The sequence below is a fragment of the Lissotriton helveticus genome, chromosome 1_1 (genome assembly GCF_964261635.1).
Source record: "Lissotriton helveticus chromosome 1_1, aLisHel1.1, whole genome shotgun sequence".
NCBI lineage: Eukaryota > Metazoa > Chordata > Amphibia > Caudata > Salamandridae > Lissotriton > Lissotriton helveticus.
The window spans coordinates 1,810,267,214-1,810,339,302 of NC_136057.1; positions in this window are offsets into that span (position 1 = coordinate 1,810,267,214).

Genomic DNA, 72,089 nt, shown 5'->3' on the forward strand with positions numbered 1-72,089 from the left:
CAACTTTGCAGGAAGCGAAAAGGACTGTGTCTAAAAAAAGAAGAGAAGATCTTTTAAAAAAACAAAAGAAATCCACTGAAAAATGAGAGGTTTTCGTGATGAAATACTTCTAAAATCAAAGCTATTATTCGGAAAAGATGGGAGTTAATTGAGAATGAACCTGACTTTCAGAAAGTTTTTACTCAACCTCCACTGTTTGCACATACTCGAGCGAAAAATTTGAGAGAGTTACTGAAAACTACTAACAAAAAACAACAAAAGCGTCATTTCAAAGGTATGAGAAAATGCCACAACTGTGGCCAGTGCGGCAATGTAATTACTGGTAAAGAATTTCAACATCCAAAAACTGGTAATCCCATACCTTTGAGACACACATCAGACTGCACCACTGAAAATGTCATCTATGCAATAAAGTGCCCATGTGGACTTGTTCACGTAGGCAGGACTAGCAGAAAGATCAAAACAAGAATAGTAGACCACAAGAGTCGCATTAGAAATAAAAACATGAACTCGTCATTGGCAGCACATTGGGTAAACTTTGCGCACACCATCCCGCAACTACGTTTTACCATCCTAGAACATATCACAACACACATTGGCATGGACATTAACATCACATTAGCACGTAAAGAAACTGAATGGATCAAAAAACTGGGGACCGTAATCCCGGGGGGTCTGAATGACCATTACGAGATGTTGTACTTTTTATAACTCAGGATTTATCACCTTTTAGATTGTGAGGGGTTCCTTGAATTCTTTACGAGTTTTCCTTTTGAGGTAATCACACCTTTAGGGATTTGTATCATGATTTTTTTGCATTCAATTTTTATTTTTATGTTATTCTTGCGCATGGCACCATTCGTTTTGCTTCTTATGTTTCACTTTTTTTAATTTTGTTTTAAGACATTGGGGAGTTTCGAACCCTTTTAATAGAGAGTTTCGCCGTTCACCAGTGGCGCCATCTTTAGACAGGTTAGTCTGTTTCTCTGTCCTCTTCATATGGCCATTACAAGGAAAGGCGGCGCACCTACTATATGAGGGCGCCTAGTTACGAGCCTTGTTGGAAACTTTACATCGAGACACGTTTGTTAGGCGAGACAGGGATTACCAACACTGTAGGTATGTGAAACGGAGTAGATCAGTTTTCTGCCACTTTGGAGCACTTCCTGTTTACCGAAATAGTGACAGTTTGTTTCTGCACTTTTATTTTAGAGTGATTTTGGAACAATTTTGACGGCAAGATTATTCAGGATACAGACGGCCTTCCCCCTAGGGGTAAGCTACAAACTTTGGTTATAGTACTCTTGTGAGACTCTACGTAACTTGCATGGTGGTTATATTAGTGCTCATTATTTTCCCAACTAGACACCGTACTGAATACTTTGGCATTCATCTATATTTGAGCATTTCACATTTCCATAGGACACTCGGGGTATGTTATTTTTATTTTTATTGACCATTGGTGATGATACTAGCGATTACTACTGGACTTCTGTGTGATTCTATCGCTGTTTCGTTCACAGGCAGTCTGCTGTACGTTGATGGAATGTCATTACACGGTTTAGGTCACTTCAGCTTCGGCCGTGACTAGGTATTTATATTTAAGTATCGTCTTGGGTTGATTTACCACACATTTTGACACTCCTGGATGATTTTTTGAATATTGCTCACACTTTTGTGGTGGAGATGCATCCAGTTAGGTTCTGTGAAGAGGGGGTCTATCCTATGAGTAAACACATGTACCACTTGACCACGTGGACGCTCTTGTTTTCGTTATCATGTTTGTTTTCTGCTATCACTGACCTTATTTTCACATCAAAATTCTGGAGAATGCAAACCCTGAGGAAACAGGTGATGGTTTATAATTTCATAAATTGCGCATTCATCTAATTGTGATTATTGGTACATTTTTGTTGTAGATCCCCTATCTGTACCTTCCCAAAGGACTTGAACTCTAACATTTGCGAATATTTATATTCTACTTGAAGTTCAACAAACCCCTGAAGAAGAGTTCATGTTGAACTCGAAATGCATTGGGTTGCTTTAAGTTTGGCTTGTTTTGAGTTTTTGATAAACATTAAATTGCAGTACATTTTTGACCAATATATGTACTTGTTATATATGCATCTAATTTAATTTGTTTCTTCGTATTTGAACACGTTTTTTTGAATTATTGAAGATTTTGAATTGAGATTGTAAGCTCACGAATAACATATGAATAAATGTTTCTGCAACTTGCATTAAGTTTTGGTAAACACTTTTAGAGGCTTCACGCCCTATAGCTGTGCAGTACTTAGCTCTTGGTTTACAAGGACTCAATCTACACAGATCTCAATGAATGCCATCATCAGGATTGGTAGCCGCTGGGGGCAACACGATGCATGGGCCGTTACTGAACCAAGCAAGGTTTCAACATCCATTAGCAGTGCTGATGGAAGTGTTAGACTGACATCCAACACGCATTCTTCTCCACATAGCAGGCATCGTAGAACAGGTTAGATGCAATCTTGCCAGATTGGCCGGGGTGATAGGAACCACGTGGTATTCAGGTCTCTTAACCGAGCCAGGCCCAGGATCTGTATCATGCACTCACGACACTTCATTGCCAGGAGAGTGTTCTCTATAGTAATCTGGGTGTCACTGTTGACCGGACTTGCCATATCAGAGCAGAAGGAGCAAGAATATTATTCCTGCTACGAGTCCCAAAATGAGAGGCAGGCCGCCGAACACAGAGTGCACGAAGTTTGGAAAAATGCTGAGGACTGCTTCAAACAGTGCTAACAATCCCGAAAAAACTGTCTTAAATACATGTACAATACCACTGGTATCAGACATGTTTAAGATACACCCTAACATTTCTACGAAATGTACAGGGCAGTTTGTCGATAATATGGCATGTATCTCTAAGACTCAGCACCTGACAAATGCACGTCTTACTAGGTATGAACTGATACTGCTAGCACAACACATTGCCATCAGGAGGTTCACCACTTTGAACCCAGCATGCCTTTTGCCAACAGAGCACAAGTTGGATGACCTAGAATCAGACGATGCATTTCACGATTGTGTATTAGCCATTGACAGACACACGAAGGTGCGCCCAGACTTGAAAGACACACCACTTCCCGATGCAGAAGGGGACTTGCAGATGGGTCATGTCTCCGGGATGACAATGGAACTTTGCAGACCTCCTATGCAGTGGGCACAGTTAATAAACTACTGGAAGGGGGAAGACTGGCAAATGCCAAGAGCGCACAAGCAGCTGAACTCGTGGCACTAATGAGGGCATGCATATTGGCTAAAGGAAAACAAGCAAATATATATACAGACAGCCAGTATGCCTACAGAGTGGTCCATGACTTTGGCCAGCTGTGGTCAATGAGGGGATTCCTCACATCAGCAGGCCAACAAATACAACACGCCCAATTGATCAGTGACCTCCTCCAAGCCCTGCTACTACCATCAAAGGTGGCTATCATCAAATGTGCAGCACACACTTCAGCAAAAGACTATGTGTCGAAGGGAAATGCATTAAATGATGGGGAAGCAAAGAGAATAGCACTAACAGGCTGGAGCCTACCAAAGATTCCCTACACTTTGACCCAATACACATTCAGAGCAAAGTATAGAAAGAAGAAAAGGAAGAGTGGGTAAAAGGAGGGTGTGTGCAAACAAAGGAGGGATTATGGACAGGGCCAAATGGAAAAATATGCCTACCTTCGTCGCTGCTCCCTTCCATAGTATGCCTTTTTCATGGCCCCTCACATGTGGGCAGAGATTGGATGATCAGGTTATTTTCTCAATGCTGGTACAGCTGCAAGTTTCGCCAAATAGCAGAAAGACTTTGCAGGCAGTACACCGTTTGCGCACAATACAATACTGGGAAAGGTATACAGACTGCACCTGGCCACTTCCCACCGCCCCATGGACCCTTTGAGAGCCTCCAGCTGGACTTCATTGACATGCCCCCCACCCACAAGTACAAACATGTGTTGGTAATTGTGTGCATGTTCAGCAAGTGGACCGAAGCATACCCAACAAAGAACTGTGATGCACATACGGTTGCTAAATGCCTCCTACAGGAACGTATCCCACGCTTTGGGATACCAGCCCTTCTGAGCTCCGACAATCAACTAAACTTTCATGGGTAGATGCACTACCACTAGCCCTGCTGACAATGAGGAGCACACCAGACAGGGTAACAAAGCTCAGCCCCCACAAAATAGTATTTGGCCGCCCCATGAACATTGTAGGCCGTATGTCCACGGCCCCACTATCAGTAACAGATGACCTGCTTTTATGTTATTGTAGGAAATTAACAGAGCCTTTACGTTATCTTCACCACCAGCTTCTGCAGGCTCTTCCAGAAGCAACAACTCCACCGCCACATGACCTGCAGCCTGGTGACTGGATCTGGGTAAAGGCCCACACCCGACAGCACTGCATCCAGCCAAGGTGGAAGCGACCCCACCAGGTTATTCTCAGCACAGCAACAGCAGTCAGGTGCCAAGGGCTGACATTTTGGATACACAGCTCACACACCAAGAAAACAGAAGGACCAGACAGCAGAGAACCAGCTCCACCAGCACCACTAGCGACATCTGAAGCACCACGCAGGTACAACCTTCGATCCACCATGCAAGACAAGACCAACGGGAAGTAAGAGGTAGATATCTGCTTGGGGCAGGCTAGGCCTCCAACAGAAGACAGAAGACACCAGAGGCAGATACCTGCTCGGGTTAGGCTAGGCGTCCAACAAAAGACAGAAGATACCAAAGGCAGTCACCTACTGTGCACAACAAGTCCAGGTCCAGGCCTCTGCGTATCAACCCCTCAAAGACGCCTGCACCAGCTGCTTTCCAAGGGTGTGCCAACTGTCATGTGCTAGTAACCTCTGACGGTACACCATCAAGGCACCAACGTTTTCTTCTAGATGGTTGACTGGTGTCTGCACCAATAGACCCCTAGGAGGTGCAGAGCCCGCTAGTTACATATCAAAGACAAGACTTTGAAAGTCAGAGAACTTAATTGAATGCTTACTTAAGGATATGCCAAAAGCTAAGTAGACCACATTTACGACAAATGCCAGCAAACAGATCTGCAAGGCTTAGGTCTATACAGGGGAGAGTAGAAGAGTCGCAACTAATAATTCATATAAGGCTGTTGTGTCCTGGAATAGACCTAAATAGTGAGCTGGAAATTACTGTGCCAAATCCTCCACTATTGAGTGGGTTGAGTGACCTGATCATGCAAGACATTTCATTTCCCACTTTTGGACTTCACACAACAGCACAAGATATTGCAGACGTACGCCTTGACATTTTGGATTGCGTAATGTATGCAATAGAAGACATAGGATCTGGTCTTATCAGGGACATTAACTGAACAAGTGAAAGTAAGGAACAATGCCAAGAATTAAATAAACGGAGAGAAAATGGCCAGCAGTGATAGGAGCAATGTTGACACCAGTCCCAGAGATAATAGTGGCTGCACTGTTAATAATATTTGCAAAAGACATTGAAATACTGTTCATTAATGGCCAGCAGGGGGATGAGGGAGACCAAAATGTAACTAATGTTGAAAGAATAATAGATTTTGAAAATGAAGACACTTTGGGGAAGGTTGACATTAAAGCAGGAGTGGAAAGGGAACAGTGGGATGAATATAATGGAAACCAATATGTTGACATGTTAAAAATGTATGTGTGCATAATGAACATATCTGGATGTCATGTTTGCACACACTTGCCAACAGACGCAGAGAACATCATGAGCTACAATGAGCTGCTGGTTCCCAAATATGTAGAATGCATATTAATGCGTGATTTGCTCCTCAATCAGCATAAAAAGTCACTGGCAGTTGCACCACCAGAGAGTAGCAGAATTGCAGCTAAACAGGGTGGGGAAGTACCTGGGAGAAGGAGAAGGCCATGTATGAATATGCAACCAGCAAGAAGGGATAAGGAAATATTAGAAACATTTGATAAGACTTCTAGAAATGAAGGATGCAAAGGAAGGGCAGGGTGGAACAACTTGGGGACAAAGAAGAGAAGAGAATTAAAGATACCAAGATTTAAAGTAGCACAAATTCCTTCTGCCCCGTCCTGTATTCAGAATAACCAGGTGGTACCACCAAAAAGAATACCTAAGTTGCCACAGGAGGGAAAAAGCTGTTCAATACAACAGTTACTGCAGAAAGACGCATGGAAAGATTGCTGTCATTTACCACAGCTGCGCTTGTTCATTGGTTGTTGATGCACTTCGGTTGGAAAACCAAGACTATCACGGATTAGGAACAATAACAAGAGATACTCCCTTGTACTAGTAGGATACAAAGGACTATTCTTCATATGCGGCCAGTGGGCATACTTCTACCTGCCACCAGGATGGTATGAGGAAAAAAGGGGGTGGGAAACCCAATATACCCTTGCGGGCTTGGGCAGATTAAATAACCCGGCATCAAGTGACTCGGATAGATCAGCATGTCTCCACTGGTTAAATCCGAGCGTCTCCACGTTGGTGTGCGTTTACTTTGCACAAATTGGCCAAAATAACAAAGGTCAATAGCTCTGTTGAATAAGACTGTTTGAGCGGATAAGAATTTCTCAAAATATCCACCGACTTGTGAAATACTGATTATTCAGATGATCAAGATGATTGCTACGATTCTTTTTACATCCTGAAGTTACAAAGGATCATTTTAAAAAAGGAGTCACAGCTACAAATGGTTTTTGTCCTGAAGATGGTCTGCAAGAGTTGTACCAAAAAAGACCGAAACGTCGACGACTAAGTCATTTACTTGCTTTTCATTATACAAGTGTTGGTGTAGTGTAGTTCCTATATTCCCAATAGGCTCTGCGCATTGGAATAATATATCCTATAGATGTGACGTGGGACTTATGTCGACTAGGTCTCTATCGAAATATATTAGACTTAATTGTGAGTGCCAGCTAGCTCAGAGGTCACTAGAAACTTTCTTGAGTTCACAAGAAGGGATTTAGTTTCTGACAACCGCATAAACATGACAACTTTGTTTCCCCAAGATTAAACTGATCTTCAGAGTCGTGGAAATATTAGATAGATATTTCACTCAGTCAATTGTGCATGCTTCGTTTCATCAGAGTTGCAGAGAAATAGATAGAAGGGCGTTTTCAATAAAAGGATTTATTGAACAGTCTTCTTTCTCAAGCATAAGAAATTAACTGCTACAATCGTAAAACTGGTTGCAAAATATAATGCATACAGTAAAAAGAGTAGAATAAAATAATACTGTAAGAGCATTGTATGGTTACTAAACCATAGATAAATACATACATAAACAATAGAGGCTAAAAGTACTCAACTGGTGCTTCTAGAATACGCCTTCCCCGATGTATCTAACCTAATCTTAGTACTAGGGAAGAAGTAAGTGAGGTGTAGCGTAAAGGTAGTATTCTTTGCCAAGGGTCTGTCCAAGATTTCTCTTTTGGTCTAATCAGCTCCGTACCTTGATTTGGAATGAAGAAGGTCAGGCTTAGGACTCGATTTCCCAACAACCCGCAAGGGTAGCTTAGAAACATTGGAGCTGGATTTCTCGGCAGGAGAAAAGACAGCGTCTCTCTCAGTGCGTCTGCTGGAGGGTCGGCTTCCTTCGGCACTTGCAGTAGCAGGGCGCGTCGGGCAAGGAGATAGTCTAACTGCTCTAAACCACAGTGTGTTTGCTATGGCAAGTGTGGGCATATTTATACCTTGAAGGTACCGAGTTTGACGTAAAGGTGGACATATTAACGTCATCAAAGAGTCTCAGTTCTTTGAAGACTCCATGAGTTCATGGACAAGTCAGTATTCGAGCAAGGGGAAATCCCTAGCTGCTAAAGCCGAGTTTTCCAAGCAATCGTTGTAGATTTTCGGAACTAGTGGAAGTAGCCCTGCCGTATTTGGACTGCATGAGCTATGTCTAAATATGGTTGTGATTCTTATGCCTATATAAGGATATGGTGATTTATACCTATATAAGGGCATGAATCGGGAAAATTGGAATAGGGTGCTAAAATGTTATACAACATTGGTCTCCAATAAACTTTGCTATCTTATGTGCTGACAGAGAGTCGTACGTGTGGAATCATTTATTATTTCTATTTCAGCTTCTACGAGCCAGGCCCAGGATCTGTATCATGCGCTCACGACACTTCATTGCCAGGAGAGTGTTCTCTATAGTAATCTGGGTGTTGCTGTTGACAGGACTTGTCATATCGGAGCAGAAGGAATAAAAATAGTATTCCTGCTAAGAGTCCCAAAATGAGGGGCAGGCCGCCGAACACAGAGTGCACGAAGTTTGGAAAAATGCCGAGGACTGCTTCAAATGGTGCTAACAATCCCGAAAAAAAAATCTTAAATACATGTACAATTCCACTTGTATCAGACATGTTTAAGATACGACCTAACATTTCTATGAAATGTACAGGGCAGTTTGTCGATAATAGGGCATGTATCTCTACAGAGGACCTTGCAACTTGTAGTTCATACGTCTCTCTAGACGAGGTCAGTGGCACAGTTTTTTTTTAAAGAATGGCTTTCATTCTGCTTAAAGTATCAATTTGAATGGAAGAGATGTTCAGTGAAGGCCATAACGGTGACTCCCCGTCTGTCTTAGCTTTACGAAACAATATGTGCATACAACAAGTGACCCTGGCTGACACAGTTACGAGATAGGCTGTTCCTGGCATGATTCCACAACAGCTGTGATCATTCAACATTATATAGCCCTGTTTGAAAGCTGTCAAAAATTGGATCTATCACTGCTGCCGGAGAACCTTACAGGTGGCAGGATAAGTTGGTTGAAGAACCTTCACAGGCTCCATGTAAATTAATACCCTGACATAAAAGTGTACCACTTAGTGCGTTTTTACATTGTGTACCACTAAGAAATACTTATTTTCCCCCACTCCAACATCTGTGTGTGTATGGTAATTCCCAGGTTGACTTTATGTATTCCTTACCCAACCTTTCATACACGGCAACTGATATATGTTTCAAACAGTATTGAAAATTGAAAATTGTGGCTGGCAGAGTGATTATCCCGTGTAATAGCCATTCTGTTGCAGGTTTTTCCGAAACAGTTAATGGTAATCTTTCCAGTTTCTCAATGCTCAGCACCGTATAGTCTGCTCCTCTCTGTGCCAAAGCGATTTGTTTATCTGTAAGGTTAAATACAGAAAACAATGACGTGGTGTTGATTAGATGCCATGGCACATATCCAGAACAAAGATTTTGCAACGTCCAGCCCAATAGCATTATAGAACGTAATTGCCACTGTTCATGCTGTAGCATGAGCAAGTCCTGTTCCATTATGTCTATGGCAGAGGATACTATGCTGTCCAAAGAATACATTCTGGATGACTGGGTCGTTAACCCATTGTCAACTACAGAGAGTGCTTTCTCTAAATTAATACGATCAATTTCTCGGATTCTTTCTGCCGTCTCTCCCTGTGTCCCTTTCCAAGCTTCATTATAAATGGCATATATACCTTTGTACATGAAAAGTTTATGACGTCGTTTTGCAGGAAATTGTAAGAAATCCCTTAAATCAACGCGATCTTTAAGTAAAGGTATGTGTTGTTTAACCTCTGTAAGTGTAGATTTGTGTAGCCACTCAAGGCACAGATTTCCTACACTGTATGTTGTTACTTTCCCTGGATGTTGTCTCTGGACATATCTTGGATCTGGCCTAGTTACTGTAAACCTTTGTGTCTTGTTCAGGAATCTATCTTGACAGTTATTCGTGTCTGTGGGCCAGATTAACCATTTTTGTTCTATTCAGGATCAGTTCTGTTTTTTAGAAAAATTAATTTTACGTTGTCCCCTCCCTCTGAAGTGTTTTTACTATCAGGCATAGGTGTGGGTATGGACGTTTTTTTCAAATCTTTTATCTTGGCCAGGCCAAGGCAGGATGTTTGTTGAACAGTGTCGTTGGCGTTGGACAATGTTCCCATTGATTTAAAGTATAAATATTCCTAGTGTTTGCAGATTTGTGCAAGTAATGATGACCATAGTGATTATAACAATACATTTGTGCGTAATCTGATAAACTTTCTAAGTATTCATGTTTTGTGTATTTAGCAGACATCTCTAAGTCTGACATCATCTTATTAACAGTCTCAAATTCCAAACCATCAGAAAATGTGCTGGGTGAAACAAAGTCACTCAAGGAAACCTTAAATTGATGTGGAATCTTCAACAGCTCTGCAGGACCATAAATTCAATTCAATTCAAAAGTGCTTTATTCGAGTATTACTCATAAAAGCAAACAAACAAACACATAATAAAAATACAATTAAATTACAGGATCGAATATGTTATGTTATGTTATGTTATTTATTATTTAGTATAGCGCAACGGTTACTCAAAAGAGAATCCCGGCGCTTTAGGTAAGGTGAAGCTGGTTTCAGAATAACACAACACAGATAAAAACAGTTTAAAAGTCCACAAAAGAAACAGGGCTACTGGCAAACCTATTGAGAGAACAGCCAGGTTTTGAGGCCTTTCCTAAATTCAAGAAGACTGGTCGCCCCCCGCAAGGGGAGCGGTAAAGAATTCCACATCTGTGGGGCCAGAAGACTGAAGGAGCGGCCACCTAGGCGAGCCCTCTTCACACGCGGAACAGCCGCGAGAAGTAAAGATTCCGATCTCAACGCGCGAGTAGGGTGGTAGAAAGTGAGTCTCTTTCGAAGATGTTTGGCTCCCACCGCATGGAGAGCTTTATAGGCCAGAGTCAGCGCCTTAAAGGCAATCCGTTTGCGGATGGGTAGCCAGTGTAGTTTCACCAACAACCCAGAGGCGCTGGTACGTCTACTTAGGCCAAAAATGGCCCTGGCCGCCGCGTTCTGTGCCACTTGAAGCCTCTGCAGCAAATACTCTGGTAGGCCCAGGTACAGACTGTTGGCATAATCCAGCCTGGAGCCTATCAGGGCCTGCACCGTCAGCCTCCTGTGATCCTCGGACAGGAGAGGCAGAAACTTCCGCAACATTTTTAGCAAGCCAAAACAAGTGCCAGTTACCCCCAGAATCTGGGCTTTCATCGTCAGCCCCTTGTCCATCTTGACCCCCAGGTTTTTAGCCATGGGAGAGGAGCCGGACGGAGGGAACATGTCGATGGGCCACCAGGCCTGCCAACTAGGCTCCGAATCGCACCCGAAGAAGAGAACCTCCGATTTATCGGAATTGCACTTGAGGCTGTGCAGTTGGAACCATGCAAACACAGCCCCAAGGCAATTCTGGATACTCTCCCCGTCAAAGTCAGCCCCCCTCTCACATGAGAAGAGGAGCTGAGTGTCGTCGGCATACGACACGATCCGGGCACCAAAAGACTCCGCCACCGCCGCCAAAGGGGTCATATAGATATTAAAAAGGGTCGGGCTCAAAATAGAGCCCTGAGGGACCCCGACTCCCAAAGGCGGCATTACAGCGGTGTCCGATGATGTCCAGATCGTTTGCCGGCGGCCGGCCAGGAAGGAAGAAAACCATTTGAGCACCGTCCCCCGCAGGCCAATCTCAAAGAGTCTTGCGAGCAGGCCCTCATGGGGGACGGTGTCAAAGGCCGCCGACAGGTCCAACAACACCAGCATGACTTTGCCCCCGGAATCCAGCACCCCTTTGATGGTTTCCGAAACCTCAAGGAGCGCGGTCTCGGTGCTGCGGTTTGAGCGGAAGCCTGACTGGGAGTCGTGCAAGATCTCATGAGACTCCAAAAAGTTGGTGAGCACCGACTGAACGTGCTTTTCCAAGATTTTTACAAAAGCCGGCAGCAGCGAAATAGGCCTGTAATTAACAGGGGCTTTCGGATCAAGTCCCGGCTTTTTAAGCAACGGGATCACCATTGCCTGCTTCCAGGATAGCGGCACCTCTCCCGAGCTCAACGAAAGGTTGAGAAGAGGGTGAGCCAGCGGGTTAACCACCTCCGCCAATTTACCCAAAAGCTTAGCTGGGCAAGGGTCAAGCGGAGACCCAGATTTTAAATTGCCCATGAGCGCAAGGGAGGCGGAGGCTGGCAGAGATGGAAACTCAGCCAATATGGCGCCCTGCATGACTGGGGGGGGCATACCCTCTGGCCCCGGCAACGTAACCGGTCCACTCGAAGGAAAGGAGTCCTGGATGAGTTTGATCTTGCCTGTGAAAAAGCACGCCAGATCTGCTGCCCAGGATTCTACAGGGCCCACTTCCAAAGCGGTGGTCCGGGGTAAGATGAATTCGCGAACGATCGTAAAAATCTCCTTACTGGAGTTCGAAGCTGCTTCGATTCTCCCCGCGAAGTAGGCTTTCTTTTCGAGGCGGATGTCGCGGTGGTAAGCTTTAACCGCCGCCTTGTAGGCAGACCTGTCCTTGCTGTCGTAATGTGCCCGCCAGGCCCTTTCGGCTACCTTGCACTGCTGCCGCGTAGCCCACAGAGCCGAGGTAAACCAAGGGGCAGAAACCCGCTTAGATGTCGGGCGGGGGGGCAGAGCAGGGGCCAGGTCATTCAGCCTCTCCGTCAGCCACTTTTGCAGGGCCTCCAGGTCGCTTTCTAGCTCGCCCGACCGAGGGCAAGGGTGAGTCACAGCAGCCTGGGCTAGCATCTCAGGGGTCACCCTGCTAAATGCTCTACAGGCACGTCCACTCTGCTGTGGGACAGGGTTCAACGCCCTAACCTTGCCACTGATTACAAATTTGGCAAGCCAATGATCCGACCACAAGACCGGGAGAATCTCTTTCACTACCAGCGGAGAAGTCGAGAAAACCTGATCTAGGGTGTGCCCCTTCTCATGGGTCGGACCCTGTAGGTATGGGGTCAGTCCCAGCGGCGTCATAGCCTCCAAGAGCTTAATAGCGGCGGGGTCCGATGGATCATCCATCCGGATGTTAAAGTCCCCAGCCACTAAACAATGTTCTGCTCTCAGGGCTAGACCCGCCATCACCAAATCAAGGTCAGCAAAGAACGTCCCAAGCGGACCGGGGGGGCGGTAAACTAGCAGTCCCTTCACTGATTGGTGCGGCGCTAGCGCGATAGAAAAAGCCAGCGATTCAGAGCCGCGGATGTCCTCAGTGGGCAAGATGGTACAAGATGTGCCCTTCTTTACCATCAGTGCAACCCCGCCACCCCTGCCCTTTGCTCTGTCCTTCCTGAAGATGTCATAATCGGGCGGAATGGCCATGGCCACATCAGGATTAGACGCTTCGCCCCACCAAGTCTCCGTCAACATAAGGCAGAGTGGTCTCTCAGTCTCAAGGAGTTCAAAAATGTGTTGCGCATGGCAGCTAGCCGACCTAGTGTTTAACAGCATACAGGCGTACTCCGCACCAGCGATGTCAATAGGCGGAGTAGATGACAAAACCCGGGTAGGATGCCAGCCACAACCCGGACAACGCAACTTACCCTTATGGCGGGCCGGAAAGACAGTGCGGCAGCAGCTCTCCCTGACATGCAAGGAGCGCAGCTCCATGGAGGAGTACCGCATCGAGAAGGCGCCCCGAGAACTCCGTCTCGGTAGCCAGGGCCCCACCCGCCGCCAAAACGCCTCCGGAACGCGGACGGGCGCAGACGGGCAGGACTCTGGCTTGACTCCGGCGCGAGTCAGGCGCTACCGCTGCGCGTCACCGCTGCGCGGGTCAGGTGAGCTTTAAATAGGAGCTCACCTGAACTCCTGCAGAGCGCTAGAACGCTCAGGCAAGTGGCACGTGATGGAGAAGTCCCCCCCCAAGATGGCGACCGGCGCCACAAGCAGGCTACCAGAAGGTGAAGTAATCCGTCCAAAACGCGGTGGGGGCACAAATATAGTGCAAGTATAGGGCCAGAGCACAATGGAAGTTAAAAACAAGGTAAGACAAAATAATTCTAACCAAAATGCAAAAACGGGAAATTTTTAAAATAATGCTAGCGCAGCGCGCTGTGATACCAGCAGCCACAATGCAGCCAAAGGCACCTTACCAAAGGCAGAGCAGCGGAAATGCTCGCCTTAAATAGGAGCTCACCTGAACTCCTGCAGAGCGCTAGAACGCTCAGGCAAGTGGCACGTGATGGAGAAGTCCCCCCCCAAGATGGCGACCGGCGCCACAAGCAGGCTACCAGAAGGTGAAGTAATCCGTCCAAAACGCGGTGGGGGCACAAATATAGTGCAAGTATAGGGCCAGAGCACAATGGAAGTTAAAAACAAGGTAAGACAAAATAATTCTAACCAAAATGCAAAAACGGGAAATTTTTAAAATAATGCTAGCGCAGCGCGCTGTGATACCAGCAGCCACAATGCAGCCAAAGGCACCTTACCAAAGGCAGAGCAGCGGAAATGCTCGCCTTAAATAGGAGCTCACCTGAACTCCTGCAGAGCGCTAGAACGCTCAGGCAAGTGGCACGTGATGGAGAAGTCCCCCCCCAAGATGGCGACCGGCGCCACAAGCAGGCTACCAGAAGGTGAAGTAATCCGTCCAAAACGCGGTGGGGGCACAAATATAGTGCAAGTATAGGGCCAGAGCACAATGGAAGTTAAAAACAAGGTAAGACAAAATAATTCTAACCAAAATGCAAAAACGGGAAATTTTTAAAATAATGCTAGCGCAGCGCGCTGTGATACCAGCAGCCACAATGCAGCCAAAGGCACCTTACCAAAGCACTTAAGCACAGTACATATTAAAAAGACAGTTTAAAATTCATTTCATCCAGTATATATAGACCAAAAGTGCAAAGTTCTTATAATAAAAACAGATTAAAACAGATAAGACACCTTCGCATGGGGAACAGAGAGTAGATAATCTAGCAATCACTGTTCAACTAACCAGAGAGTAGTTACCCTACTAGCAATCTCTGCCTAATTACCCACGCCCACCCCAGAAACTTTGCGGTCGCTATTGTAATCCAGTTTAAGGAGGTAGTTTTTATAATGCGTAGAGCTACCATGCTACTTTTAGTACCCAGATTTCTAGACATAGGAGCCAACCAAACACGTCTGGGAACAGAATATGCATAACAAGAAAACAGAAAGTGACCCAACGTTTCCTTTCCTTCCCCGCAGACTGGGCATATAGCTGGGCATCCATCTCTCCATTTTGCAGTTAAATTACATAGAGGTAAAGAGCCAGCCCTCATTTGAAAAAACAGTTTCCTGTCCATGGGTTTCGTTATTAGATCCCAGTAGATTTCATACATGGGAAAAAGCTTTGCTTCAAGAAAAATAACCGTCATAGACCCATGGTTGTTACTAAGAAGGCTCCTGTTTTCTACCTGTTCCCAGAAAAGGTTTTTTATAAATGTCTTAGATGGGAAGGACGACCCAGTTGGGTCGGACCAGAGTTCAGTTAACCCTAGTTCACCTAATGCTGCTTTTAAAGATCTGAACCATCTAATTTTATGAAATCGGTCTGCTTTGATGACATCAGCAAACCCTGCTGCATATTGTGACAACTCAGGGGTGGTCCAGATTCTACGCCAATATAATATTGGACGAAGTTTGCACATTACCGATATTTCTTTCCTACCGAGATCATATCTAAGAGGCAAAAGGGGACTACTCTGTGGGGTGCCTGTTAATTTCCGAAGGAAATTATTTTCTGAGACCTGTAGGTCCTGAACGTTTTCTTGCCCCCACATCTCAGCCCCATACAAAGCTGACCCTATGGCCTTTGCCTCATATATGATCAAAGGAGGTTTGATTGGTTTAGTCAAAGATTTAAAATGCTCCTTAATGATGGTACCAGCCAGTTGTTTATGTCTTAAGACTGCAATGTTTATATGTTGGTTCCATCTGTTGTCGTTTGAAATATGAATCCCCAGGTAGGTAAAAGAATTTACTACTTCGAGGCAACGCCCACTCATGGTTATTTTAGATTTAAAATTTCTACAAGGATTAAAAGCCATGAGTTTTGTTTTATCTGCGTTTACCTCCAAGCCATGATCGCTACAAAATTTATCAAAAATTACCAATGCCTTTTGGAGACCGCTAGGGGATTTTGATAAAATTAGGGTGTCGTCTGCAAACATTAAAATGGGAACTTTTGCACCTGCAAGGGAGGGAGCATCAACAGACTGGGATTGCATGCGGGCAACAATTCCATTGATAAAAAGAGTAAAGAGTGTTGGTGCCATTGAGCAACCCTGTCGAACTCCTCTGGCGACTGGAAAATCAATGGTGTCGTTGCCATAGCCACCCCATTGGATTTTAGCGTAAGTGCCCTCATGGAGTCTCATAATCAAGGTTAAAATAGTCATTGGGACCCCTAAAGCTGCGAGCACCTCCCACAGTTTTGCCCTTGGCACCAGGTCGAATGCAGCCCGTAGGTCAACAAACGCTGCGTACAGGCTGCAACCTCCCAGAACCACGGTCCTCCATTGTATCAATTGAAAACGGAAGACCTGGTCCACAGTGCTAGTTGCTCTGCGAAACCCAGCCTGGAAAGGAGATAAAACATTCTGCTCCTCAGCCCAATCTAACAAATTGTTAATAATTACACGCCCAACAACTTTTTGAACCGTGTCAATTAAGCTAATTGGGCGGTAATTACAAGCTTGGGCACGATCTCCCTTTTTATATACTGGAATAATAACAGCACCACGCCATGATACCGGGATTTCAGCGCCCCTGGCAATATGATTCAGTAAAAGGCAGATGTATTTACTCCACCTATCGGTGTCATTTAAAAATACATCCGCAGGGACTCCGTCTATACCCGGGGCTCGGCCAGGGTGAACTGATTTCAGGGCAGACAGTACTTCACTCTGCACAAAGATGTCATCATCTGCATACAGGTAAGTTAGGCTTAAGCTGTTAAAAAATTGGTCCCTGGAGGAGTACTGCTCACTGAAAAATTTAACCCACGCATCATGGGAGACGTTGTTATTGGGAGCTTCTGGAGGCCTATCATGACCCCATTTGACAATATGCCAGAAGAGTCTAGAATGTTTACGGTCGCTTGCACACTTTAGCTTCTGCCAGTGATCCTCGTCCCATTCTCTTTTAGCCCTTACAATACAATTTTTGTAGTGCTTCCTAGCAGAACGAATCCCATCCTCGAGCGGGGCATACTCTGGCAAGGGAGAGGAGAGCGCCGTCTCTGCCCTCCATGCGTGGCGCAGCTGCTCATATATCAAGTACTGAGTGTGGTGCAATCCGTATTCTAGCCTCAGTGTCTGGAAGGACTTTAGGTCTCCCCTCTGTAGCAGGTCTCCTCATGTAGAGACTCCAATATTGTCCCACCCTTTAAACCCCTTTTGCTTGTGCAGTTCCTTAAACCGTGAACAGAACCATATTGGGATCTGTTTTGTTGGTTTGTGCGTCCAGCCAATTGTCTTAGTCACTCTCTCCCAGACCTCTATAGTAGCCCGCATTGCTGGGTACAGTCTTTCTTTCCCCCTTACCCCGTATATATAGTACAAACAGGTGCAGTGCGCCATTGTACCTCTCTCTAGTCTATACGTGGGGTGATGGGCCGGAGCGTGAAGCCATTCATTTATTGGCGATAAGTGCTCTGCTCAGTAATATGCTTCAATATCTGGCAGGGAGATCCCTCCAATGTATTGATTTCTTTGCATTGTATCTAGGGCTACCCTGTGTTGTCTCCCCAGCCAAAGTAATGATTGAAGCTCCGCATTTATATCTTTAAAAAGCTGTCGGGAGAGGGGGAAATATTCATTTTGTAGGGCATAGAGAAAGCGCTGTGACGCAATCATTTTGAATATTGCGGCGCGGCCTAGAATCGTGAGGGGGAGAGTCTTCCACCTAATAGCGTCATTAACAAAGTTTGTGAGCACCCGCTGGATGTTTCTCTGGTAGGAAAGATTTTTATCCGTGGTTACATATATCCCCATATACGTAAACCCTGTTCCCGTAACCCGGAGGGCACCGGGCAAGAGGGGCCAGACTCTTCCCTGTCTGGGGCTATATAGGATCGACTTGTGTCAATTTATCATATATCCTGAGTAGGAGCCATAGCGGCCCTAAAGGGTAAACAACACTGGGATTGTGCTGACTGGGTGGGTGACATATAAGAGGACATCGTCCGCGTAGAGCTATATTTTCCCCTCGGACGTACCCGTCTGCTTGATTTTAAACCCATGTATCTCTTTTTCCTGTCGAATCTCACAGGCCACTATCTCAATGGTAAGGTCGAATAGAATTTGGATTAAGGGACAGCCCTGTCGGGTCCCTCTCGTTATGGGGAAATCGTCTGACAACACCCCGTTCACTTTATCCCTGGCTCTCAGGTCTGTATAAAGGAGTCACACCCAGTTCCTGAATGTGGGTCCAAAGCCGAATTTGGTTAACACTACCTCAAGGAAGGGCCAATGTACTGCATCAAATGCTTTTCCAGCGTCTAAGGACAGGAACATATGTGGTTCCTGACGGTCCTGCACCTCCATCAGCCAGTTATGGGTTCTACTAAGATTTAATCTGGTCACCCTGTCTGGCAGGAAGCCTGTCTGATCCAAGTTGTCCAGACTGGAGATTACCAGGCACAGTCAGAGTGCCAGAATCGTTGCCAGGAGCTTGACCTCCACATTCAGGAGAGAAATAGGACGGTAAGATGTGCATTCCTCAGGGGGTTTACCTTGTTATGAATAGAGATAATTGTGGCCATATGGAGGTCAGGTAGTAGGATGCCCTCTTGGGCTGCCTCCGTGAACAGGGTCAAGAGGTGGCCAGTCAGTAGATCTGCTTCTTTTTTAAAGAATTCATCTGGGAATCCATTCGGGCCTGGGGATTTCCCCGGAAGGAGTCTGGCTAAGGCCTCTTTGATCTCAGTGGTCGTTATGTCAACTTCGAGGCTTAGCTTATCCTCCTCAGTTAAGATGGGAGTCTCAATGCTGTCTAGGTACGGCAGTATATCTTCTATTGCGCCCAGGTCTCTGGCCTTGTAAAAATCCTTATAGTAGGTGGCGAATACCTGGACTATTTGGACATCTTTCCGCCGGGTTTGTCCCTGACCATCAATCACCTGTTCTACCCAGCGTGCATCCTGTTCTCTACGGCTTAACCACATCAGGAGATTTCCATACTTATCCCCTACGTCATATAATCTATGAAGGGTCGCCTGTGTTTGAGCTTTGGCTTTATCTGTTACTAGGGCCTTGTATTATTGTTGTTTATCCACTAGAAGTCGAATTATCTGTGGGTCCCGTTCTAACACATGCCTTTGTTCTAGCTCCAAGATTTGAGTTTCCAGAGAGAGGAGCTATTCCTGTGCTTTCCTTTTCTCCCACGCTATCCTATTTCGGGCCCTGTCACGCAGAACTGTCTTAAAGGCTTCCCAGAGTATTGCACCCGAGTCGACCGACCCTATATTTTCTGCAAAGTATACCTTCGTATATGCCCTGAGTCCCCGCAATAGTTCCTTATTCTGGAGGTCCCATGCAGTCAGTCTCCAACCCCTGCCCCTGACCTTATGTTTTCCGCCCATTCGTACCATAAGGGGTGAATGATCTGAGATTCCTCGTGCTTGATACTCTGCTACATCCTCAATTCTAAAAGCATGTTGGGGGAGGAAGACATTCTTGCTTGAATATACCCTGTGCGCCCCTGAAAAATATGAGTAACTTCTGGCGTCCGGGTGTAACCATCGCCAGACATCTGTTAGTCCTAGTGTGGAGATAGCCCTGGCCAGGAGTGTCATTGATGAGTCATCAGGTCGGTTCTTCGATTTGTCCATCTGGGAAGACATAGCGTCGTTAAAGTCCCTGCCCACTATGTGTAGTGTGTCTGGTGTGTCCAGAAGTATATCAGCTAGTCCAGTTAGAGTTCTGGCTTGAAGTTTCGGTGGTGCATATATCAAGGTTATTGTGATCTTGTGTCGTCCCCATGTTCCGGTTATTCCCACGTACGTCCCCTGTGGGTCCGTCCATGTCTGGGTAGCTACAAAGGGGGGGATTTCTTAATCAAAATGGCAACCCCTCTGGAGCCTGAAGTGTATCATGCATGCGCCAAAACTTTATACGGTCCTCTTGCCAGAAACCCACATTTTGTTCCCTCAAGGTGGATCTCCTGTAGCAAGACAATATCCGGACCTACCCTCTTTATGTATGACAAGACCAACCCCCTCTTAATTTTGTTGCCCAGACCATTCACTTTCCACGTAAGGATCTTGAAACAGCCACTTACTTGTGGAGCAGCCTGGGCGCTACCTTCCGTCGCAAGAGAGATCAGTGGTGAAATGCACGTGTGGTATCAGGAGTCGGGTGACTAGTATGCAGGTGTGTGGAATGATCCCATATCTGGCATGCCTTAAAAATGTAACTGTAAACCTCGTCAAACATGTAACAAGTCCCTCCCCCCTGGAAACTGTTGAATCCCCCCATCAACCTCCCCCCTCCCCACCTCCCTCCCTCCGCTGTCCCATCGCCAGCCGAATGCTAGAGGATGAGCTTTTCGGGTGATGGAGGTCTGTCGCCCACCCAGTCCCAAACTCACAAAATGCGAGAAGCCCGTTCTGAACCTTTAAAGTGACAACACATAAAGGTGTGAACAAGAGCAAGCAAGAAAGAGAAAGAATAAAGGCAGAACAAATGAACAAACAAAGAGGGGCGTCCAACTTGCTTGCTCCAAGCGAACGCTACAGATTCTTTATCAGCCATATCCGTCCCTGCATCATGGGTTAGAGTCCAGGGGTTCCCCCTTGGTCGCTATGGTGTCTGGTGTAGCCTCGTGCTCCATCGCATTTATCTCAACCGCCAAGGGATGCAGAGACTGTCTGTCCTCATGCTGAGGATCCTCCTACATATCCAAACGTGATTTCTCTGTAAGGCAAAGGAATCAGGAACCCGTCGGCAGGTTAGAGTCGAGGGAACCACCACTCCGTCGCCTCTTTCTTTCAGGTCCAGTTTTGGGGTATGAAGTCGTCCCTGGGAGTCACCCCGCGCCGTTGCCTCGTTCTTTGTGATTTCGGTGCCCCCGTGGACCGCACCATGGGTCTCTCTGCAGTATCCATCTTTTGGGTACTGGTCGTGGGTCTCGTCAACAAAGGGCGCTCCTCCAGCCACTGCCACGACTCTTCCGGATTTTGAAAAAAGTGGGATTTATCCTTGTATATTACTTTTAGTTTGGCTAGAAACAATAGCATGTACTGGATTTGGAGGGCTCTCAGTTTGACTTTTATCGAGTCATAGGAGCGTCTCTGTCTCTGCACTTCCTGGCTATAATCAGGGAAGATCATTATTTGGGCATTGTCTTGTCGGATCTCTCCGAGTTTTCTAGCTTCTCGTACTGGTAGAGGTCTTGTTCCTGCCGGCGGTTTGGCCAGCAACGCGTGATGGGCCCTTTCTATAATGAAGCAGTTAGAGAATTTATCCTTTGGGAAAGTGCACAGTAACCAAGAGTGCAGAAACTCCGCCATGTTTGTTCTTTCGATTCCCTCCCTGCCTTACCTTTCCTCATATCTTGTATGGTGTCCTCAGCCTTCCCCACATCCAAATGAATCTTGAGCATGAATCCACTGCGACCATGATATATTTGTAGTCACCATCCCTCTGTAAGGGACCGCAGTGGTCCAGGTAAACGCATGCTAATGGTTTATCTGAAATTAAAAGGGGCGTCTGAGCCGGGCGTTTCACTGTTAAAACCTTTTTTTTCTGGCAGATTTCACATTCCAAAACATAATTTCTGGTCTGTTTCCTCATGCGCGGCCACCAGTATCTTTGTTTTAATAACGACACTGTGGCAGAAACACCTGCTTGTGCAGAGGCAAGCCCTTCATGTGCTGCTAAGATTAGTCCTAATCTATGTTCCATGTTTGGAATTTCCCTATCCCCCACTCCAGGGATTTGAGCAAAAGGAACAATATTTGCATCAGTTATATATGAGTATTTGAGTGGAAAACCTTTTGGTAACGTTTTACCACTGTCTTTATGGGAAGCGGCGACAGCCTGCATTATTTCGCTGTCTATTTTTGTTTTTGAACGCTTGATTTCAGCTACGGAAACCGTTTGCACAGCTGCCTTCGCGGCTTCATCAGCCAATTAATTCCCTGCAACGTGAACGCCATCACGCTGATGACTCAGTGTATGGATCACGTGAGTCTTTTGTAGTTCTTTCTGTATTTGAACTACTTGTTCCCAAAGCAACTTATGCTTGATTGTGCCACCTTTTGCATCTTTGAAACTGTTTTGAACCCAGTTCTGCAAGTATTAATTGTAAGATTGGATGCAGTGATACGAATCGCACACTATGAGTGTGGGGAATTCGCGATCGGTATTTTCAACCGTCATCTTGAAAGCCTGTAGTTCAGCTCGCTGAGCTGTACAGTCTAAGATAGATTGTGTTTTTGTGACCATAGGTCGGAATTTACCATCGCGCCAGCGACCTCTAACAATCGCGCACGCAGCAATTGCCGGCTGTGCTGATCCGTCTGTCTAAATAATACATTTGCAGTGTTCCAGAGGCAGAATCTCAGTCGGCAGAGGACATTCTTGTTCGTATTGTAGAAATTCTTGAGTTTTCAAATAGGGGTCAAAAACGTATTCAACGTCTGTTGCAGCAGGAGAGTTAACCCATTGTATCCATCTTGGATGTAAAGCCTTTGCATTTGGAATGCTTGCTTTTGTCACTGCCTCTAAGGCAGAAACAGGAGTAATGACCATAATGCGTTTACTCTGTGCGAGACGTCTCTCTTTTGCTACTGCAGTTTGAACCACTGTCAGAATTTTTTCTGTTGAAGTGAATTTCATTTCAGCTTGTGTGTACAAGTGTGATTTGTAGGCAATGGGTACTTTTTCACCCTCATTAAAGGTTAAGTACGTGAATCCACATTTTCCTGGGATTATTCTGATTACATGGTTGCGTACGTTTACGCGTATTTGTAAATGTGATGTTGCTAACATGTCTGTTTGCACTGAACACAACATTTCTGTGTGTTTTTGAGTCCAACTAGTAGTTTTGAAATGAGGTGTGATTAATTTGTAGAGAGGTTTAACCCTTTCTGCATAGTTTAGAATATATGTTCTTCCGAAACTCAGGAAACCTAGAATTGACAGTAAGTTTTTCAACATTTTTGGAGGTTGGAGCAGCGCACACTTTTCTAAAAAGTTGGCTGCCAGGCTTTTGCCTTCACTTGATAACTCGTATCCTAGAAATAGGACGTTGAGGTGGGCAATTCTTGATTTGTTAAAGTTGAATTTGTACCCTTCAGAGGCGAATCCAAGTATAATGCTATTCCCTCTGTTCAAGTGCCTGTCCAAGTCATTGTCTGTTAGATAGATGTCATCGACATAAGATAATGCCTCATCATCATACGTTTGTAGTAACTTTGTTACTCTGGCTGAAAATAACCCCGGACTATTCTTGAATCCCTGGTGGAGACGACAGAAGTGACGTTGTGTCCCCATAATTGAGAAAGCGGTCAAGTTCCTGCTTTCAGGTGCAATGTTTTGACAGAAAAAACTGTTAGAAATATCGAATGTGGTTTTATATTTTTTGCGCACGATGTTATTCATCAATGCTGCACTGTGTGCATTTTGTACTGCAAATATTTTACAACAAGAATTTAAATGTCTGTAGTGCAAAACTAGACAATATGTATTGTCTGGTTTGGAGACAGGAAACAAAGGATTGTTCGTGGATGAGGTGCATGTTTCAATCACCCCTTGGTATGCAAGTTGATCTAAGATCTCCCTGACCTGTTTTTTGGCTTCTTGCTTAACTGAATCCTGCCTCTGTACCGTTGGTTGAGTTTTTAACTGGATTTTGTGGTGAGGGGAATCCTCATTCCATCCCACATGATTTTTATATAATGCTGGAGCCTGGGCTACAGCCCATTATCTGGCATTGGTATATTTTAAGTGAATTGGAATATGATTTGAGAAGGCTGGCATAATGATGTCTTCGCCGTGTGGGCACTCCCTGACAAATTTTGGTGGCCAGTCTTTTTCAGCTAGAAGAATGTCATAACCCTTAGAGAGCTACTCCCAAAAGAGTGCTCTTATTTTCCTAGTTATATCCCACTCCATCCGGAGCGTTACTTCATATAACTTATGGGGTACACTAACCCTGGTATCAGCTGATTCAACTTGAATGTACTCATTCAAGTCCACTGTCTACAGCTGATCCTTCAAGATCTTGCGAGCTATGGTGACTTCTGCTGCGCTGTCCAGCATTGTCTGGGCCCACTCCCTGTTCTTGAGTTGTGTACTCAAGATCCTCGGCATGTCTGATTTTTAGACCTGCTACCTTCTTTTTGGTGAATTGTGTTGATCGTCTTTGGACTTCACAAGTTCTTTCTTGTGTTCTGACCGTCTTTTTCCTTCCAATTCCTGTGAGGAAGTCTGAAGTACGAGAAGATTGTGTATCAGTATCTTGATATCTATCAGGTTTTCTCAAATTATCCCTGTTCCTGAGGTATACCTCTGTTCCTCTGGACTGAGAACGCTTCTCATAGAAGTTTGTTTAGTATTTTCCCACTTCTTTTTAGGAGTAGTGAGAGTGTTTTTAATAAAGACCTTTTCAGGATTTTCTGTTAGTTGGGGCTTTACTGGTTTCCCACCCAAACTATCTCTACCTAGTTCTTCATAGGATTTTTCAATTATTCTGGTCAGTTCATATGGTAGCTCAGTTATATCAATTTCTCTTATTTCTTGGCGAATCGCCATGGATGCTGCTTCACCTTTAATATTAGCTTATATTATAGCTGAGACCTGTTTGAAATCTTTCAGTAATTTCATACCTTGATTCAAAGCAGGCTCTGCCCCGTATTTATTATGATTCTGTTTCAGGACGTCTGGTATCACCGCCATAGACGAAACACCATGTGTTTTTGTGTAGATTGAAGCAAAGACTGTACCCCAAGTGTCACAGTCCTCCAGGTGTGGTGCGATTCCCATTGGTAAACAGATTGTTAAAATGCTGTGTTTCTCATGAGGTGTAGTGTCAGGAAATACTGCCTCGATTTGAGTAATTTTTTTGCTATCCAGAATGGAATTTGTTCCCTTTTTGCGGGCAATTTACCAATGACTGATTGTATAGTCTGTGGTGTAATTGTATTTGTGTTCCCCTGGTGAGGGGTTTATTGTGAAATCCTTATAGGAGGTTGGACTGTTAGAGTCTGAATGACATATTGAACCAATTGTCTATGTATTTTAATTAGTTGTTTAGTTGAACTAATAGTTCTGCACCTGACATTTCTTCAATGGCAGGGTGTGGTGTAAAGCTGGCTAGTACCGGCCATGTTGCTCCTGGTCTACTTAGTGGACCGAGTCTGGTAATGTGATTTTGATGTTGTAGGGCGCCTTTAAACCAGAACTGATGCTCTTGGTAGGTTAGTGGAATTTCAATGTCCTCGAAAGGAAAGTATTCAGTTGGATTATCCTCTACTTTGTAGAAGTGAAACACATGCGATACTGCATTTGCTTCAGGGTAGACTATCCATTAATAGAATACCTCTGTCTGCCGATATTTGTGTGCTTCTATGACAAAAATTACCCTACCACCTATAGGTGATAGGCCATTTGTTATAAGCTTTATAGCAATGGTTTTCCTTAGGTGTTCCGGGATGATTATAGCATCCGGGTCGGTTTCTTGGAAACTTGTAACGTACTAACCTGGTTGGGCTGCAGCTGCAGCTCCACCGGTTGCATTATTGCAGTCGTTATTCGACATTGTTTAATGAAGGTTTGCAGAGCAAGCTTCAAGGAAACAAAGATAAGGTGCACAATATTTTGGAACACTGTATCCTTCAACGTTGAATCAAACTAAAAACTAATACATAAGATTTTCGTCCTACTCAGTAATGGCGGATATTTTATCCTTTTACCCACTCCAGATGTCTATTGGAGTATTTTACGGGGAAAAAAGGGGTCTCTGTGAAAGGCACGACTGAGTTACTCTAGTATCTAGCGCTAAATTAGTGTGTTACCAAACGGTGGGCGCCATGTAGTGTAGTTCCTATATTCCCAATAGGCTCTGCGCATTGCAATAATATATCCAATAGATTTGACGTAGGACTTGGGTCGACTAGGTCTCTATCAAATATATTAGACTTAATTGTGAGTGCCGGCTAGCTCAGAGGTCACTAGAAACTTTCTTGAATAAACAAGAAGGGATTAGTTTCTGACAACCGCATAAAGATGACAACTTTGTTTCCCCAAGAATAAAACTGATCTTCAGAGTCGTGGAAACAATAGATAGATATTTTACTCAGTCAATCGTGCATGCTTCGTTTCATCAGAGGTGCAGAGAAATAGAGAGACGGGCGTTTTCAATAAAAGGGTTTATTGAACAGTCTTCTTTCTCATGCAAAAGAAATTAACTGCTACAATCGCAATACTGGTTGCAAAGTATAATGCGTACAGTAAGAAGAGCATTATAAAATAATACTGTAAAAGCATTGTATGGTTTCTAAACCATAGATAAATACATACATAAATAACAAAGGCTAAAAATACGCCTACCCCAATGTACCTAACCTAAGTCTAGTACGAGGGAAGAAGTAAGTGAGGTGTAGCATAGATTTAGTTTTTCTTTGCCAAGAATCTATCCAAGATTTCTCTTAGGGTCTAATCAGCTACGTACCTTGGTTTTAGAATATCGTAGGTCGGGTATCTCTGTCTCGGGACACGATTTCCCAACATCCCGCAAGGGGAGCTTGGAAACACTGGAGCTGGATTCTCGCCGGCAGAAATGCAGCCTCTCTGTCAGTGCGTCAGCTGGAGGGTTGGCGTCCTTCTGCACTTGCTGTAGCGAGCTGCGTCGGGCAAGTAGATAGTCGAGCTGCTACGAACCAGTGTGTGTTTGCTAGGGCAAGTGTAGGCATATTTATACCTTGAAGGTGCCTGTTTTTTTTTTTTTTTTTTTTTTTTTTTTTGTAAAGACCTTTATTGTCCAAAACAAACACAATACACAGCGTTTAGCCGACAACCCCGGGGCAGGCCGCCATTAAATGATCAATTCAGAAAAGGGGGTGGTGATGAACAGAGTGTCTGAATTAAGCAGACCACTCTTACCCAGTCCAAAGATCAGGGCTTGATCCATCACCGTTATTTATCTCACTGCCCCATCCCAGCTCAGAACCTGGCTATATGCAAATTAGTCTGTCCCTGGCCCAGTGCATCATGGGAACAGGGCAGACCAAACTACCAAGCCAATTCTTCACCAGAAAGGAGACAAGCTACCGGGGACCGGTTTCTGGCATTTCAGCCTCTTCGGCCCGGCTTGCTTGAATCCTGATGGAGCAGTGAGAAAGGGACTCATGTCTGAGTATACCCTGCCACACCTATAGTGGCCAAAAACGATTCAGAAAAGGGGGTGGTGATGAACAGAGTGTCTGAATTAAGCAGACCACTCTTACCCAGTCCAAAGATCAGGGCTTGATCCATCACCGTTATTTATCTCACTGCCCCATCCCAGCTCAGAACCTGGCTATATGCAAATTAGTCTGTCCCTGGCCCAGTGCATCATGGGAACAGGGCAGACCAAACTACCAAGCCAATTCTTCACCAGAAAGGAGACAAGCTACCGGGGACCGGTTTCTGGCATTTCAGCCTCTTCGGCCCGGCTTGCTTGAATCCTGATGGAGCAGTGAGAAAGGGACTCATGTCTGAGTATACCCTGCCACACCTATAGTGGCCAAAAACGATTCAGAAAAGGGGGTGGTGATGAACAGAGTGTCTGAATTAAGCAGACCACTCTTACCCAGTCCAAAGATCAGGGCTTGATCCATCACCGTTATTTATCTCACTGCCCCATCCCAGCTCAGAACCTGGCTATATGCAAATTAGTCTGTCCCTGGCCCAGTGCATCATGGGAACAGGGCAGACCAAACTACCAAGCCAATTCTTCACCAGAAAGGAGACAAGCTACCGGGGACCGGTTTCTGGCATTTCAGCCTCTTCGGCCCGGCTTGCTTGAATCCTGATGGAGCAGTGAGAAAGGGACTCATGTCTGAGTATACCCTGCCACACCTATAGTGGCCAAAAACGATTCAGAAAAGGGGGTGGTGATGAACAGAGTGTCTGAATTAAGCAGACCACTCTTACCCAGTCCAAAGATCAGGGCTTGATCCATCACCGTTATTTATCTCACTGCCCCATCCCAGCTCAGAACCTGGCTATATGCAAATTAGTCTGTCCCTGGCCCAGTGCATCATGGGAACAGGGCAGACCAAACTACCAAGCCAATTCTTCACCAGAAAGGAGACAAGCTACCGGGGACCGGTTTCTGGCATTTCAGCCTCTTCGGCCCGGCTTGCTTGAATCCTGATGGAGCAGTGAGAAAGGGACTCATGTCTGAGTATACCCTGCCACACCTATAGTGGCCAAAAACGATTCAGAAAAGGGGGTGGTGATGAACAGAGTGTCTGAATTAAGCAGACCACTCTTACCCAGTCCAAAGATCAGGGCTTGATCCATCACCGTTATTTATCTCACTGCCCCATCCCAGCTCAGAACCTGGCTATATGCAAATTAGTCTGTCCCTGGCCCAGTGCATCATGGGAACAGGGCAGACCAAACTACCAAGCCAATTCTTCACCAGAAAGGAGACAAGCTACCGGGGACCGGTTTCTGGCATTTCAGCCTCTTCGGCCCGGCTTGCTTGAATCCTGATGGAGCAGTGAGAAAGGGACTCATGTCTGAGTATACCCTGCCACACCTATAGTGGCCAAAAACGATTCAGAAAAGGGGGTGGTGATGAACAGAGTGTCTGAATTAAGCAGACCACTCTTACCCAGTCCAAAGATCAGGGCTTGATCCATCACCGTTATTTATCTCACTGCCCCATCCCAGCTCAGAACCTGGCTATATGCAAATTAGTCTGTCCCTGGCCCAGTGCATCATGGGAACAGGGCAGACCAAACTACCAAGCCAATTCTTCACCAGAAAGGAGACAAGCTACCGGGGACCGGTTTCTGGCATTTCAGCCTCTTCGGCCCGGCTTGCTTGAATCCTGATGGAGCAGTGAGAAAGGGACTCATGTCTGAGTATACCCTGCCACACCTATAGTGGCCAAAAACGATTCAGAAAAGGGGGTGGTGATGAACAGAGTGTCTGAATTAAGCAGACCACTCTTACCCAGTCCAAAGATCAGGGCTTGATCCATCACCGTTATTTATCTCACTGCCCCATCCCAGCTCAGAACCTGGCTATATGCAAATTAGTCTGTCCCTGGCCCAGTGCATCATGGGAACAGGGCAGACCAAACTACCAAGCCAATTCTTCACCAGAAAGGAGACAAGCTACCGGGGACCGGTTTCTGGCATTTCAGCCTCTTCGGCCCGGCTTGCTTGAATCCTGATGGAGCAGTGAGAAAGGGACTCATGTCTGAGTATACCCTGCCACACCTATAGTGGCCAAAAACGATTCAGAAAAGGGGGTGGTGATGAACAGAGTGTCTGAATTAAGCAGACCACTCTTACCCAGTCCAAAGATCAGGGCTTGATCCATCACCGTTATTTATCTCACTGCCCCATCCCAGCTCAGAACCTGGCTATATGCAAATTAGTCTGTCCCTGGCCCAGTGCATCATGGGAACAGGGCAGACCAAACTACCAAGCCAATTCTTCACCAGAAAGGAGACAAGCTACCGGGGACCGGTTTCTGGCATTTCAGCCTCTTCGGCCCGGCTTGCTTGAATCCTGATGGAGCAGTGAGAAAGGGACTCATGTCTGAGTATACCCTGCCACACCTATAGTGGCCAAAAACGATTCAGAAAAGGGGGTGGTGATGAACAGAGTGTCTGAATTAAGCAGACCACTCTTACCCAGTCCAAAGATCAGGGCTTGATCCATCACCGTTATTTATCTCACTGCCCCATCCCAGCTCAGAACCTGGCTATATGCAAATTAGTCTGTCCCTGGCCCAGTGCATCATGGGAACAGGGCAGACCAAACTACCAAGCCAATTCTTCACCAGAAAGGAGACAAGCTACCGGGGACCGGTTTCTGGCATTTCAGCCTCTTCGGCCCGGCTTGCTTGAATCCTGATGGAGCAGTGAGAAAGGGACTCATGTCTGAGTATACCCTGCCACACCTATAGTGGCCAAAAACGATTCAGAAAAGGGGGTGGTGATGAACAGAGTGTCTGAATTAAGCAGACCACTCTTACCCAGTCCAAAGATCAGGGCTTGATCCATCACTGTTATTTATCTCACTGCCCCATCCCAGCTCAGAACCTGGCTATATGCAAATTAGTCTGTCCCTGGCCCAGTGCATCATGGGAACAGGGCAGACCAAACTACCAAGCCAATTCTTCACCAGAAAGGAGACAAGCTACCGGGGACCGGTTTCTGGCATTTCAGCCTCTTCGGCCCGGCTTGCTTGAATCCTGATGGAGCAGTGAGAAAGGGACTCATGTCTGAGTATACCCTGCCACACCTATAGTGGCCAAAAACGATTCAGAAAAGGGGGTGGTGATGAACAGAGTGTCTGAATTAAGCAGACCACTCTTACCCAGTCCAAAGATCAGGGCTTGATCCATCACCGTTATTTATCTCACTGCCCCATCCCAGCTCAGAACCTGGCTATATGCAAATTAGTCTGTCCCTGGCCCAGTGCATCATGGGAACAGGGCAGACCAAACTACCAAGCCAATTCTTCACCAGAAAGGAGACAAGCTACCGGGGACCGGTTTCTGGCATTTCAGCCTCTTCGGCCCGGCTTGCTTGAATCCTGATGGAGCAGTGAGAAAGGGACTCATGTCTGAGTATACCCTGCCACACCTATAGTGGCCAAAAACGATTCAGAAAAGGGGGTGGTGATGAACAGAGTGTCTGAATTAAGCAGACCACTCTTACCCAGTCCAAAGATCAGGGCTTGATCCATCACCGTTATTTATCTCACTGCCCCATCCCAGCTCAGAACCTGGCTATATGCAAATTAGTCTGTCCCTGGCCCAGTGCATCATGGGAACAGGGCAGACCAAACTACCAAGCCAATTCTTCACCAGAAAGGAGACAAGCTACCGGGGACCGGTTTCTGGCATTTCAGCCTCTTCGGCCCGGCTTGCTTGAATCCTGATGGAGCAGTGAGAAAGGGACTCATGTCTGAGTATACCCTGCCACACCTATAGTGGCCAAAAACGATTCAGAAAAGGGGGTGGTGATGAACAGAGTGTCTGAATTAAGCAGACCACTCTTACCCAGTCCAAAGATCAGGGCTTGATCCATCACCGTTATTTATCTCACTGCCCCATCCCAGCTCAGAACCTGGCTATATGCAAATTAGTCTGTCCCTGGCCCAGTGCATCATGGGAACAGGGCAGACCAAACTACCAAGCCAATTCTTCACCAGAAAGGAGACAAGCTACCGGGGACCGGTTTCTGGCATTTCAGCCTCTTCGGCCCGGCTTGCTTGAATCCTGATGGAGCAGTGAGAAAGGGACTCATGTCTGAGTATACCCTGCCACACCTATAGTGGCCAAAAACGATTCAGAAAAGGGGGTGGTGATGAACAGAGTGTCTGAATTAAGCAGACCACTCTTACCCAGTCCAAAGATCAGGGCTTGATCCATCACCGTTATTTATCTCACTGCCCCATCCCAGCTCAGAACCTGGCTATATGCAAATTAGTCTGTCCCTGGCCCAGTGCATCATGGGAACAGGGCAGACCAAACTACCAAGCCAATTCTTCACCAGAAAGGAGACAAGCTACCGGGGACCGGTTTCTGGCATTTCAGCCTCTTCGGCCCGGCTTGCTTGAATCCTGATGGAGCAGTGAGAAAGGGACTCATGTCTGAGTATACCCTGCCACACCTATAGTGGCCAAAAACGATTCAGAAAAGGGGGTGGTGATGAACAGAGTGTCTGAATTAAGCAGACCACTCTTACCCAGTCCAAAGATCAGGGCTTGATCCATCACCGTTATTTATCTCACTGCCCCATCCCAGCTCAGAACCTGGCTATATGCAAATTAGTCTGTCCCTGGCCCAGTGCATCATGGGAACAGGGCAGACCAAACTACCAAGCCAATTCTTCACCAGAAAGGAGACAAGCTACCGGGGACCGGTTTCTGGCATTTCAGCCTCTTCGGCCCGGCTTGCTTGAATCCTGATGGAGCAGTGAGAAAGGGACTCATGTCTGAGTATACCCTGCCACACCTATAGTGGCCAAAAACGATTCAGAAAAGGGGGTGGTGATGAACAGAGTGTCTGAATTAAGCAGACCACTCTTACCCAGTCCAAAGATCAGGGCTTGATCCATCACCGTTATTTATCTCACTGCCCCATCCCAGCTCAGAACCTGGCTATATGCAAATTAGTCTGTCCCTGGCCCAGTGCATCATGGGAACAGGGCAGACCAAACTACCAAGCCAATTCTTCACCAGAAAGGAGACAAGCTACCGGGGACCGGTTTCTGGCATTTCAGCCTCTTCGGCCCGGCTTGCTTGAATCCTGATGGAGCAGTGAGAAAGGGACTCATGTCTGAGTATACCCTGCCACACCTATAGTGGCCAAAAACGATTCAGAAAAGGGGGTGGTGATGAACAGAGTGTCTGAATTAAGCAGACCACTCTTACCCAGTCCAAAGATCAGGGCTTGATCCATCACCGTTATTTATCTCACTGCCCCATCCCAGCTCAGAACCTGGCTATATGCAAATTAGTCTGTCCCTGGCCCAGTGCATCATGGGAACAGGGCAGACCAAACTACCAAGCCAATTCTTCACCAGAAAGGAGACAAGCTACCGGGGACCGGTTTCTGGCATTTCAGCCTCTTCGGCCCGGCTTGCTTGAATCCTGATGGAGCAGTGAGAAAGGGACTCATGTCTGAGTATACCCTGCCACACCTATAGTGGCCAAAAACGATTCAGAAAAGGGGGTGGTGATGAACAGAGTGTCTGAATTAAGCAGACCACTCTTACCCAGTCCAAAGATCAGGGCTTGATCCATCACCGTTATTTATCTCACTGCCCCATCCCAGCTCAGAACCTGGCTATATGCAAATTAGTCTGTCCCTGGCCCAGTGCATCATGGGAACAGGGCAGACCAAACTACCAAGCCAATTCTTCACCAGAAAGGAGACAAGCTACCGGGGACCGGTTTCTGGCATTTCAGCCTCTTCGGCCCGGCTTGCTTGAATCCTGATGGAGCAGTGAGAAAGGGACTCATGTCTGAGTATACCCTGCCACACCTATAGTGGCCAAAAACGATTCAGAAAAGGGGGTGGTGATGAACAGAGTGTCTGAATTAAGCAGACCACTCTTACCCAGTCCAAAGATCAGGGCTTGATCCATCACCGTTATTTATCTCACTGCCCCATCCCAGCTCAGAACCTGGCTATATGCAAATTAGTCTGTCCCTGGCCCAGTGCATCATGGGAACAGGGCAGACCAAACTACCAAGCCAATTCTTCACCAGAAAGGAGACAAGCTACCGGGGACCGGTTTCTGGCATTTCAGCCTCTTCGGCCCGGCTTGCTTGAATCCTGATGGAGCAGTGAGAAAGGGACTCATGTCTGAGTATACCCTGCCACACCTATAGTGGCCAAAAACGATTCAGAAAAGGGGGTGGTGATGAACAGAGTGTCTGAATTAAGCAGACCACTCTTACCCAGTCCAAAGATCAGGGCTTGATCCATCACCGTTATTTATCTCACTGCCCCATCCCAGCTCAGAACCTGGCTATATGCAAATTAGTCTGTCCCTGGCCCAGTGCATCATGGGAACAGGGCAGACCAAACTACCAAGCCAATTCTTCACCAGAAAGGAGACAAGCTACCGGGGACCGGTTTCTGGCATTTCAGCCTCTTCGGCCCGGCTTGCTTGAATCCTGATGTCCATCACCACCCCCTTTACTGTATCGTTTTGGCCACCATAAGCGTGGTAGGGTATACTCGGATGCGAGTCCCTTGCTCACTGCACCATCAGGATTCAAGCAAGCCGGGCCGAAGACGGCTGTAATGCCAGAAACCGGTCCCCGGAAGCTTGTTTCCTTTCCAGTGAAAGAATTGGCTTGGTAGTTTGGTCTGCCCTGTTCCCATGATGCACTGGGCCAGGGACAGACTAATTTGCATATAGCCAGGTTCTGAACTGGGATGGTGCAGTGAGCTAAAAAACGGTGATGGATCAAGCCCTGATCTGTTGACTGGGTAGGAGTGTTCTGCATTAATTCGGAATACTCTGTCCATCACCACCCCCTTTACTGTATCGTTTTGGCCACCATAAGCGTGGTAGGGTATACTCGGATGCGAGTCCCTTGCTCACTGCACCATCAGGATTCAAGCAAGCCGGGCCGAAGACGGCTGTAATGCCAGAAACCGGTCCCCGGAAGCTTGTTTCCTTTCCAGTGAAAGAATTGGCTTGGTAGTTTGGTCTGCCCTGTTCCCATGATGCACTGGGCCAGGGACAGACTAATTTGCATATAGCCAGGTTCTGAACTGGGATGGTGCAGTGAGCTAAAAAACGGTGATGGATCAAGCCCTGATCTGTTGACTGGGTAGGAGTGTTCTGCATTAATTCGGAATACTCTGTCCATCACCACCCCCTTTACTGTATCGTTTTGGCCACCATAAGCGTGGTAGGGTATACTCGGATGCGAGTCCCTTGCTCACTGCACCATCAGGATTCAAGCAAGCCGGGCCGAAGACGGCTGTAATGCCAGAAACCGGTCCCCGGAAGCTTGTTTCCTTTCCAGTGAAAGAATTGGCTTGGTAGTTTGGTCTGCCCTGTTCCCATGATGCACTGGGCCAGGGACAGACTAATTTGCATATAGCCAGGTTCTGAACTGGGATGGTGCAGTGAGCTAAAAAACGGTGATGGATCAAGCCCTGATCTGTTGACTGGGTAGGAGTGTTCTGCATTAATTCGGAATACTCTGTCCATCACCACCCCCTTTACTGTATCGTTTTGGCCACCATAAGCGTGGTAGGGTATACTCGGATGCGAGTCCCTTGCTCACTGCACCATCAGGATTCAAGCAAGCCGGGCCGAAGACGGCTGTAATGCCAGAAACCGGTCCCCGGAAGCTTGTTTCCTTTCCAGTGAAAGAATTGGCTTGGTAGTTTGGTCTGCCCTGTTCCCATGATGCACTGGGCCAGGGACAGACTAATTTGCATATAGCCAGGTTCTGAACTGGGATGGTGCAGTGAGCTAAAAAACGGTGATGGATCAAGCCCTGATCTGTTGACTGGGTAGGAGTGTTCTGCATTAATTCGGAATACTCTGTCCATCACCACCCCCTTTACTGTATCGTTTTGGCCACCATAAGCGTGGTAGGGTATACTCGGATGCGAGTCCCTTGCTCACTGCACCATCAGGATTCAAGCAAGCCGGGCCGAAGACGGCTGTAATGCCAGAAACCGGTCCCCGGAAGCTTGTTTCCTTTCCAGTGAAAGAATTGGCTTGGTAGTTTGGTCTGCCCTGTTCCCATGATGCACTGGGCCAGGGACAGACTAATTTGCATATAGCCAGGTTCTGAACTGGGATGGTGCAGTGAGCTAAAAAACGGTGATGGATCAAGCCCTGATCTGTTGACTGGGTAGGAGTGTTCTGCATTAATTCGGAATACTCTGTCCATCACCACCCCCTTTACTGTATCGTTTTGGCCACCATAAGCGTGGTAGGGTATACTCGGATGCGAGTCCCTTGCTCACTGCACCATCAGGATTCAAGCAAGCCGGGCCGAAGACGGCTGTAATGCCAGAAACCGGTCCCCGGAAGCTTGTTTCCTTTCCAGTGAAAGAATTGGCTTGGTAGTTTGGTCTGCCCTGTTCCCATGATGCACTGGGCCAGGGACAGACTAATTTGCATATAGCCAGGTTCTGAACTGGGATGGTGCAGTGAGCTAAAAAACGGTGATGGATCAAGCCCTGATCTGTTGACTGGGTAGGAGTGTTCTGCATTAATTCGGAATACTCTGTCCATCACCACCCCCTTTACTGTATCGTTTTGGCCACCATAAGCGTGGTAGGGTATACTCGGATGCGAGTCCCTTGCTCACTGCACCATCAGGATTCAAGCAAGCCGGGCCGAAGACAGCTGTAATGCCAGAAACCGGTCCCCGGAAGCTTGTTTCCTTTCCAGTGAAAGAATTGGCTTGGTAGTTTGGTCTGCCCTGTTCCCATGATGCACTGGGCCAGGGACAGACTAATTTGCATATAGCCAGGTTCTGAACTGGGATGGTGCAGTGAGCTAAAAAACGGTGATGGATCAAGCCCTGATCTGTTGACTGGGTAGGAGTGTTCTGCATTAATTCGGAATACTCTGTCCATCACCACCCCCTTTACTGTATCGTTTTGGCCACCATAAGCGTGGTAGGGTATACTCGGATGCGAGTCCCTTGCTCACTGCACCATCAGGATTCAAGCAAGCCGGGCCGAAGACGGCTGTAATGCCAGAAACCGGTCCCCGGAAGCTTGTTTCCTTTCCAGTGAAAGAATTGGCTTGGTAGTTTGGTCTGCCCTGTTCCCATGATGCACTGGGCCAGGGACAGACTAATTTGCATATAGCCAGGTTCTGAACTGGGATGGTGCAGTGAGCTAAAAAACGGTGATGGATCAAGCCCTGATCTGTTGACTGGGTAGGAGTGTTCTGCATTAATTCGGAATACTCTGTCCATCACCACCCCCTTTACTGTATCGTTTTGGCCACCATAAGCGTGGTAGGGTATACTCGGATGCGAGTCCCTTGCTCACTGCACCATCAGGATTCAAGCAAGCCGGGCCGAAGACGGCTGTAATGCCAGAAACCGGTCCCCGGAAGCTTGTTTCCTTTCCAGTGAAAGAATTGGCTTGGTAGTTTGGTCTGCCCTGTTCCCATGATGCACTGGGCCAGGGACAGACTAATTTGCATATAGCCAGGTTCTGAACTGGGATGGTGCAGTGAGCTAAAAAACGGTGATGGATCAAGCCCTGATCTGTTGACTGGGTAGGAGTGTTCTGCATTAATTCGGAATACTCTGTCCATCACCACCCCCTTTACTGTATCGTTTTGGCCACCATAAGCGTGGTAGGGTATACTCGGATGCGAGTCCCTTGCTCACTGCACCATCAGGATTCAAGCAAGCCGGGCCGAAGACGGCTGTAATGCCAGAAACCGGTCCCCGGAAGCTTGTTTCCTTTCCAGTGAAAGAATTGGCTTGGTAGTTTGGTCTGCCCTGTTCCCATGATGCACTGGGCCAGGGACAGACTAATTTGCATATAGCCAGGTTCTGAACTGGGATGGTGCAGTGAGCTAAAAAACGGTGATGGATCAAGCCCTGATCTGTTGACTGGGTAGGAGTGTTCTGCATTAATTCGGAATACTCTGTCCATCACCACCCCCTTTACTGTATCGTTTTGGCCACCATAAGCGTGGTAGGGTATACTCGGATGCGAGTCCCTTGCTCACTGCACCATCAGGATTCAAGCAAGCCGGGCCGAAGACGGCTGTAATGCCAGAAACCGGTCCCCGGAAGCTTGTTTCCTTTCCAGTGAAAGAATTGGCTTGGTAGTTTGGTCTGCCCTGTTCCCATGATGCACTGGGCCAGGGACAGACTAATTTGCATATAGCCAGGTTCTGAACTGGGATGGTGCAGTGAGCTAAAAAACGGTGATGGATCAAGCCCTGATCTGTTGACTGGGTAGGAGTGTTCTGCATTAATTCGGAATACTCTGTCCATCACCACCCCCTTTACTGTATCGTTTTGGCCACCATAAGCGTGGTAGGGTATACTCGGATGCGAGTCCCTTGCTCACTGCACCATCAGGATTCAAGCAAGCCGGGCCGAAGACGGCTGTAATGCCAGAAACCGGTCCCCGGAAGCTTGTTTCCTTTCCAGTGAAAGAATTGGCTTGGTAGTTTGGTCTGCCCTGTTCCCATGATGCACTGGGCCAGGGACAGACTAATTTGCATATAGCCAGGTTCTGAACTGGGATGGTGCAGTGAGCTAAAAAACGGTGATGGATCAAGCCCTGATCTGTTGACTGGGTAGGAGTGTTCTGCATTAATTCGGAATACTCTGTCCATCACCACCCCCTTTACTGTATCGTTTTGGCCACCATAAGCGTGGTAGGGTATACTCGGATGCGAGTCCCTTGCTCACTGCACCATCAGGATTCAAGCAAGCCGGGCCGAAGACGGCTGTAATGCCAGAAACCGGTCCCCGGAAGCTTGTTTCCTTTCCAGTGAAAGAATTGGCTTGGTAGTTTGGTCTGCCCTGTTCCCATGATGCACTGGGCCAGGGACAGACTAATTTGCATATAGCCAGGTTCTGAACTGGGATGGTGCAGTGAGCTAAAAAACGGTGATGGATCAAGCCCTGATCTGTTGACTGGGTAGGAGTGTTCTGCATTAATTCGGAATACTCTGTCCATCACCACCCCCTTTACTGTATCGTTTTGGCCACCATAAGCGTGGTAGGGTATACTCGGATGCGAGTCCCTTGCTCACTGCACCATCAGGATTCAAGCAAGCCGGGCCGAAGACGGCTGTAATGCCAGAAACCGGTCCCCGGAAGCTTGTTTCCTTTCCAGTGAAAGAATTGGCTTGGTAGTTTGGTCTGCCCTGTTCCCATGATGCACTGGGCCAGGGACAGACTAATTTGCATATAGCCAGGTTCTGAACTGGGATGGTGCAGTGAGCTAAAAAACGGTGATGGATCAAGCCCTGATCTGTTGACTGGGTAGGAGTGTTCTGCATTAATTCGGAATACTCTGTCCATCACCACCCCCTTTACTGTATCGTTTTGGCCACCATAAGCGTGGTAGGGTATACTCGGATGCGAGTCCCTTGCTCACTGCACCATCAGGATTCAAGCAAGCCGGGCCGAAGACGGCTGTAATGCCAGAAACCGGTCCCCGGAAGCTTGTTTCCTTTCCAGTGAAAGAATTGGCTTGGTAGTTTGGTCTGCCCTGTTCCCATGATGCACTGGGCCAGGGACAGACTAATTTGCATATAGCCAGGTTCTGAACTGGGATGGTGCAGTGAGCTAAAAAACGGTGATGGATCAAGCCCTGATCTGTTGACTGGGTAGGAGTGTTCTGCATTAATTCGGAATACTCTGTCCATCACCACCCCCTTTACTGTATCGTTTTGGCCACCATAAGCGTGGTAGGGTATACTCGGATGCGAGTCCCTTGCTCACTGCACCATCAGGATTCAAGCAAGCCGGGCCGAAGACGGCTGTAATGCCAGAAACCGGTCCCCGGAAGCTTGTTTCCTTTCCAGTGAAAGAATTGGCTTGGTAGTTTGGTCTGCCCTGTTCCCATGATGCACTGGGCCAGGGACAGACTAATTTGCATATAGCCAGGTTCTGAACTGGGATGGTGCAGTGAGCTAAAAAACGGTGATGGATCAAGCCCTGATCTGTTGACTGGGTAGGAGTGTTCTGCATTAATTCGGAATACTCTGTCCATCACCACCCCCTTTACTGTATCGTTTTGGCCACCATAAGCGTGGTAGGGTATACTCGGATGCGAGTCCCTTGCTCACTGCACCATCAGGATTCAAGCAAGCCGGGCCGAAGACGGCTGTAATGCCAGAAACCGGTCCCCGGAAGCTTGTTTCCTTTCCAGTGAAAGAATTGGCTTGGTAGTTTGGTCTGCCCTGTTCCCATGATGCACTGGGCCAGGGACAGACTAATTTGCATATAGCCAGGTTCTGAACTGGGATGGTGCAGTGAGCTAAAAAACGGTGATGGATCAAGCCCTGATCTGTTGACTGGGTAGGAGTGTTCTGCATTAATTCGGAATACTCTGTCCATCACCACCCCCTTTACTGTATCGTTTTGGCCACCATAAGCGTGGTAGGGTATACTCGGATGCGAGTCCCTTGCTCACTGCACCATCAGGATTCAAGCAAGCCGGGCCGAAGACGGCTGTAATGCCAGAAACCGGTCCCCGGAAGCTTGTTTCCTTTCCAGTGAAAGAATTGGCTTGGTAGTTTGGTCTGCCCTGTTCCCATGATGCACTGGGCCAGGGACAGACTAATTTGCATATAGCCAGGTTCTGAACTGGGATGGTGCAGTGAGCTAAAAAACGGTGATGGATCAAGCCCTGATCTGTTGACTGGGTAGGAGTGTTCTGCATTAATTCGGAATACTCTGTCCATCACCACCCCCTTTACTGTATCGTTTTGGCCACCATAAGCGTGGTAGGGTATACTCGGATGCGAGTCCCTTGCTCACTGCACCATCAGGATTCAAGCAAGCCGGGCCGAAGACGGCTGTAATGCCAGAAACCGGTCCCCGGAAGCTTGTTTCCTTTCCAGTGAAAGAATTGGCTTGGTAGTTTGGTCTGCCCTGTTCCCATGATGCACTGGGCCAGGGACAGACTAATTTGCATATAGCCAGGTTCTGAACTGGGATGGTGCAGTGAGCTAAAAAACGGTGATGGATCAAGCCCTGATCTGTTGACTGGGTAGGAGTGTTCTGCATTAATTCGGAATACTCTGTCCATCACCACCCCCTTTACTGTATCGTTTTGGCCACCATAAGCGTGGTAGGGTATACTCGGATGCGAGTCCCTTGCTCACTGCACCATCAGGATTCAAGCAAGCCGGGCCGAAGACGGCTGTAATGCCAGAAACCGGTCCCCGGAAGCTTGTTTCCTTTCCAGTGAAAGAATTGGCTTGGTAGTTTGGTCTGCCCTGTTCCCATGATGCACTGGGCCAGGGACAGACTAATTTGCATATAGCCAGGTTCTGAACTGGGATGGTGCAGTGAGCTAAAAAACGGTGATGGATCAAGCCCTGATCTGTTGACTGGGTAGGAGTGTTCTGCATTAATTCGGAATACTCTGTCCATCACCACCCCCTTTACTGTATCGCCATTAAATGATCAGACACTTTGCTCAAGTTTTAACACAGCCTTTCAGCCGCCATCCCTGGGGCGCGGCGGCAGGTTCCTGTCACCCCTGTGGGTTTGACTACCGCTCATTGCGAATCACTGAGGTCTATTTTCTCTGAAAACATTGAACTCTTAACCAACTAGTAGTTACCACTTTCGGTCCCTTATGCTCCTGTCTATATGAAGTGTGTCCCCGTTTGGTCCTGAACAGGCCCCCCCGTGCCCACGTGCGCCCGCCCAATGTCTGTGGGTATTCTGATCCCCCCTCCATGCGCAGTGTCCTCCCCCTTGCCCTCGCTGCCATATGTACCCCCCCCGCTCCTCCCAGCTGCTTGTGTACCCTCCCCCCTGTGGAATGCGACCTGTCTCCCTCCCCTTACTCCAATGGGTCATCCTCTTCCTCCTCATCGGAAGTCAGTGACTCCTCCTCTTCCAGTGGTGCACACAGGTCCCCCCTAAATGTATTCCATGGGAGCCACAACTTGTTCCACTTACGCGGGCAGGCTCCAAGGGTGTATATCGTTCTCTCCACCAACATGACCCTGTCCATGGTCGCGCACCACTGTGTTAGCGTCGGGGTGGTTTCCGCCCCCCACTTCTGTGCTATGTCCCTTTTGGCGATCACCATACCCAATGTGGCCCATTGCCGCCCGTGTCTGGTGAGGTCTGTGGGTTCCCATACGTTGAGTAGACATCTCCGAGGGGCCGGAGTCAGGGATACCTCCAAAGCCTGTGAAATGGTCCTCATGACCTGTCTCCAAAACTCCTGAATGCGGGGGCAGTCCCATAGAGTGTGGTATAGTGTCCCTTCCTCCCCGCAACCGCGCAGGCAGTACGGGTTTTGTGTTCTGTGGATTGCGTGTAGCAGCGTACGTGTGTAGTACACCCTGTGCAAAATTTTAAGTTGCACAAGGCGGAATCTCGCTGAAATGGCCACCTCCCTGGGTGCCGCCAACGCCTCAGTCCATTCCGACTCGTTCATGTCCCCCACCTCCTCCACCCACTTGGCTTTTAGCGCTATGGTCGGGTCCGGCAGGTTATTGACTAGTTTACGATACGTGAGGGAGGTCGCTCTCTCCTGCATGAAGTCCGTGAGCAGCCTATCCTCTAAGGGAGATGCTTCCGGTGGTGTCGTACCTCCGGGAATGACAGTTAGTAAAGCATGTCTCACCTGTATATACCGATATTGCTCCGTGGGTCCCATCTCATATTGCTGTCGCAGTTGGTCGAAGGGGATCACATTACCCCCCTCCCATAAATCCCCCACTGTGGATATGCCTATGGTGTCCCACGCTGCAAAGCCCTTGCTATTCCTCAAATTACCCAGTGCCCTCGCGTCCCATAAAGGGGTCAGTCTTGTGATCGTCCCTTTCCATCCCAGTTTCGCCTGTGCCCTATGCCACAGCGACACAGCGAGCCTCGTGGGTCCGATGAGTGTACGCGCCTTACGCAGGTCATAAAGTGGGGCCAGGATGGTGTTGGTACCCAGCTGTAATCTGTCCGCCCGGTATGCCGGGTCGTTCTGGGGAGCATGCAACCACTGGTTAATGGATTTCAAGTGGGCGGCCCAATAATAGAGCTGCAGGTTTGGTAGCGCTATCCCTCCATCATACCACCCCCTATGTAGTTTGGCCTGAGCTATCCTTGCCGGGCGGTTACTCCACATCAGACCACCAACCACCGCGGCCACCGTCCTGAAATACGTATCGTGGACCGGGTACGGGGTATTCTCCAGAATGTACAGGAACCGGGGCAGCGACATCATCTTGTAGAGTGCCGCTCTACCCAGCAATGTCAGCGGTAGCGCCGCCCAGAATTTAACATCCTGTTTAAGGCGGTCAAGGGGTGGCGATAAATTCTTACGGAAGAATTCCACCGGATCCCTCGTGACATGGATCCCCAGGTAACGGAACGAGGATCCCGCCATTTTGAGAGGGCACATGTCTCCCAGATCGGGGGACGGGCCCTGCAGTACATACAGCTCCGACTTGTTCCAATTCAGAGTATACCCCGACACCTTCCCCTGCTCGTCACAGATGTGCAGTAATGCCGGCACTCCCCTTTCTGGCTCCGATAAATACACCAACATGTCGTCCGCGTACAGAGACAGTCTGTCCTCCCAACCCTCCGCCCAAACAATCCCCCTTAGCAATGGTGTGGTTCTTATCAGGGTCGCTAGGGGTTCCAATGCTATTGCGAAAAGCAATGGCGAGAGCGGGCAGCCTTGACGAGTGCCTCGACCCAATCGGAACGTCCGGGAGATATGGCCGTTGGCGACCACCTGTGCCAATGGCTCGGTATATAGCAGACGGATCCAGGCCACGAATTTCGGGCCAAACCCCATACGCCCCAGGACTTCGAACAGATACTCCCACTCCACCATATCAAACGCCATTTTAGCGTCCAGTGCCAGGATCACCGCCTTTTCTGTCAGCGTGTTGGCCTTCGCCAGCACATTATGTACCCTACGTAGGTTGAGAGCGGTGTTTCTGTGGGGCATGAAGCCCGACTGGTCTGGGTGTATTAGGTGGGGCAGGACGGCCATCAACCGCGTGGCGAGGAGTTTGGCCAAGATCTTACGTTCGGCGTTAATCAGGGAGATGGGGCGGTACGACCCGCACTCCTCCGGTACCTTACCGGGCTTAGGTATTGCGATTATGGCCGCCACCCTCTGATCCACCGGTAGCAAGGCCCGTTCTAGGCTGTCGTGGTACATATCCAGCAAGGGCCCACTAAGCCCATCCGCTGCGGACTGGAACCACTCTATCGGGACGCCATTAGGCCCCGTCGCCTTCCCCGGCCTGACTGCGTGAATCGCCCTTTGAACCTCCTCCTTTGTGATAGCCGCTTCTAGTTCCGCTCCCTCCTCCGGGGAGAGCGCGGGCATGGGGATATTCTCCAGTGCTGCCCTCGCCATAGCCGCTGTCACTGTATCTGCTGGCGTGTACACCCCTTCAAAGTAGTCAGCTAGTGTCTCGACTATTTCCTCCGGGCATGCGCTTAACCGCCCTTGTTTATCACGAATGCGTTGTATTCCTCTGGCACTGCCTCCCCTCTTGTCTAGCCATGCCAACATTCTCCCCGCCTTGTCCCCTATGTCGTATATTCTATGGGCCGTGTCGGTGATCTGTGACATCGTCTGCAATTTAATATGTTCCCTAAGCTTTTGTTGGTGCAGGTGAACCGTCTGGGCGGTGTCCGGCGTGGGATCTGCCTCGTGTGTGTCTGTTGCCTCCTGCAGTGCCAACTCCAGTTCCGACCGTTCCCGATGCTTTTCCCTTATGTGCCCCGTTATAGCGGCAATGGCCTGTCCCCGTAGCACCGTCTTATATGCTTCCCAGAGGGTGGCCGCTGACTCCACTGACTCAGTGTTCTCCCGAAAGTAGTGGGATGTCGCTGTTTTGAGTGTCTTACTAACCTTAGGGATGGCAAGGTACGAAGCGTGTATTGGGTATATTCTTTTACGCTTCCGTTCCTGCGTTGAGAGCTCGATAGTGATGGGTGAGTGGTCTGATATCCCTCTAGGGTGTATCTCAGCAGTATCAATATGTGGTATACCCCCACCCAGCGCCATGAATTTGTCAATCCTTGTCAGACAGTTGTGTACCGTGGAATGGTAAGTGTATTGCCTCGCTACGGGGTGTAAATATCGCCATATGTCGATCAGTCCCAGCGCCGTCATGTATTTCTGCAACTGGGAGGGACCGGCCGCACGTGCCATCACGGGCATTCTGTCTGTAGTGGGATCGAGTATTGCGTTGAAGTCTCCCCCTATTATCGTGTCTCCCTCAGGCAGACCCAGCAGGAATTTACCCAGCTCCGGAAGCATGACCGAGTGTAGTGCCGGAGGGATATACACGGAGACCACATTCAATAGCCTCCCCTCCCATTGGCCCTGGAGCCCCGCGAAACATCCCTGCGCATCCACCTTGGTGCTAAGTGTAATAAACTGAGCTGACTTCTTCAACAGAATGCCCACTCCCCTCGAACCTGTGGAGAACTCTGAGTGCGTCACCATCCTGTAACCTTTTCTATCAAGCGCCTTTGTCGCAGACCCTGTAAGGTGCGTCTCCTGGAGGAGCACCAAAGCTGGCCCCAGTCTCCTCACCGCATTCAGCACCAACCCCCTTTTGATCTTGTCCCCCAACCCTCGCACATTCCAGGACATGAGCTTGAGCGGCGTTACTTGGGCTCGCTGCGTCACCTCCTCAGCTGCTCGTGATTGTATGGCCTGCATTGTGTGTTGTGTGATACGAGGCGTAGGAGCCGGGCCCTCGGCACAGGGTGCGCCCGCCCAGTGTCAGACCCAGGGTGTGTATCTGTACCAGTGGAACATTAGACCTTGCTCGCGGAACTACTATAACATGTGAACAACCCCTACCCCCCACCCTCCTCCCTGCTTCCCTGCCTAACGGACTTACAACCGCCCGCCTCCCCAACTTAGCAGAGTGCTTAACCCATCCCATCAACAGTGTACTTGCGCGCTGGGGTGGAGAATCTTCCGGAGCAGGCGATATCCCTGCCCCCCGTGAGTCCTCCAGGCCCAGCTCTCAGGCTTGTCCTCCCGCTAGAGTACATCTTAACGGGCAGTTAACCAGCATCTCATGTAGACTTAGCTTTCCACCCCTCCTTCAGCGCCTTGACTGTCCAATGCCGGTGAGGTATTCCTTCCTTCCGTGCCGGGTGACCACGATTCAGGAGGCCTGTCGTTTCTGTGTGTCCGGTCCTGTCTCTTCGTGCGACGAGAGTGATTCGTGGATCTCCAACCCTCCAACCAGTCCTGCGCTGCCTCCGGCGACTCAAAGAACCAGGCCTTGCCCTCTGCTTCCACTCGGAGACGCGCCGGGAAGATCATGGAGTACGGCAGTTCCTTCGCCCTCAGTGCTTTCTTGACTTCCAAGAAGGTCTTCCTTCTGCGTGCCACCTCAGCAGTGTAATCCGGGAAGAAGGCGATAGACGAGTCTTGAATACGGATAGGTGGGGAAACTCTCGCCGCCTGCAGGATGGCGTCCCTGTCTCGGAAGTTGAATAGTCTTGCCAGGATAGGCCGAGGGGTCGCTCCCGGCTTGGGCGTTCCACCAGGCACTCTATGGGCCCTCTCCACCGAAAAGAAGCTAGAGAGGCCCTTCGGCTGCAGGTGTGTCTTGATCAGGTCCTCCACAAATAGGTCGGTTGCCCCCTTTCCTTCCGACTCCGGCACTCCCAAAATGCGGACGTTGTTCCTCCTCGAGCGCCCTTCCTGATCGTCCATCTTGTCTCTGAGGAATTTGTTTTCGGCCGCCATTTTCTCCATTGCGAGCTGTAATTCAGAAACATCCTCCACCAGGGACTTCGTCACCACCTCCACCTGCTTTACTCTTTCAGACATCTTGTGAAGGTCGGCTCTGATCAGGGTGACTTCTGTAGCAGTGGAGCCCACAGTGGTCTGCACCTGTGCTAAGGCACGCATCACATCCTCCAGCGTCGGTTTCTTCGTGCCCTCCCCCTCTCGAGGCCCGCCCGACGAAGTACGGGACTCCACCGGTGGCTGGGCGCCTTTATCGTATGCAAATTTGTCCAGTTTTGCCTGAACGGCGTTGCTTTTGGGGCCTCTCCCTGACATGGCCTGTCTCGTGGCTGCCCCACTTCTGGATCGCGTGGTCGTCGTGTCCTCAGGCTCTGTCCGCCAGGTGCAAGCGACGGCCCCCCTCCCAGCCTCCAAAAATTGCTATCCGGCTGCAACTGTCCCGTGGTCACTTAAGGTCAGGATCACTTCAAGGGGGGGGAGGCAGCCAGGATCCCGGCGGTGTAAGCAGCGCCTCTGGCACTAAGTCCTGAGCTGCCCCAGTGCACAGGTTATTGGGGTGCCCCTGCGTAGTTCTAGCAGCCTCCGTCCCACTTGGCTGTCCCCACACTCCGCCTCACACCGCCAGTTGCTCGCTGTGGGGGGGCCCCGCCGCCAGGGGGTGCAGACTGTGTGTGTGTCCGCGGCGCTAGATGCCCACGTGTGATTCCGGCAGATTATTGATCCTCGTCAGGGGGGCCCTTCTGATTGTGCCTGGCCTCCACCACCTTGCTCCAGGTATCCCTCGGGGGGGGGGAAGGGGGGGTCCCCAGTGCCGCCCTTCACTCCCTACCGTACGTTGCTCGCCGGCTCTCTTTCCTTTTGCTCTTGGTTTGACTGGAGATTCGGGCGTCTCAGCCTCAGTCCGGGGGCTTCCCCGAGGTCCCGGCGGGGCGCCGGTATGTCTTCCGCGCCTGGCGTTGGGCGCCTGTGTATCGCCGCTACCTCCTTCCGCTGCGGCGTCCCCAGGTCCCGGGCACCGACCACTGCCTGCTCCCGAGCCCCGCCTACACCTCACTTCCGCCCGGTCTACAGTTCCAGGGCAGGCCGCGGCTCTCCACCTCACGCAGGCCTCACCGCGCCGGATCGTCCTCCGTCAGTCGCGGGTGTTCGTCAGCCCGTCAGACGCCTCTGCGGGATTCCGCCCAGCTCCGGACCCGGTCAGCCCCACCGGGGTGAAGAATTGAAACGGATCAGTGCGGCGGATCAACGGGGGATATCGCCTCTCTCACGGAGCTCCGCTGTTAAGCTGCCGCCATGCTCGGCTGCTAGCCACGCCCCCTGAAGGTGCCTAGTTTGACGTAAAGTCTGACATAATAACGTGACCAAAGAACCCCAAGGGAATGGTAGTTCTTTGAAAACTCCATGATTTCTAGGACAAATCAATATTCAAGCAAGGGGATGTCCCTGACTGCCGAAGCTGATTTTTCCAAGAAATCGTTGTGGCTTTTTGGAACAAGTGGAAGTACCCATGCCTGTATTTGGACTGGATGGGTTATGTCTAAACAGGGGCATGGTTTCTATGCCTATATAAGGGCAATATGAATTATACCTATATAAGGGCATGAATCTGTAAATTACGCTTGGATTTTAATATGCTACACAACAGTACCAGGGGTACCATTTACTAGGTACTTATAGGAGTAACTGAAGGGGTGCCAATCATGGTATAGTTTTTGGAACGAGATCTGGCACTAGAAACCTTGTTAGCAGGGACCCAGTGCATTACAGTTCGAAATCACATCAGGCAAAAAGTGGGGGCTAACCAGGCAAAAAGAGACACGTTCTAACATGAACCTCCCTCCCCCCACACCCCAATGAAACAGGACAAGACTAACCTTTTCCTAGAAAGTCTTCATGGTCTAAGTGTAAGAACCGGTTAAGGCCATCTGCTTTGGCATGGTCAGTTCCATGTCTGTTTTTCACTGCAAAGACCATTCCCTGTAGGGACATGGCCCACATTAACAATTTGGGATTTTCTCCTTTCATCTCTTTGAGCCATCTGAGAGGTATGTGATCGGTTTTGACAAGGAAGTGAGAACCAAACAGGTATGGTCTCAGCTTCTTCAGGGACCAAACCACAGCAAAGGCTTCCCTCTCTATGGCACTCCAATGCTGCTCTCTGGGGAGCAGCCTCCTGCTTATGAAAGTAACAGGTTGGTCACGGCAATCATCATTGGTCTGAGATAGGACCGCTCATATCACATTTTCAGAGGCACCTGTCTACACTATGAACTGCTTGGAGTAGTCTGGAACTTTCAGAATTAGTACTGAGCACATTGCTTTTTTCAAGGTGTCAAAAGCCTTTTTGACAGCTCACTGTCCTGTTTACCTTTTTGGACATTTTTTCGGAGGTCTATTACGTGAGGGGGGCCACAATGGACTCATAACCTTGCACAGACCTCGTGTTACCTAGTCAAGCCATGTAATGCCCTGACTTGGGCTGGGTCATTTGTGCTTCCCAATCCAGAATGGTCTGCATTTCTGGGTGTAGTGGATGAACTTGGCCTCCACCCACAAGGTGGCCCAAGTATACAACCTTGACCTGCCCTATCTGACACTTGCTTGCCATGATAGTGAGGCCTGCCAGCTGCAGAGCCTCCAGGACCATTTGGAGATGGATCAGATGATCCTGCCAGGTGGAGATAAAGGCAGGAATAACATCCAGATAAACTGCACTATAGGATTCCATCCAGCAAGGACTTTGTTCACCAACCTCTAAAAGGTGGAAGGGGCATTCTTCAAACCAAAGGGCATTACAGTGAACTGGTAGTGCCCATCTGGAGTGGAAAATGCTGACTTTTCTTTTGCTCTGGGTTCAGACCTATCTGCCAGTACACTGATGTGAGATCAAAGGTACTCAGATATGCGGCTGTCCCTAACCTGGCAATGAGCTCGTCTGCTCTTGGAATTGGATGCACAACTGTTTATGTGGCTGCTTCGAGGCCCCTATAGTCCACATAAAACCTAATTCCTTTCTTTCCACCCATGGAAAGAGGCTTGGGGACTAACTGGTCCAGGGGCTCTCTGAGGATTCAATGACACCCAACTCTATTGTCTTGCTTGCCTCAGCTTTGATGCTTGCCTTGACATGATCAGACTGCCTGTATATTTTGTTTTTGACAGACAGGCTGTCACCAGTGTCAACATCATGTGGACACCAGTTGGTCAGACCAGGGGTCAAGGAAAAGTGTTCAGCAAACTGATTTAGAACTGGACTGTAAACAGTCTACTGTTAGGCAGGTAGGGTGTCTGAAAAGACCACTCCATCAACTGACCCATCTTTTGGGTTGTGGGAGAGGAGATCAGGGAGCAGCTCACTCTCTTCCTCCTGTTCCTCAAATGTGACCATGAGCATGGTGACAACAGCCCTGTCATTGTAGGGTTTAAGATGATTTACATGTATCACCCTCTTGGGGTTTCTACATGTGCCAAGGCCAACTAAGTAGGTGACTTCCCCTTTTCTATCAAGGATAGGGTAGGGTCCAGTCCATTTGTCCTGGGAGGCATACGTGCCACAGGCTTCAAAACCCACACCTTCTTCCCTGCTTGTAACTCCACCTTTGCAGCATTTTGATCATATCACAGCTTCTGGAGCTCTTGGCTGGTCTCAAGCTTTTTTAAATTTTTATTTACTCAGCCATCCTTGAACTAGGCCAAGCACATAATCCACAATGTCTTGCTTTGGTACTTGGAGGGGTATCTCCCATTCTTCCTTGACAAGACAAGGGATCCTTGTTAGAAATGGTGTCTCTGGTTGGCTAAGGCTTGCGCCAAAGCCAGGCAGAGACCACCACTCTAGTCAATGCAAGGGAGTTAAACGCCAAAGATAACCCCTGCTCACCCCCTTGGTAGCTTGGCACGAGCAGTCAGGCTTATCCCGGTGGTGATGTGTAAAGCATTTGCGTAACATGCACACAGCAACAACATACTAGGCACACCACAAAAAGAACTCCACACAAGGTTATATCAAAACAGCCTTTGTACTATCATAAACCACATTAGAATAGTAATCACACAATATACGCTGTGCCAACTGACACTGTACAATATTTACAAGGGATTATATACCCAAGACAGGGCCACGTGGGCCACTGTCAGAATCATCACTTAGTAAAGATAATAAATGTAGACATATAGTAAACGTAGACCACAACCAGTAATTACAGGCAAACACTATACTCAGCATTATCCTGTAACATACATCATATCATGCACAGTATCACATCAGGCGAGAAGTATATTCTGCGCCAACCTTATAGGCCTAAACATAGTAGACCATAACCTCCTAAACATAACTCACATTAGGAAATAAACTTTCTAACATAAACCGCAGTAGGGAATAACTCACAACTAAACCACAGTTGAGAATAAACTAAAACATAACACAGTGTGCAAAACCTCATAATCATAAAATCACATCTAGAAGTATTAATAACTGTGCATAAAACATACTATATAAATTACATTTCCTAGCACTACACAAATCACACTAGGGCCTGGAGCCATACAAACCTAATAGCCCCCCTGGCCATCCGGCCATCCAAGGGGATCAAATGCCCTATGGACAAAATCAGGGCACGCTGCCTAGGCAGCGAAAGTCAAGGGTGCGCACTTTGCGTAGACCTAAACGTAGCAGCTAGCAGTAAGTGCTGCGCAGCTGTGAATGGAGGGGGGTGCAGGAGCGCATCTCACTACTAGATTAGAAGGTACATCCCCCAATAAAGATGACCTAAACAGTGCTACTGCCCACTACTTGCTGGGCAGCTGAGAATAGTAAAATGATGCTGGGGCTCTCAATGTGCCCTTAGAACAAATATGCAAAAGGTTGCAGCTGCCCTCTATCAGGCGGGGTAGCTGTAGGACTGGGAGACTTGTAGGGACACGGGCCCTTGAAAACAAATTATGCCCCACGTGGAAGCCACACGAGTCTCTGAAAACACATATGCCAAACGTTGGAGCCACACAGAGCTTTGTAAATAATTATGCCAAACGTTGGAGCCACACGGGGCTCTGTAAACAAATAATGCCCTCAATAACTGTGGCCCTCAGGGGCCCCTAAACTATCGGGCCTTCATGGGAGCGCGCTGGCTCCTAATACAAACTATGACCCACAAGCGTTGGAGCCACATAGGCTCTAGAAATAAACCTACCCCTCTCCTGGGAGCGGTAGCGCAATGCGGCCATGTCCCCTGCCCAAACATCACTCACCGGGTTCAGCAGGAGGACTCCTTCGGCCAGTCTCCACCTCGTGGCACTCTGCGCTGCTCGGCTACATGGGGGCTGCACCCGGGGCTCCCTCTTCACCAGGGGAGCCCCATCTAGCATAGACGGCCTCTCCTCTTAACTCGTGCGGCGGGGGCAAGCACCGTCAATTTGCCTCGGGCCCCCTCTACCTCTATCCCACTCACCAAGGCTCTTCTCCTCTCGCGGGGCGTGCACTGGACTTTCCTCGGAAAACCGGATGTCCCGCCCACTGCCAGGCACAACGTTGCCTGACTTCCTGTTTGGCAGATCGGGGCCGCAGCGGTGATTTCTTTACTCCGGGCACAATGAGGGGTAGGCTCCCTCTTCAATAAAAATATAAAGATGGGTGGGCACCTGCTACTCTGCAATAAATATACAGCGGCCATGTGGGGTGGGTACCCATAGAGCAGCAGATAAATGCGGGGTGGGCACCCGCTCAATCCTGGCAATTTCAGGGGAATCACTACGCTGGGGATTCCCTCATGGTGATAGGCAGCACGGTGCTGCGAAGCTCCAGGACTCCCCCAGGAGCCAGATTTCAGCTCTCGCAGGGCGCAAAAGGCAGTCCTGGAGGTCTTGGACTATAAAAGCCAAAGCACAGGGTCCAAGCAAGGAGTTCCTCTCCTCTAAAATCAAGCACAGGCAAGATGCTAGAAGCAGGCAAGGGTCCTGTAGAAACAAGAATAAGTACAAGGGTCCCAAAAAAGTCCTTAAGGCATCAAGGGGGCAATGCAGGGTCCAGGGAGTCAAGCCCTCATGGCAGCCCCCTCTGGGCCCCAGCAGTAGCACGCCCCGCAGGAACAGCAACCAAGAACTGACCAATTTCATGGAGTCACAGCCCCTATATTCATACCACCTAATCCTTTGTGTAAAAGTGCAGGGCATTGGAGTACCAGATGCAACTGGTTCAGGAGAGCTTTGGAGCACTTTGTTTTGCTCAGCTCCTCTCTCCTTTGTCAGGTGGGGGTTCATAGATCAGATGCCCCACAGGGGGTGGAGCCAGCATTGTGGAGGGAAGGCACAGTCCTATTCAAGTCCCAGGTGCAACTCCTCCCTCCCATCTGCATGCAGATCACTCTATTCACCACTGGGCAGACTCCCCCTGGCTCTTGGAGCCACCCACACCTCACAGCTCCTGTCACTCACAAGCCAGACATGCAATTCACATCACGCAGGCAGACGCATAGGACACAGAAATGCCAACTTCTAAAAGTGGCATTTCTAAAATAACCACAATAAATCTGCGTACACTATTGCACAACATTTATTCACATGATTTCAGACATACCAGAGTTGACCACACAGCTCCTCTCATAACAGGAATTATCACTGACACAAATTGATCAGGGAATCCTCATGCATTCCTATGGGAGGGCAAGGCCAACCTTCCAAATGTACCACAGAGCCCACACACACTTTACACTGGGCCACAGTGCTAAAGGGCACAGAGACCTAAAATCACTACCACCATGTCAGAACTTAAGGAAAAAAGTTCAGGGGTGACCCTGCCAAAAAGGGCCAAATCCAACAGTCCTCTACAGGGTGTCCAAACAAAAGTTTAAATAGGGAAACCCCTACTCCCTTTTGTGGCGCCTTTCTGTAAGCAAAATGTAGGCAAGGAAGTAAAACATCTCCGTCTGAGTTTTTTGGGGAGTTCACCAATCATGCCTTTCAGGGTCTTGTTAAATCTTTCAACAGACCCATTGGTCTGTGGAGGGTGTGGGGTAGTGAACCTATAGGTCACCGCACACTCAGTCCACATGTGTTTAAAGTATGCAGACATGAAGTTGTTTGTACCTATGTATGATACTAGCTCTGTAGGAAAGCCAGTCCTAGTAAAGATACCAAGGAGGGCCTTGGCCACTGCAGGTATTGTGGTAGTCCTTAGGGGAATTGCCTCAGAGTACCTAGTGGCATGATCCACTACTACCACAATACATGTGTTCCCTGATGCTGTTGGAGGGTCAAGGGGACAGGCAATGTCCATAATCATCATTTTAAAGGGCCCCCAACCACTGGAAGTAGAATTAATAGTATCTTCAGGGGGCTATCTGTCTTGCCACTGGCCTGACTGGTGGCACAGGAGTTTCAAAACTCCTTCACCTTCTGCAACATTTCCGGCCAGTGGCACCAGGTTTGAAGTCTCTGGTCTCAGTGTATAGTAGACCCTCCTCCCAATAGGTCCTTTGGGAACCACTGAGAGTTCCCTTTACGTGATCAGCAGCTTGCTATCTCCGGCTTTCATGAATGGGACAGGTTTTTGCCCTGGCACAGATCTTCCTGAGAGGGTTCCCTTGGTCCTAAGAGCTCTGCCTTGTAAGGCCCAAGCTCCTGAGGCTCAGTTCCCTCTGGATCTGACAAGTCTTCTCCCTGAGAAGAAGGGACTTGGTCTGGTGTCTGTTATGACGCTGGTTTGCCAGTCTTCCTGGCCTTTCCCTTGGAAGGTTGGTCCATCATTTCAGGCTCCAACACTTCTTTTTAACCTTGGGTTTTGCTTTTTACCCTTGTTTTTACACACAGCCATTCCCAGCATTACTGCATGGGGTTTCTTCTCTACATCATCCTATGCTGAGTACTCCAAAAAATATCCAAGCAGGCAGTGTACAGGGATAGCACAAGACACCACTGTAATTTTGAGGCTACTAGCCCCTCCCCTATCTAAGGTCACCAAGGCTATTGGATGTTCCTTAGCCTGATTATCAGCATTGAGGCCTGTATGGGTCTGTCCTAGGAGATATTGGTCAGGGTACACCAGTGGCTCAGCCACCCTGATGAGACTGACACCAGTGTCCCTCAGGGCTTCCACCCTAATCCCATTGATATTTGGCTCTTGTCTGTATCTTTCCACGTTACTGGGCCAGACAGCCAGGGAAGCTACATTCACCCCTCCCTCTGAGACTAGAGTTGCCCCCGTGAGCACCTTGACCTAGTCAGGTCTCATCTGTGATCCTATCTGGAGACTCACAACTGCTTTTGCTGCAGGTGGACTAGACGCAAAAGGAACAATTGATGGACGGAATGCTGTACAATGCAAGCATTCACCCCCAGTCACAAAGATCCAGGTTTAATCTATTGTTCTTTTGCTCACCATGCCACCACAGTTTGGACCCAACCATGTGCAAATCAGTCTTGACCCTGTGCCTCATGGGAACCGTCCAGCCTGAACTGCCAAGCCATGTCTTACCTGGACCGGAAACAAGTTTCTTGGTACCGATCATCAGCCAAGCTAGCTTGAATCCAGTGGCAAAGTGAGCAAGAGACCCACGTCTGGGCATACCCTGCCAACTTAGGGCAAACAAAGCAAGCACAAAGAGATGATGGATGGATCGCTGAAACTTTTCAGACACTCACCCCCAGACACAGATCTGGGTTGAATCTATCATCTTTCTTTAGCTCACTTCACCACCCCTGTTCAGACACAGCTATATGCAAATCAGTCTTGACCCCGTGCATCAACTGGACAGGCTAGCCCGAACTGCCAAGCTGTGTCTTCCCTGGACCAGGGCCGGCTCTAGGCTCATGGTGGCCCTGTGCAGGGAGCGTAGGTGGGGGCCCCGGAAGAGGGGGTCCGGACCGTGGGGACAGAGCGAACATATATCAAGGTAAGTAGATAGCACACCCCCAAAACTCCAAAAGAAGAAGCACAGCAGCACAACCCCAAAAATCCAAAAGAAAAAGTAAAGGAGCACACCCCCAAAAATCCAAAAGAAGAAGTAAGCGAGCACACCCCCAAAAAGCCAAAAGAAGAAGCAAAGGAGCGCACCCCCAAAAAGCCAAAAGAAAAAGCAAAGGAGCACACCCCGAAAAATTCAAAAGAAGAAGCCACGGAGGATTTCTAGAATTTGCATGGCACTGGAATATGAGCATATTTTAAGTTGGTCCATGCATGCATGAGCATAAAATGTGAGTGCTGCCACTGAAAAGCCTTTTTTTCTGAACTAAACTGGGGGATGCTGTACTGACTGAAACTGACAGCAGACTTGGGTTCAGAGCTATTTCCTAAGCTAGGAAAATAGATGCAAGGTACTGTCAAAATAAAACATAAATAAATAATATATCCATCCTGTAGGGGATGGTGTGCATAAATGATAGGCTAAGCGATTTTGGAAACGTGAATATGTTTACATTCAAAGGTTCTGTGATAAGGATTGCCTAAGCCGTTGTTGCACAGAGAGGCTGTCTTTTAGTGCGTAGCAATGAGAAAGCAATGATGTGGTACATAATTCAGTTCATGCGTCCTGGACTGTGGAAAAAGTTCAAACAAGGTGCACTTCTGAGTCTCACGAAAGTGGACAAATCTCGTCCAGCCGGAAGACACCTCTCGATTCTCACAGCGGCACGAGCCAAGCACACAACAAGCGACGCATATGTGGATGGCTGGCGGCTGATCCAACTGCTCAAGTGAAGTCACACATGCAAAGGGGCTGTAGACAGTCTGAGTTATCTGGTAACGTCGCCTCGTTTCACACCTCCAGGTTCACTGTTCACCAGACTAGAGTGCGCAGCGCCATTCACAGACTGCAGGGGAACAGTACAGATGCCTTTTCTCGCACATCCACAACGTAATTTGTTAACTTTAAAAGTGCATGTGTGTGACATACATGCATGCGATTAATGTTGGTTCTGACACACGAGAGGAGTTAAGGAAAGCCGGCCCCTGCTGCGTGGAGAGCTTGTGTGTGTGTGTGTGTTTGTATGTGTGTGCTACCTATGCAAAGCAAGCAGCCTTTCCGACAGGACAAACGGATAATCTACACTTTGCATGTTAAATCGAGGTCGGGTACATCATACAATGTGAAAGCATTCAATACACCAGCTTCACATTGCCAGTAAAATATTAACACATCAAAACACAACGCCAATATTGCAATGTAAACTTATATACGCCCTTTCTACTCGTATTCAGTCTGTCTGTCTGTCCTATTTAAAAATGCACTGCGATTTCTCTCTCTCTCTCGTACCCCGCCTGTCCCTCAAAAGAAACATAAAACGTATGTAATAGCTAGGGGGGGGGGGTGACTCACTGTGTCAGGGCTTCGTCGTGGCGGCCCCTGGGGTTTGGCGGCCCTGTGCAGGTGCACACTTTGCACATGCCTAGGGCCGGCCCTGCCTGGACCGAAACAAGCATCCTGGGACCGATTTTGGGCTAACAGGCCTCATCAGCCAGGTTAGATTGAATCCAATAAATCTCAACAGAAAAATTCTCTACCTATCTTTTTTCAATTATGCAAATAGTCAATGATATTGTAACGCAAAAGGCAGTGCACAAATATGAAGTGTAGACACATATAAGTGAACCATAAGTAAGAATAGAAATATATCAAAATAGTTTTATTAGATAAATAGATAGCTAAAGGATCATGTCATAATACATCAAAAAATCAATTGCACATCCCACCACACAGTCAGTCAAATCTTAGGCAAATCATCTCAAATATTCCCGTACACACACATCAATCCAAATGGATCATTCATACAAGACAAACATAAGAAAAATCAAATTAACCGGGTAAAATATAATGGAATCATACATGAAGTCATGGTATACAATAATAAAGACGTGTCACATATGTCTAATGACGGATAATCTAAAGTGTACGTCAATCACAAAAAATTCATAGAATGACACCAACAGTTAATCCAACGTGATTTATAGGAACATGGAATGAATTTGATGGTCTAATGACTCATGACATTCCAAGAATTGGAGTAGCTTGAATCCGGTGGTAAAGTGAGCATGGGACCTACGTCTGGGCATACCCTTCCCACTTAGGGCGACAAATGCAAAAGGAACAATTGATGGATGGAATGCTGATCAATGCAAACATTCACAGCAGTCACAAAGATCTGGGTTTAATCCATCGATCTTTTGCTCACCATGCCACTCCAGTTTGGACCCAACCGTATGCAAATCAGTCTTGAACCTGTGCCTTATGGGAACGGGAAACAGCGTTTACAACGCAACTTTTACAACGCAGTACCTTTACCACGCAACTTTTACAACACAAGTCGTTAAAGCGACTTGCGTTGGGGGGCGCTCTAGGATAGGGAATAGTTCATCTACTATCCAAAACCTTCCCTACTATCCACGGGGACTGGAGTTGGAATAGGAAATTAAACTATTCACTATCCAGCTCCCCCCAACAAAAGTCGTTGTAACGACTTGCGTTGTAAAAGTTGCGTGGTAAAGGCATGCATTGTAAAAGCATGCGTGGTAATGACATACATCCCATGGGAACAGACCAGCCCGAACTGACAAGCCAGAAGCCAGGTCCTCTCTGGACCATAAACAAGCATCCTGGGACCGGTTTCAGGGACTCACCCCTCATCAGCCAGGGTAGCTTGAATGGACTAGACACATTTGTTTTGTTTTTGCAGTTAGAGTCTCCAGCTCGGTGTCCACCTTGTCTTCTGTAGTCCCAGTTTGTACCCTGATACCCACTCTTGGGCTATGAAAGAATTTGAGGGCCATCCTACTGAACAAGTTTCTGGGGCCTGAAGAAAACTCTTTGTTTTTATCTTTTTAGTCACCATCTTTCCCTTAGGGGTTCTTTTTGGCTTCTTTCTTTTGTTCACCTCCGCCAGTGTTAGTTTTAGTCACCCTTGTTTTGAGCCAGTGATCTGTCTTCTTCCACAACTCTAGAGGAGAAAGTGAACCTAGGTCTACCAGATGCTGATGTAACTTCTCATTGTAACAGTTATTCAAAAGATGCGCCTTCATAATGAAATTGTATAGCCCTTCAAAGTCATTCAACTTTTAACCAGCCACCTAGTGTTTTCACTGAAAAGTCAAAATATTCCACCCAGGATTGACTCTGGGTTTTACAAGGGTTCGATGAATCGTATACTATACTTTTCAGCGGTGAGTCCAAAGTCCTCAATCAGAGTATCCTTCATGAGGTCAGAAGACTCAGCATCATTTTCAGGCAATGCCAGGAGTGTATCCTTGCATTTACCTGAGAAGTTCCCACAAGAGAGTAGCCCCTTTTTTCTGGCTACTTTTCTACCTATGCAGGCCCTCTCAAATGCAGTGACGGATTTGGTGATGTCATCACCATCTAAATATTTAGTGACATTCCCTTTAGGGTGTTTAGAGTCATAAACTTTCACCCTCCCAATTTATTTGTATGCTGCCACCAGAGATAGGTGCTAGGCCCATCTCTTTCCTTTATATTTATATTTCCGGGAGCTGAACTTCTAAGTTCAGTCTCCTGGTCAATCTTTCTAGCACAAGGTCCTCATTTGAGGTGCCTCAGCGGTGCTTGAGGCGACTGACTCATGGCCAACCTCAACATTATCTTCATCTTCAGAATGGCAAACCAGCTCTGGGTGATCCCTCTCAAAGTGAGTTATCAGTTTTAGGAGTTATTCTCTTTTGGTACTTTCGCCTGGTTTGAAACCATAGCCTTTACAGTGAGTCTTGCATTGAACATGGCTTAGGTCCAAATAAGGGGTCATTTCAAGGTCCTGATCCTGTCTACTGGTTTCGGACATTATTGTAAAGTTGGGACCTTTTTATGAAGTTAAAAAACTACACAATGAATACTTTGTCCTAACTAAACTACATACTTTAACATGTCTAAGCAATTAGTTTCAGGGATTTAACCAAGACCCTAGCAGTTTTAATTTTAGAAATTTAGAAAAAGATATAACATTTGAAAAACTGACTAACTAATTTTTGGATTCACACATGGGGTCACTTATTGACAAAGTTGTTCCAGCAAATGCAAAGTATTCTATCCCTCCTCTGAACCACCAAATGTAGGAAGTTGGCTCTCTATATGGTGCACTAAAAAGAAGTACACTATGCAGAGAGTCCAGTGAATCCCCAATAGGAATACAGAGGTAAAAGCAGATAATTCTAATGCTCTTTTTGTGGTATTATGGGCAAGGAGTTAGGCTTATCAGAGGGTAGTGCTAAGCATTTGTTGTACTGCACAGGGGCAATAATTGAGACACACACTCAAGTCCAATTTATAAAAATAACATTGATTTTTATAAAATTGTTAAGACCAAGAACACAGTTCTAAGTACTTTCAGAGTTATGATTTTTCAAAGGTCGGAAAATATAACACTTTTATGCACAATTGGGCACCTGAGAAAACAATGGGGGAAAAGTGGGAAAATACAAAGAAAATCAGGCAATGCTTTCATGATGTTCCCCTTCTCATTTTAGGCCGATGTCGGACCCAGATCCAAAGTTCCAGCGGGAGAATTTCGGGAGCATCGTGGATTTGGCAGTGCAGAGTGCTGAGAGTCTTGGAAGGTGGTATACAAAGACGAAGGGGGCCACATAGAAACACACTACACAAGTGGACTTAAAGGTAAGTCGGAGGGAACTACTTTGAGGGAGGTGGTCCCAAGGGCTTGGGCACCATGGGAGCACAGCAGGTTGGTCGATGCCAGGGTTAGTGTGGCCGGGTGCAGAGCGACTAGGTCAGCCGTGAATCGTGCGTCTAGGATTCCTCACGGTCAGGTGCAGGCAACTAGGAAAGGCAATCTCGGGACAGCTGGGCCACTCAGGAAGTGGGTCTCAGGTGTCTCAATGTCCCTGATGGGTGCTTGTTTCAGGCTTCTGGGATTCTGGAAAGGACTCTTCTTCTTGGTGTTTGCAGGGTCCTGTACCCTGGGTATTTGTAAGCCTCGGCTCTGGTAGGTCCTGGCGCCTCCAAATTTGGTGGAGAGGTAGAGCTGACCCTCCGGAGCTGTTGTACCTCTCCTTGCTTTGGTGCTGGGTCAAGGTCATCGGGGAGTACAAAGTCAACAAACCAGAATTCATGGGATCGGTGCATGTGGTATGAAGGGCAGCCACTGCCCTTTCAGGTATTAGCGGTTGGGTGGTGGGGCCAAATGGGGGTGGCGGGGTTTGACAGATGCCGATGAGGGGGAATTAATTATTTATTTAATTTTACCTTGTGGTTGGCCCCCCCCAACCTGGTACCACAGCCCCACCGCTCTTACCTGCACAGGCTGCTTCTGATGCAGGAGAGTGATAACTTCACTCCAAGGAAGCTACTTGGTGATTTCTTGAAGGCTGGAGGTGCTCTAGGGTTTGTAGAGTCCTTCCAGGGTTCTGGACAACACATCAGCAGTGATTGTTGAGTCCTTGGAGCAGTCGGCTGGGTTTGGCACCTTTTTCTTCTACAGCAGGTCTTCTTCTGTCCTGATCTTCTCTTGTCCGTAAATCTGTTTTTCAGGTCTCGGGGGGGGGGGGGGGCACCTAAATACTGGAATTGAGGGTGTTTCCAGGTGAGACAGGTAGTAACCAATGAGATGCTTTCCTTTAGGGTGTCTACACCCTTTGGCGACCACTTCCAGTGGGAGGGGGCCCTACTCTTGTCCTGATTGGAGGTTTTCCCACCATCCCAAGAAATTCAGGAGAGGGTTCACATTGCCTGCCCTGCTCTAGGGGTGCTGAAGATAAGTAAGGGACCCTTCTCCTCATCTAACTCATTTTCCTGCCTTTCCTCTCACCAAAAGTGGAGCAGCAAAGGGGGTGTGGCTTACCCCACAATCTGATGTTCCTGGGTTGGATTTCAAAGGTGGCATTGCCTTTGAAGCTTCCCACCCAGGAAGGACATCCTGTCCTGGAGGAGGTGTGAAGTACCTCTGCCCAGAACAGGCTTTGTTTCTGCCCTCTGAGAACACTGGCTTGCACCCCATGAGGTCAGAAACATGTCTGGTGGTGGCAGACTGACAAAACCAGTCAGGAACTACATCAGAGCTTGGTAGACTTTCAGGAGACCCTCTAAAAGAGTCTGCTGTGGGAATTTATTAATAAGGATTTATGTAGACAAGCTGTTTGGTACCAAACATCTTAAAAATCAGGGAAGCCATCATGGAGCTAGGAAACACGTGTTGACAATTATCCAGCCCATGTACTGACTATGGCTTCCCTGTTCGCTTACATCACAGAATGGACTGGACATTGTAGGGGTGTTAGACCTGGCACCATTAGTAAGGGTCTCCCTTCCATTTTTGCTGTTGCCTCATGTGTTTTTTCTGGAGTTAGAGGCTTTTGGCACTGTGCAAGTGCTGTCCAGTGCCACAGTGCGAGTGTTCCCTACTGTAAATTGATGTATGGATTAGTGATTCCATGATTGGATGGTTTGGTTTACTTGTCAGACCCTAGTGCACTGCACTGAGTGTGCCCAGGGCTTATAAACCAAATGCTCCTAGTGGGCTTGCGGCACTGGTTGTGCCAACCACAGAAGCAGCCTTGTAAAATGTCTCTAAGGCCTGCCATTGCAGAGCCTATGTGCAGTCTGGTACTGTCCTGCTAACTGGGCAAGTGCACCCACTTGCCAGTCCCTAAACCTTCCCTTTTCTTCATATCAGACACCCCTATGATAGGCCCACGGGCAGTGTGCATTGTAAGTATAAGGTAGGACATGCCCTGGTGTGTGTGGCATGTCCTAATAGTGAATTACAGCCATTTTCGTTTTTCACTATTGCAAGGCTACTTGTTCTCCATAGGCCAGAATGGGCAGTTAGATTATTACATCTTATAATCCTAACTGACTCAGGGAACATGGTGGAAATTCGAATTTAGTATGCCTGAACTCAGAATGATAAAATACATCTTTTAGTTAAGTTGGTTTTAACATTCTGTGTTTGAAAATACCACCTTTAGAAAGTAGGTATTTTCTTGTGTAACTATGCAAAGCCTGCCTCTGCTAGGTGGTGTATTCCTTGTCTGGAGTTTGAGTGACAGGGCTGGGGGATTCCAGAAGACAGGGTGAGTCCGCCCAGTGGTGAATAGCGAGATCTGCATCTAGATGGGAGGGAGGAGTTGCATCTGGACCTGAATAGGACTGTGCCTGAGGAGAGACTATCCCTAAGCTGAAGTGCTGCTTGGGGGATTGGCCTGCAGTGGTTGCCTAACTGCCAAAGAGAGGAGAAAGGGACTTTGTGAACTTTCATCAACTTTTAAGGATCTCCAAGGGCTTGGAACAGAGCTTGCCTCCTGCTGAAGTCTCAGGGACAACAGACTTCAACACCCAGCTCCATAGAGTTCTTTGGAAGTGCCTGATGCTGTTTTGGGCCTTCTGAGGGACTGCGTGTCGCAAGGAGCTGGAAGTGTGACTCAAGAGGAAGAAGCGTGTCGCCGTCGCTGCTGCTGCCGTCTCATCGTGGATGTCGCTGCTGTAGCTGTAGTATTGCACCGCATCGAGAGAAGCGTCTCGCATGAAGAGGAAGCGCGTCGCCGTCATTGCTGCTGCCGTCGCATCATGGATGTTGCCGCTGTAGCTGGCGTATTGCACTGCATCAAGAATAGCACCTCGCATCCACGGAGAAGCGTGCTGCCGTCGCATCTTGAATGTCGCCGCTGTAGTTGTTGCATTGTGCAGAAGCGTCACGCAACGTGGGAGAAGAGTGTCGCAGCCAAAGATGTTGCCGTCGCATCGCGCAACAAGGGTGTCGCCGCTGCAGCTGACGCATTGAATCGAGACTTCTCGCATCATCGGAGAAGCGTGCTGCATCTGGAAGATCTTCACGTCTTTATTTCTTTGCACCGGAACTTTGTCGCATTTCCATCGCTGCAACACTTTTGTTGTGGAAACGCAACTCATCGAAAGGTACATTGACTCAAAGTGTCGCAATTTAAGAACAGAAGAGATTTAAGCTAAAACTACCATTTTAGGTACAGTATTGTGGATTTTTGTCATTTATGGTCTTGTGTTAAATCTATATAAAGAATACTTTTTTTGATATAAAACCTGTGTGGTGTCCATCTGTAGTGCTGTCATTTGATTACTGTATGTGTTCATAAATGCTTTACACACTGCCTCTGAGATAAGCCTGTATGCTCGTGCCAAGCTACCAAGGGGGTGATCAGGGCTTATTCTAGGAGTGTACCCCCTTACCTTGACTCGAGGCAACGGTCCCTATTAGTCACAAGTACCTACCTGTGCCAACTAGAGACCACCACATCTAGCAAGGGGCATATCTGCTCATGTTGCTGTGCCCTCACATAGGACATAGTGCACCCTGCCTTAGGGCTAAAGGCCTGCAGTAGGGTTGGCTTACCTATATCTTATACTGTGTATGGGTGGCAGGGCACACAGGGCTGTGTGCCATGTTGACTCTTCGGTTTTACCTGCAACAACACACACAGCCTGCAATGGCAAAGTGCAAAGTCTTGGTGAGTGGTCCATGGGGTGGACAATCAGTGCTGCAGCCCCAAAGGACCCTCTTCAGTACACATGCCATAGGTACCAGGAGTACCCTTTACTAAGGACTTATAGGGGTAACTGAAGGTGTGCCAATCATGGTAGAGTTTTTGGGAAAGTGATCTGGCACTGGGAACCTGGTTAGCAGGGGCCCAGTGCACTTATATTTCGAAATCACATCAGGCAGAAAGTGGGGGCTAACCCTGCAAAAACAGTTGCTTTCCTACACACAGTATGTATTTGGATCTACAGCCAAAGCAGTAATGCAGCTCTACTTGAAGCAGAGGTTGATAGTATATAACAAAATGCTCCTCAGTTGTTTTCAATGTGGAAATTGTATATTAGAGAACTGGGAAAATATATTTCACGCTCAGCAATCTCATATTTAAACTCTTGCTCTTGGCCAAGATGGCAGAGCGGGGATGTTTCTATCCCATTTCCCCCACCAGGCCAGCTAATCCACTGCAATCTTGACTCCAAGAGCAACACATGGACCCAAATGGAGCATGACAAGGACACAAGAGACAGAGAAACAACCAAGGAGGTGTTGCCTAGAACCCTAACAAAAAGCATTGCAACTGAAAGGCCCATGGTGGATATCCACGATCCTGAACACCTTAAAATGGTTGTGCCCACCCGGTGATGCTGAAGCAAGCACTGAAATGGTGGTATCACTCTCCGACCTCTGGAGTGGCTAAAGCAGCGGCCAAAACATTGGCTGTGCAGTGGATCATGAAGTAAACAAGGGCTGGCACTGGGGTACAGAGGCCAGCTGACCGTGATTGAGCACCTCGGGTTGCAGTGATGCCTGCACTGCTGGCGGTATGAAGAAGTCCTGCCATCAGAGGAAGACAAGAGTAAACAGGTGGGGACTGGTCATCACTCATAGAGGTGGTGAACCACATAGTATCCAACCGAGGAGCTCCAGGCCCTGTATGATGTGAGATTGTTTCCACCATTAAATTATCTAGGTATGGAAGAAGTTAGCTTTCACAAGTGGCCATTGCAGGCACCTAGTAACTTGTAGCCCATGCTTTATGTTGGACTCTAGTGAGATGACACTGGGGCCACATGTGGGGGGATCAGTTGTTTCCCCAGTTGTTTCACCAGAAACTGCACTTCACCAATGAAGGTTCCTGGTCTCTATTGAATGGAGCCCTCTCTACAAAATGACGTCCCTGCCATGAGCAGTTGACTACTGGGGTAGTGATGATGCGCACTGTAGGAAAGCAGGATCTGCTGCTTGTGGTTACCCCTACTTTTTGCTTCATGTGATACTGTTTTAACAAGTCTGACTGGGATCCTGCTAATCAGGACCCCAGTCTATCTGCTTTCTCCCTAACCATGTTATGTACTTAGGTACACTCCCGATTGGATACTGGGGTACCCTTGTCAGTCTCTAGTATATGGTTCCCATGTACCCAGGGCAAAGGTACCCCAGAGGCCTCCCATGGGCTGAAGCGTGTATTATGCCACCCATGAGAGGCCATGCAAAATGGAACTACAGGCATGCAATTGAAGCCTGTGTACGTTGATGCATGCACCACTTATGTAAGATATAGGTTTGCTATATCTAAGTGTCACTACTATCAGTCAACCCTATAGCAGGCTTTAACAATCCTGAAGGCAGGGTCCTTGGTTCTAAGTGAGAGGGTGCCACTGCTTGAACAGGACACCCCTGCAGCCTACAAAGTCCATTCTCCCGGGTTGTTAGTGCGCCAGCCACTTACAACATATAGAGTGGCGTTATGCGACCAGGTGATGACCAACTCTAAAATGGCTGAAATGAACCCTATCGTGTTTAGTGTCAAATGTTGTGGAATCATACCTCCCACACTGATAACCGGTGTGCGAGGTATGATTCCACCCCTCAGAATCGAGCTTTGTGAGGTCCCTGGTGTTCCTGGTACCTGCCTTCTAGTCCCGGGCAACCCAAAATGGTTGCTGCTGACCAGAGACACATTTCTGCCCTCTTGCTGCTGAGCCAAGCTTTAGCAGGGGAAGGCAGAACAATAGGCATCCTGTCACAGGGAGGTGTGACCACCTCCCAGACAGGATTTAGTGTATTAGCCCAGTGTGGGTGCCTTGCCAGCGACCAAAAGTCTGCATGAAGGGCACATTTGGTGTCCCTGTGCATAGTCCAGGTCAAGCCAGTCCTGGGAGCTGTTGGCCCCTGCTCTGGCGTGAATCTGGACAAAGAACATGGGAGTAACCTCCCATGAATCTGTCCAACCCTCTCCTGTGGGTACGTAAGGGCTTACCTGGCTTTAGGACCCTAGATTTGATGTGGACAAGATTCTGAAACAGAAACCTCTGAACTTCGACCGTCTGGGCAGTCTGGACTACGCTGGACTTCGTTTGGTCCCGACTCCATCTCCGACACTGTCAAAGCATTGTCTGTACCTGTGCACCATACAGGCTCCGTACAGGACCTGTGGAGCATCAAGGACAACCAAATATATCTCCCTTGGAGTGAAGGAGTCACTCCCCTGCAACCGCAGATACCACATCACGATTGACCGGTCTGCTGCTCCGTAGCTCCTACAAACTCCAAAGGCTTCAGCAGCACAGGAGGTGGGTTTCTGAGTCCCCTGAGGTCTGAGCTGCCCTCTCACCAAGTTTGAGGCCAGAATCCTTCGTGGAGGCTGTAATACTCATACTCCTGTGCACTGCGTTAATTTCCAAGTGCATATGATTTTTGGTGTTTCCCGATCAAGTGCACTGGGCTCCAAGTAGCCCCAATCTCTGGCAACATTTCTTACAAAGAACTCCATCCTCCTCAAACCGAGTGCTCTGTGGGCTGCTGCTTTGTGAAACTGCTCAAGGTCCCCTCATGACTCCTGTGCCTCCGGCCTGTGGGTCCCCTTGAGCGTCAACACCGCATTTCTTGGGATTCTATGGTTGCTCAAGCCTTGCCCTGACTCCACTGTGTTTGGTGAGTCTCCTGCACCTTGCAGGTCCGAACCATAGCCTTTCTTGACCTTATTCATGGGTTGCCGTTGCCAAGGCTTGCTGGTGCTCCCACCAGACACCGACCCCTCAGCACTTAACATCCTTCATGGGACAGTTTGCATTTGTCTCTGGTCATCCTCGACATCTCCTGGTCCCTGTGGCTGCAGAGACAAGAACCCCCTCAACGCACCTGAAGCACCTGATACCGGTGGGCATTCGTCTACCAAGCCCGTGGTCACTCCTGAGTGACCCAGACTATGTCCCCTCTGCTTTCAGGTACTCTTCAACAAGAATCCACCTTTGGATTCCATCGGACACTTTTCTTTTTCCCAGCAGCGGCTCTTCTTCGAAGTCCTCAGTAGAGATCAACAGCGGTTTCCGACGCCACTTCAGACCTATGCACCTGGTTTCTCTTGCAGAGGTAACTGGTATTTTGGTATCCACTGGTGGGGTGGCACTCCAGCCTCCTAAGTTCCACTGGGTTTCTTCAAAGTCCACTGGTAAGGGTCCTTAAACTTTAAAACTTCAACCACGACTTCCCCATAGAATTGTACGGAGCACATGGTCGTGTTCCCACACTGTACTCGTCCTCCGTGGGGTCCCTACTTATGCATCTTGGGTGGTTCCTTGGGGTCCCAGTGATTCTACATCCTCTAGACACTGTCTTGATTCGAGTCGTGGTTCTTATACCACTATTTTAGTATATGGTCTGGTCTCCCCCTGAAGCCCACTGTGTATTAGTGTTATTTACTATTGTTTCTGTGCTACAGTAGTGTGTGATTTGTGTTTACATGCGTATACCAGATACTGTGGTGTACTAGAGAGTGGTAAATTGATAAATACATATTTTTATAACTACTGTGTGGTTCTCCTTTCATTTAGCCAATACTATAAGGTTGTATTCTGGTAAAACAAGCTGCTTAACATTCCTTCAAGACTAAGCATAAAGGCTGCTCTCCACAGCTACCACTTGGAGATCTTTCTACGGTTATATTTGACCTCTTAAATCACCATAAGGGTTGTTTGGACTGGTGCAAGGTGCTCACTTTAATTAGTGAACAGCATATACCAGGCCAACTTCTCACATGCAATCTTTGCCCACAACTTGTTGTAAAAGTGTGAGGGCCACTCTGGGAACCTCCTCAGTAAAACAGACGAACACACACGGAGGCGCTGATCATGAGTAGCAAACTCCACCATAAATACACAGCTGGCAGGCTCCTGGGCCCTGAAAACTCTAGGTCGCAAGTGGGGAGACAACCTCTCTTTCAGTCTCTCTTAAAGTAACAGCTGTACAATGTCTTCTACAAGGTCTAAGAGGGACCAATCCATTAAAGACATGCAGGTAAAATTTTCTAATAAACAAGCGGATCCTCCATCACACAAGAATCATGCTGATACAAACATAGCTGACAAGAGGAAGTAGCAGGTCTTCAGGGAGAATGGACAGGTCACTAGAGGGCCTTTTTAGAGGGTTCTGAGACAACATTGCAAGTCCTAGAGGAAAGCTCTGTTGAGGTTTGGAGAGAGTAAAAAATTACCTGGATGAACTTGGGCAAAGTGTTGTTACTCTAGAAGAGACAGCACAGAAGTAGAGCAGGAATTTGTATGCAAAGATCTACTTGAGCTGTGCGAGTACAACACCACACTACAACCTAACCTCGATACCTTAGAGGACAGCTCCATAAGACATATTAGAATATGGAGTAACACTGGGTGAAAGGCAAGGGTTTAGAAGTCTTAGCCCAAAAAAGACTATTGTGAATAGTTTCAAAAGTCCATAATGGTCGGTATCGAATTCAAATAGCACGGATATGATCACCATGTAGTATCTCCAGGAGGCAAGTCTAACTCAACTTTTTTTATACCTGACATTCTCTCAAAGGCCCTGTTGGACCTGGGGTCACCAGACCACATAGGGTAGCCTGGCACAGAGTAGGAAGGTCTAACCCAAAGGCAAAAGTGTTAAGTTTGCGTCGCACCCTTACAGTAACTCAGCGTCCATACATTAAAAAATGACACTACACCAGTTTAGAAAAATACGGGCTGTTTAATAAAATCTCTTCGTAGTTTTCTTTTTGTTTCTTAGCAGTGTTTCATAGAATAACTCTACCTTAGATTGTTAGCATATGCACATTGACATTTTAGCATTAATATAAGCAATGAGTAATACACAACTTTAGTTGAGGTAATTAGCAAGCATAAAGGTTCATTGCAGTCATACGCGACTGTACTTTACCCATGAGGGTTCAATGTTATTATTGGAAGTAAAATACAGATTTCCAGTAACCATTCAACAATTAGTCCACTAGTACTGGGGTTCACAGAGGGGTATCTGAACTCAAACAAGCAAGATATTTTGTCAGTTCATCCAGCCATATAGTTGGATTTATACCCCCAATGATTCGACAGATTGTTCCAGTGACATTCCTAGGCTTTTAAACAACTCTTAGGAAAAGAATCCCTTCCCGACCAAGGTTTTCCTATTCCTAGCACAGCCCTGTTATCTTGGCGATAAATCAACTTCCTTCAAGAATTGCTTCAAAACAGATAACCTCACTATACTGAGATAGTACTGAAAACCCTAAGTTGCGCTTTTCTGAGGTAATGTTAGTAGTGCAGGGTAACAAGCGGAGATTGTCCCAAGCCTTGCTGTCAATATAGAGCCACCGGTTGCTGTCAGTTATGTTACTTTTGTTGGAAGGCCGGGAAATTCTGACTCTCCCCTCCCGCTACCCCTCTTGAGGCAGCCACGAGGCCCACTTAGCCCCTGGGCCCCGCACTTCTCTCCACGATCTTACTCGGTTCTGAAAAGATCGTCCCGGTCAGCTCACTCGATAGCGCGACCTTCACTGAACACGTCGCAGCTGTTCATCGATGATTCCCGGCCCCAGGGCTGCAGGTTCCTCGCAGCGTACCAGGCCAGAACTTCCTCACCTCTCTCCTGACGCTTCCCACAGCTCTGTCGGAAGAGAGGGAGGGTGATTTCGCGGGACAGCCTCTTCCAAACCCCGCCCCCTTCTCTCGGCACTCACACGTCAGCTCCTGCTGGCTTCCGCGGCTCTGCCTCCACCAACGTGCCGCTCTGCTGATGACCTCCGGGCCCACCCCGCAGAATCTCCTCAGCGGGGGCCCGTGATTAAGTGGCGGAAATCTAGAAGCAGGTACTTCGGCTAACAGCCGCGTTCAGGTAGGACTCGCTTCGCGGACTTTTGGACTCAGGAGGCGCTTGGGAACAGTAACGGAGACTTTAGCAATTTCCTTTCCCCCTCTTCCTTGCTCTATGAAGGTATTTCTGGTTGGGTCACGAGAGAAAGGGAACCACCAGTCAGTCTCTTCTCCCAATGGGATTCCCCAGCTAGCTTCTTACAGTTCTCCACCAGCGCTTTGGGGTCATTCCTCTCAGGCACTGTCAGGTTCGGAGAACGAGTGGCGATAGAACCAAGGCAGGGCTTAGTCAATAGGTAGGGGGCACGTCAACAAGTAGCGCAGCCGGCCCAAGGGACGATCTATTCACTAACAGTGCGCCTTCCTCCCCACGCTAACGCTTCACTCCTCACCAAGTTCTTCTCAAGCTCTCTGGTCACTCAAAATGGCTGCCCTGATACTGGCCTTATATAGGCTAGCCTCAGGCTACTAGAACCAGCTGGAAGGTTCTAGAGTGTCCCTATGTTATCCTATGGGTCCATTTTTCTGAGGTGATCAGCTGTGGCAGTTACAAGTCACCATTTTGTAGAACTAGATTTTCATGATAAAAGAGGGGCATCTAGGCCTAAAAGGAATTTAGAGGGTCAAGGACGCACCTAACCCCTAGGACAACACCAAAAAGTCAAGGGGACATAAAAATGAAAGGAATTGGAAGGCAAAAAGGGGACAAAAATAAATAAATAATAGGAGGGACCACCCAAAGGGCTGACAGGTCTAACCGGCCCAATCACCAAAGAGGAGATATTTAGAGCATTTAAAGGGCTACAGATTGCCGAAACCCCAGGTCACCACTGATTCCATTAGACATACTGTCCAAGGCTAATTGATATTCTGATAAAAGTATACAACGAAATAGCGAAAACTGAGACAGTCACACAGTCAGTGTCAAAGACTTGAATTTCTGTTTTCCTTAAGAAGGGTAAACCGACTGAGGAATGTAGCTCTTATCGGCCGATCTCATTACTCAACATGGATACAAAAATCTATTCTGAAATCATAGCCAACTAACTCCTGGTCATCTATTTCATAGACATTGGCAACAAGAGAAGAAGTGGAGAAATCCTGTTCTTGCTGAATGCTGGAAAAGCGTTGCCCAGAGTGTGCTGGCTTTCCTCAAAGAATTCCTGAAGACTAGTTACCTGGGGAGCATTTTATAAACATGGCCATGGGGGGATATCACAGTCGAGGAGCCAAGATTTAGGTCAATGATTTGAAGACAAAGGCAGTAAATGTAGGTTGGGGATGCCTAAGTACTGCCTCCTCTGCCTTTATTTTTTGTTTTGTATTTGAAACCACTAGCTCAGCATATCCAAAACCATACATGGGCTGACACTAGGACCAGGCAAATGTAAGTTGTTGCTCCACATATATTATATAATGGCCATGCTATCAGGTCAAAGGCCATTCCTGCCCCGTTAATGATGGAACTAGAGAAGTCCAGCAAATTAGCAAGCTTTCACTTTAACATGGCAAGGTCGGAAATCCTGAACAACCACATAACTAAAAATTATTAATTTTTAATTATTAAAACCTGGACATTCAAGTGAGGGCCACCTTCAAAAACACGCATGATATTAACTTGCACCCACTGCTGAGGGAAGTACAAGGGGAGGTACAAAGCTGGTACAAACATGCTCTCTTTTGGCATGGTTGCTTTGCCGCAATAAAAATGACTAAAGTGCCAAGAATACTATATCTCTTAAAAACCATTCTGATGAGAATGGACGCACAGAACTTAAAACATCTGCAATGGGGTTGTTTAGATTATACAGAGAAGGGGTTGTTTCGTTTTCACATACTCTAAAAGCCAAACTTTTCCTTCACTATGTAATCTACAGTACATCCATTGGAGGAGAGTTGGGGGTAGCAAACTCAAGGGTCTACTACCAGGTGCACATCTATGCTACCTTTTTGAATGTTTTTGAATGGTCCAGATGTAAATTCACTGGTGTTTTCTTGGTCACTACCTGGCATGAGGTAATTTATGAACCTCTGAAACATTGACACCCTAAGTTAGCATCTTCCCCGGCCACTATAAAGACTGTACAAATTTGGAATGCAATTGGTTAGTCGTTAGGTTCAATACAACACCTATCACCTTTTAACCGTTTTTTGGTAATCACGACTTTGGGCTTGAAATACACATGGTCGCATTTCAGCAGTGGCGAGTAGGGAGATGTGTTACAATCAGGTAAATGTTTACTAAAGTGAGTTTAAATCCTTCAAACAGTTTAAAGACGATCACGGTCTTTGGAAGGCAAAACTATTCCACTAAATACGGCACTGGATGATGGAAAAAGAAAGTAGAGTAGTAGCAGCTAACTTTGAAAAATGACAACAGGTGAGTGAAAACAGGCGATCTTCAAAGATTTACAAATGATTTTTGGAGGGAAAATTGGACAATAGGACACCTAGACAACTCACCCTGGAAAAGGTGTAAGAAGCTTTTTTCTACTCAAAAATGTTTGCGACCAGAAAAAAGCATTTTATGATGTACTAAACCCTATTTGAGATTTGGTA